The 72,089-nt window shown below is 36.5% G+C and overlaps 4 protein-coding genes across 5 annotated transcripts; 2 read left to right on the top strand and 2 right to left on the bottom strand.

The window, feature by feature from the left end:
• Positions 1-24,597: 24,597 nt before the first annotated feature.
• Positions 24,598-29,199, top strand: LOC113282946 (cysteine--tRNA ligase 2, cytoplasmic-like). Of its 2 annotated transcripts, XM_026532053.1 has the most exons (10): positions 24,598-24,725; positions 24,821-25,009; positions 25,701-25,764; positions 25,950-26,111; positions 26,348-26,530; positions 26,633-26,917; positions 26,995-27,120; positions 27,317-27,550; positions 28,348-28,455; positions 28,591-29,199. In XM_026532053.1, the coding sequence occupies exons 2-10, from the start codon at positions 24,843-24,845 to the stop codon at positions 28,945-28,947; spliced, it is 1,686 nt and encodes a 561-aa protein (XP_026387838.1). In that variant the 5' UTR covers positions 24,598-24,725; positions 24,821-24,842; the 3' UTR covers positions 28,948-29,199. The 2 variants fall into 2 exon arrangements, with proteins under 2 accessions (XP_026387838.1, XP_026387839.1); XM_026532054.1 differs by lacking the exons at positions 24,598-24,725; positions 25,701-25,764 and having other exon boundaries at positions 24,877-25,009.
• A 399-nt stretch (positions 29,200-29,598) lies between these two features.
• LOC113282944 lies at positions 29,599-40,960 on the bottom strand. The gene is made up of 13 exons (XM_026532052.1): positions 40,448-40,960; positions 39,251-39,422; positions 38,953-39,170; positions 37,694-37,754; positions 36,652-36,724; positions 35,548-35,625; positions 34,927-35,084; positions 33,246-33,414; positions 32,148-32,610; positions 31,674-32,057; positions 31,186-31,389; positions 30,719-30,852; positions 29,599-30,091 (listed from the first exon to the last, which is right to left on the bottom strand). Exons 1-13 carry the CDS (start codon positions 40,841-40,843, stop codon positions 29,914-29,916), a joined length of 2,688 nt encoding a protein of 895 aa, XP_026387837.1. The 5' UTR covers positions 40,844-40,960; the 3' UTR covers positions 29,599-29,913.
• Positions 40,961-41,427: 467 nt separating this feature from the next.
• On the bottom strand, positions 41,428-42,804 carry LOC113277887 (F-box/kelch-repeat protein At3g06240-like). The gene is made up of 2 exons (XM_026526858.1): positions 41,867-42,804; positions 41,428-41,782 (listed from the first exon to the last, which is right to left on the bottom strand). Exon 1 carries the CDS (start codon positions 42,739-42,741, stop codon positions 41,944-41,946), a length of 798 nt encoding a protein of 265 aa, XP_026382643.1. The 5' UTR covers positions 42,742-42,804; the 3' UTR covers positions 41,428-41,782; positions 41,867-41,943.
• Positions 42,805-46,876: 4,072 nt separating this feature from the next.
• On the top strand, positions 46,877-50,363 carry LOC113282943 (nucleolin 2-like). Its single transcript, XM_026532051.1, has 9 exons — positions 46,877-46,943; positions 47,256-47,362; positions 47,462-47,591; positions 48,841-48,932; positions 49,022-49,139; positions 49,238-49,345; positions 49,425-49,516; positions 49,724-49,992; positions 50,099-50,363. Exons 3-9 carry the CDS (start codon positions 47,508-47,510, stop codon positions 50,176-50,178), a joined length of 843 nt encoding a protein of 280 aa, XP_026387836.1. The 5' UTR covers positions 46,877-46,943; positions 47,256-47,362; positions 47,462-47,507; the 3' UTR covers positions 50,179-50,363.
• The last annotated feature ends 21,726 nt before the right edge of the window (positions 50,364-72,089 follow it).

Genomic DNA, 72,089 nt, shown 5'->3' with positions numbered 1-72,089 from the left:
GAGCAGCTATACTGGGTTATTGATGGATTTAGGAGTTGATGTTGATGTCGATTGAACTGAGTTTCTTCCGAGAAGAATTGGGTGATTGTTGTTGTCGTTGTGAAGATAGAGTTGCAATTCGAGATGGGTCTTGACTGAATTTTCTGGACATGGAAGAATGACTCGAGATTGAACTGTGGAAGATGGAGTTACTGAGGTAGTGGTGGTATTGAACTCATGGAGGAGATGCAGATGGATTTAACTGGGAGTTGGAATTCTCTTCCGAGTGGAGAAGGAACTCCACCATCTAGAAGTGAGGACAGAGTCGATTGTGGTTATGACTGCATTTGTGTAACTGAAATAGGAATGGTTTGTATTTGTGTTTGTTGTTGGTATTTGTTGCTGCATTCAAGTAGGTGAAAGCTGGTAGTGGTGGATGGGAGTTACGGATGGAGGATAATGGTATGCGTGGGAATTATTGAAACATGAAAGAAGATGATGATGTGGTTATGTCTGCATAACATGTTATGCAGTCGTGAAAATGGATGCATAACCTGTTATGCATCAACAAAGTTTGTTGCATAACTTGTTATGCAGTCCAGAAAACGTTTGCATAACACGTTATGCAATAACTTTTTTGTTACTATTGAAATCAACAAAAACAAAGACTGCATAACTTGTCATGCACCTACAGTAATATCTGCATAACATGTTATGCAGTCATGAAAATGGATGCATAACTTGTTATGCGTCTGAAAATTTGGCTACATAATGCATTATGCATCGAGAAAATAGATGCATAACCTGATATGCATCCGTAAATATGGATGCATACTGCATTATGCATCAATTTTTTTATGTACGCACTAAAATCAAGCAAAACAATAATTACATAACTTTTTTTATAGATGCATAACTTTGTTATCCAAATGCATAATTTGTTATGCAGTCGAGAAAATGGTTGCATAATTCGTTATGCGTCTGCAGAATGTGTTATGCATCTTTTTTGGTGGCTGCATAATGGTTATGTATCAAGTTTTCGAAAATTTTGCCTAAAATGATGATCACCTCCGATTTTTTCGTGAAAAACAAAAATTTGATATTCTTGTTTGTACTCGTTGCGTAGCTCTCTTAAAAATATTTCCAACGATATAAAATTTGTAAATTTCCAAGGCGCAAATTTTTAGATATTTATGTCCAAGTTGCATTGCCAATTATACCCCTGATGCATAACCCTTCATGCGGATGCATAATCCGTCATGCAGACATTTTTAATAATTTCATATAATTATGGGTGTCACAAAAAAAATTATGGGTGTCACGGTATCTAAAATTAATTGTGGGTCTGACAATGAGAATATTATTTTTTTTGGGTCTCCCCCTAGTTTCCCCTTATAATATAGGTTATGTTAAATGCTTGCCAAAAATCCATGATGGTAGAAAGACGGATCGAGGTTACTATCAATTTAGTGTTCAAAAGAAGGAGACTCCATTCCCAGATAGTAGTATAGTAGGAGGATGGATCGTGGTAACTATCCATCTAGGTTTCGAAAGGAGGACGCTCCATTCCCAGATGATATCCATGCTTTATTAAAACAATATTCAAAATACTGGACAATTAAGGATTTATGCAATGCGGCAACATATTTAAGATACTCAAAAGAAAGCCTCGACCTCGAGGATCTCGAGAAAGACCCCATCTCAGTGAAGAAGCTCTTAGTTGCTCTGCTCAAGCGCGCCGAGGCTTCCTTGGAAGTTACCATTGATTGGAACAAGGCGGCCATTAATATCTATAAGATCTTGGTACGAAAGGTTCCAAACTATAGGGACATGGAGCGTTACCGCAAGGAATTCACTGCTGGGCACCGATGCAAAATAGAGGAGTTTGAGGATTTTGTGTTTTCTGCTGATTCAAGAGAGTGCCTGCAGTATCCTAAAGGCTTGGAAGATGTTGAAGGATTGGAGGATTTTGAAGGCTTATTTTCGCGGCTGGCTTCAGAATTATTAAAATAGACGCACTCTTACGTTGGGAACATGAAAAAGTTGATGCTGGTTACAAATTGACTCAAGACGTCGATGGATATATCAGAGCGTTGGAAGACAAGTTGGAGCAGGTGAATATGGCGGCATTATATAAAAACATGGAGCTGGGTTATGGGAATACTTCTGGTCCTGGAGGATCCATGTATCACAACCATGTATGGGGACACTCCTAAAAGGCGTTTTCCTTACTAAAGTTTATTTTAATTGAAAAGTAAGGGTCACCTATCTTTGAATGTTAATCAAAACAATGATGCTACACACCTGTGAATTCTCCACCGAGAATTCACCGACACTCACAGTTCCGGCGACCCGTTAGGAGAAAAAGGGGATGGGTTTTTGTGTCTTGCAGGAATATCATCGTGAAAAATCACGCTGAATCTAGACTTATTGTAATCAAAAACATGTAATATGTTAACAAACAAGAAATACGCTTGTGTGGTTGAAAAGTTTGACCAACTACAATCTCTTCGTTAGTTTTTTACTATCTTATATTTTATTTATGCTCAATCATAAACATGACCAGTTACGAGACTGATCTCAAGCACAATAGTTCATCATCAACTATTGTTCGGGAAAATGAAGATGTTTTAATTAATGCTATAAACATATTAAGAACTGTCAAATATAATTAGGAAATACTTGTAATATAATATAGTTTGATGAACCACCTAGTGTCGATCAGAGTCGATTAATGTCACAAGACGTTAACATTTTGAGTTAATAATTATTTCATTATTGGCATTCATAGAAAAATGATTAATGCCAGGGTTGCTAAGTTCAACCAAATTCCAATTAGGAAAGCAGTTCTGATTAGACTCATAATTAGGAAATACTTAGAACTAGTCGGATTTTCCCTCTTTTAGCGAGGAACTTACAGAGTACGAAAATTCAAACAAATTCCAATTAGGAAAACATTTCTGATTAGACTCTTAGTTATAAAACACTTAAGACTAGTTAGCTTTTTCCTTCTTTAGTGAGGAACTTACGGAGTACGAATAAGAATCTATTTAAATTAGGAAACTACATGGTTAGCCAAAATTAGATGAGTCGAGGTTTGAGGTTATGACAATTCCAATGAAGATTTATAAATATTATTTCTCGCCCAGGCCCAGACACGCGGATGAGCAAACGTGTTTCCCAATTATAGGAAAACTCAAAATCAGCTATAACGGGCTAGTTTATCAACGATTACCTTCAACGAATATTTATTTTTCTCCATATAAGTTACCCATCTCCCACAAAATCACAATTTTCTTTATGCATATCAATCTTCTCTTGATTTCAGATAATTTCATTTGTTTTCAACCATGAATCCCAATTTTGATTCTCTTGAAGATAATATGGAAATGGATGAAACTTTGTATGAAAAATAGAAATATACGTACTTGAAGATTTTGCGTCAATTGGATGAAGTTTCAGATAAGATTAAAAGGTAGCGAGACGCTATGATGCAATTATATTCAGGGATGATTCCTAAGTCTTTAGAGACAAAACAAGCTTTCACTAAATTATGGACGTGACGAGAGCGACGTTTTCCAACGATAAGATGATGCATGATTATTTTGATGATGGATGTGTATATTATGATGAAGATAGTCAGCATCAATTCTACATAGGCCGCAACTTGCTTCGAAGGATTATTGCTGAGCTTTGTCAGGTACAATCTCTATTTGATTATCAGTATGATCCACGACATGTACGAGGCTTTCGAACAAAAGATCATTGCATCCTTCTAAATATTATGTCATGAGGTACTAGAAGATTCTTCAGATAAGTACGTCTGTATGGGAAGAAAACCGCATTTAGGTATCTCAAATGTGTTGTGACACGGTATTCAACCATTTTGGTCCAACTTTCCTACGAAAACCTACTTAGCTGGATGTTGGTAGAACAGTTGACCAAAACAAAACTAGGGATTTCCAAGAATGCTAGGTAGTCTTGATTCCATGCATTAGGTGTGGCAGGCATGTCCTGTTGAATGAATAGTCCAATATATGTAAGGGTCATTACTCAAAACCAATTGTTATATTGGAAGCTTCGGATGCTTATAGTTATTGAAGTTGTCATTTTTTTTTGGACTTTCGGGTTTACAAAAATGACATCAATGTGTTGCATAAATCAATATTATTTGAAGATATTTAGGATGGGATCACCCACTATGTAACCTCACCATAAACAATCATAACTACACCCAAGGGTATTATCTAGCAGACGGGATCTATTGACAATGATCTACTTTAGTTCAAGCCTACAGTTAGACCGGCTTGGGACCGACTTCAAAGGATAATAATTATTTTAACACGCGACAAATGACTCTGAGAAGGGATGTTGAACACGCATTTGAAATTTTAAAAAGGGATTTAACATCGTTTGTGGGCCATGTCGTTTTTCCGATCTTCAAGAAATGAACAAAATTATGCAACTGATCCCACCTGGACTAGTTATCCAGAAGAAGATTTGAACCCTACTCTTGAACTGTTTCATGGTCGTCCTGCAAAAGAATATAGGCTTGCAACGTACTCTATTGAGGATTCACCGGTTTACCCCGTGATATATGATTCAGTAGGTATACAGAGACCATAAGGTGTTAGAATCGACGATACTCTAGTTTTCTTTTTTAAAATTTTATCAAAATTTAAGTTTCTTTATGCAAAACCAGTTCTATCTTTGCCTCAAACTATTACTAATTTGCGATATCCGGTATAATGCCACGAACTAAGAATGTGTTCATTGAATGTGAATTGACTGACCTGACCAAGGAAAAAATTGTATTGAACACAATGGTGTCCTATGACGATATGTGAAAAACAAGTGATTTACTTGCTTTTTTTTTGTTGGATGCACCTTATCCTTTTGTGGCTTAGCTAATTAAAGATTTGTTTGATCTGCACACATGTGAGCATGTTCTAACAGTACCGTGAAAGATAATTTGAAGTTGAGGCTGTTTAAATATATGCTCTAATGGGGAATCATGTGTTTTCCTTGACCTGTCATCCTTTGATATGGAAGTTGTTTAACAATAAACACCCTTAGAATTGGTGTTTCAATGTAATTACTAGATTCTTGAATGAGGTTTTCTTTTCTTTTCTTTGAAGTAAAAAAGTTGAAGTATATGCTCCAATGGGGAATCAATCATGTGTTCATACTTTTTATTCATTCAGGGTATATCATCTCTCAAATTAGGTTGGAAAACTTAAACCATTACTGAAATAGAAGTTATTTGCATTTCTAAACTGTAGGTTTTTTTTGGGTACCATCTCTCGTTACTGCTTGCCTTTCCCATGAATTCCCATTTTGAATTCCTCTGAGGTTTTGACCCAATATATTTTTCTGTTTCAGCTTGTTGCCATCATCAATTAAAAAAATAAACAAAACAAATTATATGTATGCTTATTTTCTTTTAATACAAATTCACCTTGTCCCTTAAGAAAAGGAAGTTCTACATTTTCTTCGCACATAAGCTCGGGGGATCAATAGACTAACTCATGGAGCAAATATCCCATACATCCACATATGCAACATGCATACATCTATAACGACTAGTTCCTCCATAGATGATTTCAGAAACCACCTCAAATGAAAAACCTCCCAAATGTTTTCTCTTAATAGCTAGATTTTTCTCATCTACTAAAACCTCCCAACTTTTTCATTTTCTAAATCTCTCAATCTACCTCTCTCATTCTCTCTCCATTCAAATCACCACCACAATCTTTTAATGACTGGAGGTAAAAAATGTAGGATCTGGAAATCAAAACACTTCTCTCTCAATCTCGCAAAAGACTAAGTAACAAAAACTTCTTTTTTCATGTATTTGATTATAGTGTATATGTAACACCTCAAAATTCGGGTCATGGATTTTACCCAAATTTCTAAGTGAAATTCTAAGTGTTACGGTCGGGTCTCGGAACTCTAATTCATTTCCTAAGCTTACATTTTAAGCTCTCATCTTAATAACCAGGTCCTAATTAGTCTCACTACAGTTATTACATTCACCTGACAGGTCTTAATATTCCGAAATCAAAAAGTAAAAGAAAACAAATTAAAATTTACAACAAAATCTGGGCAGAAATGCTGCTGAAAAACGTCAGCCACAGCCTGTCTTGGCGAGACTCCACAGACTTCGTTCGAAGTCGTAATTTAGAGTTTAACACCAATTTATAAATAGGAAAGATCTACTTTTCAAACCCATTTTGAAAATCCAGATTCCAAGTTAAAATGGTAGGTCAACAGTGCAGGCAAAGTAGGTCACAGAACTGCCTACCTACAGATTTCAGAATTTCACTGTTATACATCAAGGGCCAAATCTCCTAAAAGAAAAATTGAAATACCAAACCCTTTAAACCCATTTTAGATAAGATATAAATTAACATTTCCTATAAGAAACTAAGACCTAAATACCTGCCAATTGGTGTCAGTGCTCAAGGGGAAAAGGTACAGTAAACTGTCATAAAACAAAACAAGTATTTAAACATCTATTCTGACTCCAACTTTCAGAATACAATTGTTATTCAACAAAGCATTTCAAATATCAGTAATTTAACCTTCAAGACAGTAAAATATGTCATAACTCTCCAACATTCAAGCCTCTCAAGTGAAGACAGCAAAATACATGGAAATGAAATAGGAAATAATGCACGTTTACACTAACGACTTCTCACTTGCTTCGCCCTTCGATAAAATCTGCAAAGTCGTCAATTGGGGTGAGATGACGGCTCAATAGGCTTACGTTCCCATCCTCAAATATATGCGGAAGAAATCTCATAAAAACATAAGAAATTATATAGAAAGAAACGAGGATAGAACTTTGAATAGTAAACGGTGTACTCAAACAAATAAATTTCACAATATCACTGAAGTTTCCGACAAATCAAATCATTAGATTTCGATACATTGAGTCCACGGCACGAAAACCTTGATTCACACACCCACCTATCGTTTCTCGGCACGGACAGCCGCCATCAATGGTCGGGAAGCTACGTTCCCATGGGGATCATTACCCATTTCTCTATATCGGGGATCATTAACCGACGCAATATGGAACTATGTTCCAACCAACGGAAGACATGAACTCAATAAGTTTTATTCATAAAACTTGTTTAACAATTAAAAGAATGACACTCATTCACCAGGAACACAACTGAGTTCTTACTCAAAAGAAACTACCAAAAGCACTTATGCATATGAAGTCTACTGCCAACTAAAAAATCCAACAAAGGCTCATACTTGAAATCAGCATGTCGAACACAATTAACAAGTTAAACATCATATAAAACGGCGTATGTAAATGATTTATTAACAATGAATTCAAATTTATGCTTCCAGTTGTGTAGTGGCTTTATGTCTCAAAAAAAACTTGGGAAAAAGAGTCAGAGTTTACACAGGCATATTTACAAACATCTTGAGTTCACAAATCAAACAGTGAGAAGGAAAACTTTGAAATCATAACCTTTCCAACAACAATAGACAACATTCTCAATCAGTAGTTCATGATAAGAAAACACATTCAAGTTATCGATCAGATTCGAACAAGAGGACGAATCACTTCACAATTTTAATATCCAAATTGCAATTAACCCAAATGAGTAAGAAAATCTCCAAGACAATGAGTAGTAAACCTACCTCAAGTTTTGATCAATCCTAGCAATTATCCTTAGAATTTTTCTCATGCCCTAGATTCAACCTCTAGGAGAATCACCCATATATTATCCTTACGTTTCAGTTTCAATTTCAATTTCACTTTTTTCATCTTCCATAAGTAATAAAATCCATTCTCCCCTATTTATTTTCTGTTCATAAATTCCTTGTAAACATCTTTCCTGTTCCCAAACCTCTTGTTAACCAAGTGACTATTCCCACCTAATCCTACTACTTCTAGAGGGGTGGAACAACTATTTACATTTCTAATTTAGGCTATACAGAAAGCTATTATGGGCTAGTGTGGCATACAAAATAACTAAATCTAGAATAACTATTATGCTAGCCTAAATTTTAATAAAGAACATTTTAAAACATGCGGCAAGACCAAACTTTTGGTCAAAATTTAACAATCAAAAGCAGATTATTAAATACGGTTGATACCCGACCCAAAACACATTCAAAATAGGTAAATGAAAATGGAGGGTATCACATCCTCCTACCCTTAAAGGAATTTCATAACGAAATTAAGATTGGTCATACATTTTGAAAATAGAAAAATAAAATAAAAAAAATTGGATACCAATCTTTCACCTCCGATTCGGGTTCCCAAATATAGTTGTAGCAAAGGAAACATCACAAGTCAAGTCTTGAAGAACCTCATAAACCCAAATTAAATACAAATATTGGCAGCGTTTGCAAATAAGCTCTTACTAAGTCACGATAACTCAACACAAGAGCGAAGATCACTTACCAGGAAGTAGGATACCAAACAATATGCAAAGCAACGAGTAAGTTCAGTAAAGAATTCATTATAAAGTTCACAATTATAAAAAAAATATCTCATATTATTAAAACATAACAGAAACTAACCTATCCTTGACCGCCGAGGGGAGTCGCCAAGTGAAAATTAATACAAATTCCTAGCCAATAAGTGTGGAAAGAAACAAAAACGAAAACAGTTCAAAATCAGGGAGCAAAACAACTCATTCATTCATTAAACCGAAAATCCTATATAAGCGCTGGTAAAACTCTCTTTAATGCACAAATGGCAAAGACGAAGAAAATCCTATGAAATCAGAATAAAGGAGCTGATCCAACAAGAGCATCACAACAATTGTACAACATAGAATCTGAAAACACCATATTTCCGTTTGCATACCCATCTTCCAAAATTCATTGAATATTCATTACACGATGAAATGAAGCATATTTAGTCTCGTTGTAAACCTTAGATACACTGCTTTAACATAAAAATGATAGGAAAAAAAGTGGAGGGATTCATATCTATGCCGAAAAGTCTCTACCAAACAGACCAGAAAATCACAACTTCAGGAATTGCAGTTTGGATAGTCCATAATCTAAAATTCATACAAAATTCATTAAGAGATGGAACAAGGAAAATTCGGTTTTGTTAGAAAGATGAAAAGGTTCTCTTTGACATAAAAATGATAATAAAAGGTAATCAGGTAAGAATCTGTGTGGAAAAGTCTCGATAAAACAGGACAGGGATGATGTTTTCAGGAAATTGCAGTTTCGGTAGTGTTCATTCAAAAATTCGTAAAGAATTCATTAGAAGATGAAATTCGGAAAATCTTGTCTCATTGAAAATATAAGAAGACCCTATTTAACATAAAAACCATAATAAATACACTAAGCTTGATAGCTATGTCGAAAAGACTCATTAAAACAGAACATAAATTACGCTTTTCAGAAAATTACAGTTTCGATACTCCATTATTAAGAATTCATCCAAAAATCATTAGGCAATAGAATTTCGAAAATTTGGTGGCGTTGGAAATCTAAGGAAACCCTCTTTAACATAAAATTTTTAATAGAATGCATTAAGGTACATAGCTATATCAATAAAACAGAACATAAGTCACGTTTTTCAGAAAAACAGCAGTTTCGGTAGCTTACAATCAAGAAAATCGTAAAAAAAAATTCATTACTCAATGGAATTCAGCAAACTCGGTCTCGTTGGAAATCTAACAAAACCATCTTTGACATAAAATCGATGGAAAAAGGAATAAAGTACACAGCTATCTCGAAAAGTCTCAATAAGACAGGTTTTCAGTTTTGACTATCGGTCGAGTTACATCAACAGTATGAAAGACTTGTTTAAATTCTCAACAATCAATCCTAAATATCACAGTTCAAGAGAGATTTTGAATATCCATTTAATGAAAACACATTAGGATTAAACAAGAAGAACAAGGTCAATTCAGGTTGCATTGCATATTTCGAAAACGTAGCTCATCTAATCGTTTTTACGAATATGCAATATGCTATATTGCAAACTAAGCTATAGCACTTGTTTAAGATAAAAATCAGAACTTGGTGTTTTTAAACCCTACAAAATCTTTTGGAAAATAAAAATAAAAATATTTTAGAGTAATCACAGTCCCAATTCCAAATTTCATAAAATAAGATGGCAAAATAAAACCAACTTTACAGTAGCAAGGATTATTAAACAGAAATCACCAAATTATGCTCCCTCGGCAAATTCAAGTAAGGTTACCAACATAATTGAAATTACCATAATGCAACATGATAAATCATGAGATCAAGATGATTACCAAATACCCATTTAATGAAATTCATGAATCATAGAAAACAAGGAAGAACGAGGTCAATTAATCCACCAAATCAGTTTTGATTCATACAAGTAAAACAATAAATTCAAGGAAAAGGAAAATCCCTACCTAATACTAGCGATATGAGAAGAACTTCTTACAACATCAGAAGAAAAAGATACACCATCCTTGGGAAGAAAGGGAACGTAATCGTTTCTTATAACAATCCACTACTGTTGGATACTTGGAAACCAAATTTTTGCCTAAAATAACATACAATAACGTTGTTCTTATAATAATAAGATGTCCAGATAGTTTTTGGTCACCAAGACGTAAACTAACACTTGCAACTGGAGTTAACAAATGAATATTTTCTCTAATGGTTCGGAATGCAAATCTACTAAATTATACGAACAAAAATAACCTATAGCACCTACCAACAGCTCAACAAGGTACCTAGGTTTACAACTACTAGTTCAAACGAGTTTCGTTAATATCACAAAAGCAACAATCAAGCACTCCAAACAAACATACTAAGCAATCAATCAAGTCAAACGATTCAAACAAATTTAACAAGCAATCAATCAAAGAATTTTGATAGAGATATATGTACCTAAGGTCCCATGTAAGATCTAATGCTCTGATACCAACTTGTTCCAACCAACGGAAGACATGAACTCAATAAGTTTTATTCATAAAACTTGTTTAACAATTAAAAGAGTGACATTCATTCACCAGGAACACAACTGAGTTCTTACTCAAAAGAAACTACCAATAGCACTTATGCAAGTCTACTGCCAACTAAAAAATCCAGCAAAGGCTCATACTTGAAATCAGCATGTGGAACACAATTAACAAGTTAAACATCGTATAAAACGGCGTATGTAAATGATTTATTAACAATGAATTCAAATTTATGCTTCCATTTGTGTAGTGGCTTTATGTCTCAAAAAAAAACTTGGGAAAAAGAGTCAGAGGTCACACAGGCATATTTACAAACATCTTGAGTTCACAAATCAAACAGTGAGAAGGAAAACTTTGAAATCATAATCTTTCCAACAACAATAGACAACATTCTCAATCAGTAGTTCATGATAAGAAAATCCATTCAAGTTATCAATCAAATTCGATTTAGAGGACGAATCACTTCACAATTTTAATATCCAAATTGCAATTAACCCAAATGAGTAATAAAATCTCCAATACAATGAGTAGTAAACCTACCTCAAGTTTTGCTCAATCCTAGCAATTATCCTTAGAAGTTTTCTCACGCCCTAGCTTCAACCTCTAGGAGAATCACCCACATATTATCCTTACGTTTCAATTTCAATTTCACTCTTTTCATCTTCCATAAGTAATAAAATCCATTCTCCCCCATTTATTTTCTGTTCATAAATTCCTTGTAAACATCTTTCCTATTCCCAAACCTCTTGTTAGCCAAGTGACTATTCCCACCCAATCCTACTACTTCTAGAGAGGTGAAACAACTATTTACATTTCTAATTTAGACTATACAGAAAGCTAGTCTGGACTAGTGTGGTATACAGAATAACTAAAACTAGAAAAACTATGATGCTAGCCTAAATTTTAATAAAGAACATTTTAAAACATGCGTCAAGACCAAACTTTTGGTCAAAATTTAACAATCAAAAGCAGATTATTGAATACGGTTGATACCCGACCCAAAACACATACAAAATGGGTAAATGAAAATGGAGGGTATCACAGTATATATTGGGTTTTCATATCCATTTGTGAGTGTATTATGCCTCAAATCTAATTATTTTTTTAAGACAAAACTCATTAAAAAAAGTTTGATTTTTTATTTTCTTCTCTTTCGTATTTTTGTAGAGATAATTTTTGAGTTTATTTTGTCTCGAAATCGAATGGTTGATTTTGAGACTAAACTCCATGGTGATTTTTTATTTGTTCTCTTTGGCTTTACTGAGTATTAATTTGTTGCCTATAATCAAATTGATTTGTAGTTTCTTTTCAATTTCTTTGAGACAAAAGAAAAGTATCATTCATGTGCAATGTTTGGTTCATAACAATTGGTTTCTCGGTGGGGTTTGCTGAATAATGGTTCTTGATACTTTTATCCAGGTATCCGATTAAAAAAAAGGTATTCTCTTTTATGTATTTTCTCTTTTACCAGATTTTAGATTACAAGATAGATTTTAAAGATGAACACACATATTAGCAACACATCACAATCATAAATAAGGGAACGGATCTCCTAACTTAAGTTTTTTTACTTAAAATTTAACTTAATCTTGTGGCCGTTGATCTGATTATATCCAACCGTTCAATGATAAGCCCTAACTTAATTCGGATATATTTATATTACCTATTATCATTCATATTTTTTGTGTTCGTATATGAAAAGGCAAGGGTACCCAAATATACCTCAAGCTAAAACTTTTCCTACCTATAAGTCCTTTCTTCGAAAGTGATTGTCTATGGACATATTCGAGACAATACAACTAATCGGTTCACACTTCGTGTGATCGTCTATGAATACGAGATCAAGACAATACAACAACGAAGTATGTTTACTTGATACAAAGGTTCGGACTTAACCAAACACAATAAGATTGCTTATCAAGTAAATAGGAATTAACGTTTGTGTAATTTACTTTAATTATAATAAAACAATTATAATGCGGAAAATAAAAGTAAATGACACAACAAGATTTTGTTGACGATGAAAACTTCAAATGCATAAAAACCCCGGGACCTAGTCCATAATTGAATACTCTCAGGATTAAGCCGCTACACAAAATTACACTAACTTCGTACAGTTGAGACCAAGTAACTAACCATATAGTTCACCTAGTTCCTTCTGTATTCCCACGCCTCCAACTTATAAATAAGTCACGTACTTGGATCAATCCCTTTGGTTCGTATTCCAAACAGTAACGGAACAAGAAATATGTTTGGTATCAACTCTATTCAACCAAGTGATATGAGTCGGACAAAGGCTCTTCCGTTTATCTCAACATAAACTCCTTCGTCAGGTCTAGATCTATCTTATGTTCAATCACCCAAAATTAATCGATTAAGATTAAGCCAACAACACCTTTAATCCGAAGAACCGTGTTGAAGCCGATCTACTCAATTAATCAATCCAATCTACCACAAGGATAAACCGATTATTAATTGGATCCTCTTTTACCGAAACAAGTATTGTGATTTAAAACAATTCTTTTGATAAAAGGATTCCATTTCGTTAATAGAAAATCATGATTATAAGGTGATTAAATACATAAAAAACCATTGTAGAACAATAAAAGCACACCCTAACATGTACATGGCCGAATATTCCTACAAGAGAAAAATAAGAAATACCAGAAAACGACAAATTACAAGTACGAAAGAGCCGATTAAATCGGAAAAGGTATTCTAGACATAGTGTAATAATTTGATATTGATTCTTCTTAGAAAAGAGATACTCCAAATCAGGAATTTTCTGCCTAAATCTTGATTGGATCCCGGCGACCGGAGATCGACGCCTAAATCTTGACCGGAACAATCCCCTGAAGTTGCACTTAAAAAAGATGGTATCGTTCTAATCAGGTGGGCAACGACTCAAGCGTATAACACATCGAGGGAATATAATAAATTAATACCCTCCAAATGCATTAGGATTAAGCACATATCAAATGAATGGAATCAGAGCGTAAACTAATTAACAATTTGATAACATATGGATCCCCTTTTCCTTCACCATTGTGGGTGATTTTGTTTTCACTTTGATAGTGACGCTCTCTACATCAAGACTCTATACAGCATACTGGTAATCTTGTTTGGTTGTTTTTCATTCCTAAATTTCATTCCTATTCTTAGTTGCTTTCTTGGTTTCTGCTACTCATGGCAAGAATCCCTTTATTGGATCCTCCTGATTTGAATACAATTCTCAATCGTATGTCTACTCTAATGGATGAAAATGTTGAACTAGAAGTGACGTTAGAGAATAACTCGTCAGATCTTGACAGTCACTGGCCTAATAGTATTATCATTCGAATCCACAACGGCAGAAAGTACTCCTTTGATGTTTTATACAAGGTTCTTCGAAAGTCTTGGAATCCAACGGGTGAATTTTATCTCTCATATATTGGTGCTCATACTTATCTTTGAGGTTGAGGCTGTCTAAATATATGCTCTAATGGGGAATCATGTGTTTTCCTTGACCTGTCATCCTTTGATATGGAAGTTTTTTTAACAATAAACACCCTTAGAATTGGTGTTTCAATGTAATTACTAGATTCTTGAATGAGGTCTTCTTTTCATTTCTTTGAAGTAAAAAAGTTGAAGTATATGCTCCAATGGGGAATCAATCATGTATTCATACTTGTTATTCATTCAGGGTATACCATCTCTCAAATTAGGTTGGAAAACTTAAACCATTACTGGACTAGAAGCTATTTTCATATCTAAACTGTAGGTTTTGTTTGGGTACCATCTCTCGTTATTGCTTGCTTTCCCATGAATTCCCATTTAATAAACTTAAGCTGAATTCCTCTGAGGTTTTGACCCAACTTTTTCTGTTTCAGCTTGTTGCCATCATCAATTAAAAAACAAACAAAACAAATTATATGTATGCTTATTTTCTTTTAATACAAAGTCACCTTATCCCTTAAGAAAAGGAAGATCTAGATTTTCTTCACAGATAAGCTCGGGGGATCAATAGACTAACTCATGGAGAAAATATCCCATACATCCACATATGCAACATGCATACATCTATACTTAATGGATAGTTCCTCCACAAATGATTTCAAAAACCACCTCAAATGAAAAACCTCCCAAAAATTTTCCCTTAACAACTAGATTTTTCTCATCTATAAAACCTCCCAAATTGTTCATTTTCTAAATCTCTCAATCTACCTCTCTCTCAGTATCTCTCCACTTAAATCATCACCACAATCTTTCAATGGAAGGAGGTAAAAAAATATAGGATCTCTGGAAACCAAAACACTTATCTCTCAATCTCGCAAAAAAAATAAGTAACAAAAACTTCTCTTTTCATGTATTTGATTATAGTGTATATGTTGGGTTTTCAGATCCATTGGTGAGTGTATTATGCCTCAAATCTAATTGATGATTTTGAGACAAAACTCAAAAAAAATTTATTTTTTATTTCCTTCTCTTTCGTATTTTTGTAGAGATAATTTTGAGTTTATTTTGTCTCGAAATCGAATGGTTGATTTTGAGACTAAATTCGATGGTGATTTTTTATTTGTTCTACTTGGCTTTACTGAGTATTAAATTCTTGCCTATAATCAAACTGATTTGTAGTTTCTTTTTAATTTCTTTGAGGCAAAAGAAAAGTATCTTTCATGCACACTGTTTCTCGGTGGAGTTTGCTGAATAGTGGTTCTTGATACTTTTGTGCAGGTATCCGATTAAAAAATGGTATTGTATTTTATGTATTTTCCCTTTTACCAGATTTGAGCTTACAATATATATTTTAAAGACGAACACACTGATAGACGCATTTATGTGTCTAATATAGCTCATTTGTATATATTGTTAGTGCTCGATATCGTACTTATTTGGTTATTTTATTTATTTGTAGGTGTTTTTGGAAGAATAAGGCTTTGTGGCGAAATTGGCTAAAAATGCGGCATTTGGACCTCCGTTGATAACGTGCCGGAAGCGCCCCAGAATTGTACCGGAAGTACCCCAGGAATACCCCAGAGGAACCCCGAAAAAAGTGCGGAAAATGTCCCAGAGAAATCACTATACGGACCCTCGATTTTGGATAAGGGGTAACCTAATTACTAAGGGGTGACCCATTTCCAGGCAGCTGCTAAAGGGACACCAGAACTGGATAGGGGGAGATCACATTTCTTCACGTTTTCAAATTAATGTTTTGGCGGGAAACTTCATGCATGTTTACTGGCAGAGTTGGATTCGATTAATGGACGGTTTCTAAAGAGATTCAACCCCCAAAATCAGTTGGGCTGGATGTGAATGGACTAAACAGAGCTGGTACATGTGTTTTGATCGATCACATTGGGCTGGAATAGCCGGGAGAAGAAATCAGAGTCCAAATAGGACACGTATGGTTCTGTTTACGTTTCAAAGATTTTTTGAGGAGATTCTGGGAGAGTTTTACGCTAAAGAAAACTCTACTTGGTCCTGTTCAAGTCTTGGGAGAGTTTTGGGGCAATAGAATAGCTCATAAACGCGTACAGGGAGATCAGAGAGAGATATTCTCTCAACAGCGCAGAGAAGAAAAAGAAAAGAAAAAGTCGGATTCAGTAGAGATTTTTGGGGATTAAAAGACTATATAAGAGTTGGTTAAAGTCATGGGAAAGTTTTAGAAAAGTTTTGGAGAGAGTTTAGAGGTCAGGAGAGACGAGAGAATCGAGTTACAGAGAGATTTTGTTGCTGCTGCTGCCAGCCATTGAAGACCTTCAAGAACACGAAGAACAGACTCTCAGAGTCAGTCGTTCTTTAACAGTCTTAAACAGCAGTATCCCGTGTTCTTCATTACAGCAGTACCGAAGTGTCGTTCTTCAACAGTGCAAACAACGAACTCTCTGTGTCGTTGTTATACAGCACTTGTGTTGTATCGATTATTTTCAGCACTACCCCTTTGTAACAGTGACGCTGCAACAGTATAACAACGTTACAAACTTCAATTATCAATTATTTTCATCAATAAAAACATTTATTTAGCCATGAATACATCTTGTGAGTGTGTTTTTGAGATGAGGAGCTAAACCCAATCCCAGGGGTGACAGAGGAAGCCATTCTCACAATAATTATGTGGTAATCTCTATTTTATTAATTTATGCAATATTTTTATATGATTAATTGCATTGATAAAAATGATTAAAATGGTTTTTATTAATCAACTGTGTTTTCCCTTGATAATGCATGCTTAGTTTTAGACTCTTGATGCATTATACTTGTGATTAACATTTGATATTTTGGAAAATCTGCTCTTGGCAATATTTAGAATCAACCCAATTATTTAAATTGCATAGCAAAAAAATATTAGATCACATAAGTATTGTTGATTGGTGGAATCTTAACCCCTATTTCTCCATAAAATTTTACTTCAGTTTGCTATTTTTCCTAAATTTTATTTAAATCTAGAAATTTTGTTACCTTCACAAGTCTGAAAAGAACCTGTTTACCACTACAACTACAAACATCATTTGAAAATACATCACACACATATTAGCAACACATCACAATCATAAATAAGGGAGCGGATCCTTTAACTTCAGTTTTTGACTTAAATTTTAATTTAATCTTGTGGCCATTGATCTGATTATATCCAACCGTTCAATGATAAGCCCTAAATATATTAGATTTTTGGAAACTATTCGGCTCAAGCCGAGCCGATAAATGATTGGTTACCATATGTACATATCTAACTTTAAGGTTAATTATGGATCATGAAATGAAATCTTAATACAAATCCATGGTCGATCCAAAGAGATAAACAAAGTTAAGATTTTTAAGAATAGAATTCAAGAAGCCTGATAGTTTTTTTGATGAAAGAAAAAAGTTGCGTTGATAATAAGCATCCACGACATATTATGAATTATTAGCCTTACGGGTAAAGAGGTCTAGGATCATTTTCACTTTGCTTGATCTCTTCTAACAGAACCAGCATGATACCTAATGACCTAAATCACTTCTACCTTTGTGATATATACATGTCATAGAACCATAAAAAAAATAACTATCATCTTCGAGAAATTTTGTTTTCATTGTCCAAAATAACTGATACAATACTTAAATAAGAAGATTTCAATTTGAGAAAGCAAATTGTTATCATTCTGAAATCATTGGCTTTAAAATCTGGGTTGATCCAATTCTTCGATATGGCACTTAATCTATGTGACTTATGCATCGGCAATTTGGACAACAAGCCACTAACCGAATTTTGTAGCATCTTGAGGTTGATGATTAGCATCCCTATTTATCGAACATCATGGTCATCATCCATGAAATCTGCATTTCAAAAGGATCCAAGGAAGACAAAAGAACTGGAAATATTTATGTTTAATGTTTCGATGTTTACTAACAGTGGAAACTTGATAGAAATTCATGTATCAGAATATTTTGTCATATATTTACGTGAATGATAAAGATCTTGAGATAGATCTCGGGATAAAAAAAGTATTCTCGGCTTGGGTTGAGCCGAGCTATATTGGAAATTTTAGAATGTTTGGGATCTAATTTATATGGTCAGACTTCAAAATCAACCACTAATCCAGTTGTTCTTTATATTTTGTATAACAACACATGAAGTTTAATTAGTACTTAAGCATTACAAGATAAAAAATATACATTGAAAAAAGAGATGTAAAACCACACATGTTTTCTAAGTGATAATCGGTTCTCAAATGGACAGGGTTTCTTGTTTTCTCTACGTTTTGTGTCCATATACTTTTATTCTTATACGTACAAGTTGGGAAAATTCAACTAGTTCAACATTAATGATAATGGTAAGTAAAAACGTGTTTTTTCATATATTTAAAGTTTGATTTGGAAATGGATACTTAATAAATAAACTCTAATTCCAACAATAAAAGAGTAGGAAAGGAGACGTACATCCGGTAAGATGCCAAACCTGCAACCGTGTTGCTTCTCAAAGTAATCGCGGTGCTTCTCCCAGAGCTCTACTAATATCAATTCTCTTTTGATTTCATAGTTTTTATCCCAATTAGGGCTTCATAGGAACCGTCCCGTCCCATGGAACCGTACCGGAACCGCAAGAACCGTACCGGAACCGTGATCAGACGGGACAAGTAGAAGTACCAAAAACTGGTACCGTGCCTAGAGTAGGTACAAGTAACGGTTCTGGGATATTCCCGTCTTGTCCCATCCCATAGTACCGAAGATCTGTAACTGATGATTTTAGGATTAAATCCTGGTCGCTGATAGTAGGGGTTATACCCTTTTCTTAGTTTCTCAATCGTATTCTCCTCGTTTCCTTCTCCTTCTTCCCTCTCTCATATTTTCAGTTTCCTCTCAGAGAAGAGAAGATGCCAACGCCACCGTCGACTTTCTGTTTGATTTTCTTTAGCAGTAAGCCATCATCATCATCTGTATAAGGACTTCAATATCGATTTACTGGTACGTACTTTATAAATCGATTTAGGATTCGTTCATCATGTGTATAAGATTTTTTTTTGTTCTAATATGATTCTTTTTTTTTTTTTTCAAATTTAAGGTTTCAAAATCGATTTTAGGATATCAATTTGTTTATCGATTATAAGAGTTCTTGTTTGAATATGATCTTTTTTTCGATTTTAGGGTTGGAACTTGGAAGAACTAATCATCAGTTTGTTCATCAGTTGATACAAAGTACAAACATCAGGTGTTCGATTTCATTTTCAGATTCTGAATTTAGCTAAGGTTTTGTTTTAACTTGGATTTGATTTTCAGTGTTCTTCAATATAGGGTTAGGGTTTGTATCCTTTTTAATGGAAGATTAGGAGCTATGACCATTGTTTGTGGTGCTTAATATCCATTGTATTTTTGTTCCCTGAATTTGATTGCTTCTGGTTGTCTTTCTGATACATAATTTGTTTACTATTGTAAATCCATTTGATCTTTGATTTAAATGTATTTGCTGGTTATTGTTGGGGTGAACTGAAAGGGGGGTAAATTGAGCTTCTTCATTGTTTTGGTTTTGATCAGGTGTTGAGGAATAAGAAATTGTATCCTTGGTGGTGGTTCATTTTGCAGCTGGCTTTTAGCCTTTCGCTTATTCAGAGACTAAATGCAGGTTTGTTATTGCACATTTTTCTGTTCTTGCATCCATATTTGTTATGTGCATCTGACATTTTTGTACTTGCTATTTTAATGTGTGCAATGTGTATACATTTCAATCTCATTCACTAATTTATGCATAAACTGAAATAGAAGTTGTTGTTGCATACATCTTGGGTGTGGTTCAACTGTCAGAGGTCTTGGATGCTTGATGCTCGGAGATGGAGTTCATTTTTTGTCGCAGCAAACTTATGAAAGTGGTCACTTACCAAAGCCGAACTGTCAATTTTTTGTTTTTTGCTTTGCTTTCTGTTTTTTCCACTTGAACTCCTAAACAGTTGATGTTGTTGAACTTAGAAGTTTAAAGATTTCTCTTAAAGTAAGCATGAATTTATTCAGGTCTTAAGACTCTTAAGTCTTAACAGTTAAAGTTTTTAAACTTAGAACTTTCAAGATTTTTTTCTTTGTTTTTTTTTCTTTTTACATATGCAGATACGCTACAAGTAAAGAACCGGTCGGGTCCCGTCCCGTACCTAGTTAAACAGGTGCAGGTCCCGTCCCGTCCCGTACTACACAGGTACTAGGTACAGGTACAAATTACAGGTACCGGCCATAGGGAGGTACAGGTACTAATCTAGGCAAAAATTCGTACCGTCCCGTACCTTGTGCAACGCTAATCCAATCCATTATTTTTACTTCAAGTGCAAACAAAACATAGTCAACTTTTCACTATATGATCTTTATGAATACTAACAGTATAATGTTTTGTAAATAACACGAATTGTAACCAATACTTACTTGTATGTTCAAGACATGTTATTATTAATTGAATGTTTTTGGGTAAAAATACCTAGCTTATTTTATTTTAAATCATCATTATTGCTATATAAAAATCACAAAGATATTATTTTATTACTAATTAAAAAAAAAAGCTTTAACGAAACAAAAAAAAAACTACTCATGGATATATGTTCTGCCGGAACCTAGAGTGGCATAAACAAGAGCTCTTTCTACCCAGCCTCGCGCTTCTTCCAGTGATAGATATAAATATGATGATATCAAATTTAGTATACGTGATGCATACTCTCCTCCACTGCCTGCTGTGTAGAAGTTCTGATATTTAATAGGTACCAGATTAGGTAGCACGTAATTTAAGAAGGGAGATCTCATCCCATTGCGCTAAAATATGAAATACACAAATTGCTAGTTAAATATTTAACTTTGAAAAAAAAACCGAAGAAAAAAGATAACCATGGCCCAATTCCCATCGCGATCGTACCTCTTCCCTTGATTCAAACCCTCCTATAAGCATAGCCCAATCTCCAGCTAAACAAGATTCCTTAAAGGCAGATATGGCTCTTAAAGGGTCGTCAACATGTATAAAGCTCTTTGAGATCAATAATTTTTTTTGAAACCTTTAGAATCTCCGGTTTTCATTGCAGAAAAATCATTAAAATCAATTGTCTTCCGATAATCCAAATAAACCACCTTTCCACCAGAAGTCGCTTTGCAATCCGAGCCCATAATAACAAAATCTGGCTGTTTTACAGAAACAAGAGTGGTCCCTGAAACTTTACCCATGATACCTAAATAAATGGAAACACACTTTCACATGAAAAATAGCATTACATAATCATAAACAGTAAAATAACACCAAAAAAATGTTTTGACAACATAAGAGACATGTCAATACTCGTATCACACAATGTACATTAATTAGCGTGTCCTTGTGTGTATTGTGTATATTGCATCAAGCATCCACCAAAGCCCCAAAAAACACATATGCGCGTTACTCTTACCAAAGCAAAGCTCTCCACATGTTTACCAAAAAAAAAAGCCTACATTGTATGCTTTTCAACAGTGCCCACTACAATCTATCGCCTTACCTTTGTAACCTGATAGGAATTACTAAAACAACATTATATGGGGCTGAATTTGAGAAATCATCTTTAGTTATTTGTTAATCTAAGATGAACTTTGGCTTAAAGGTTAAGTTTAGAATTATACCTAACCTAATCATATATATCTAATCTAGATAAATCATTAACAAAAGTCAAAAACAAAAACCTGTGAGAGATGAGAGGCAACACAAATTTTTAGTTTCTAAAAAAGATTATTCTCTTCTTCTTCCGTCTTTCCGCGACGTTCCTCGTTCGATTGAAAAACCCATCACTTTTACTTCTTTTTTGATTGAAAAAATTGAGTAGAAATCATGAAAATAAGGTTTAAATGGAAATTACAGTAGCTTGTTCGGTTAGGTTTAGTTTAAAAAAATATAATTTGCTAACAAAAAATTCTGAAACCAAAAACACGAAGAACACTTCGGCTATAACAAAAAAATAAATTTTTAACCGAAATCTTTAAGTTAAACTTAAGTTAGGGGATCCGCTCCCCATAAATAATAACAACAACAGGTGCATGAATAATGAACATGCAAATCATTAAAACAAGTCATTCTTACACATTTTTCTTTTTCCTTTTTTTTTAATAAAATTTCAGAATTGAAAATTTTAAAAATAAAAAGAGGTTTTACCTAGAAATCGATTCATCTAATATTGCTGCAATAATACCTTGAGTATCATTGGGAAAAAAAATCAAAAAATAAAAAATAATCATAAAATACGATTTTATTTGATAGATATTTTGTAAACACATCCCAGATCAAAACTGGTGAAATTGATAAGATAACCTAAAAAGATTAAAATTTCTTTACACTTTATTACTCCATACTTAAAAACCAAAACACTCTGACTTTTTGTTAGATTTTAAATGTCGCTATATTTTAAGTATTTTAATAATGAGTTAAATGTAATTTGAAGAAGATTTAATTAAGTAGTATTATTTAAATTAAGCAATAAGTTCAAAGCCAATACACTTAAATTTACATAAGGATTACATTAAAGCTAACTATTACGTTTAAATCAAAACTACATGAGTACATTTAAACTAAAACTAACTACTACATTTAATTAAAACTAGCTAATATTTTGGTTTTCAAAATTAAATAAAACTGAACTACTATATCGAAGCAAAACTATTTAATCAAGACTGTATTTCTCTTTTTCTTCTTTAGAGGCATCGTCAACCTCATATTGGGCAGGTCGTGTGTTGCTCATTCAATTTTTGTTCCATCTTCTTTTTCTCTTTCCCATGACATACTTGTTGCGGATTCGTTATTGAATTGTTCGTGGCAAACATTTTGTTCTTATTAAAATTCCTGAAAAATTATTTTCCTAATAGACGACTTTTTCAAAGTTTTCTTATCGCCAAGTTCCGTTTTGTTGATCTAAATAGTTCTTCCTGAAGGTGGTTCTCCCATGTACTTGTCATAATTAAACGCATTTGTTATAACATATGTTGTTTTTCAGGATTCGTCTTTTACTGCTTTTACATCTTTTTGTACCCTCTTCCTCTTCTTTTCGTACTGTTATGAGAATATGGATATTAGAATTATGATGTTCCTAACTACTCGAAGAACAATTATTAGGCGGGGTTGAAGTTGTTTTTGATGAGGAAACTGGTGTACCATTACGAAATTCCTGGGAATTAGGACCATATAGGTATCTAGTTGTCACTTGTTCCAACATGTATGGGTTAAAATTGTTAAGCACTCATAGAATGTTGAAACAACTTTTGCATTGGAATCCACTTTTGCGGGTCCTTTGTCACTTTTCTCGATATCTTAGTTCTTACAAGTATAATAAAACTAAAAAAAAATCACCTCGAAATCAAATTTGTTTTTCCCATATCCAATTCATCATCATCGCTTATATTGCACTGGTGCATTTGCATGATCAAAGCTACATATTCACCAACTTCTTTGTTGATAGAATGAAAATGATAAGACAAACCGTCAGTATCACGATAACGGATGTTACCATTTTCTTCTTTAAATTTGTCAAACAAAAACAACTGATAAAATGTTACCCCAACCCCCGCTTGCTGGCAACCATTGATAACATATTTTGTAAAATTTACATAATTTATAAAAATAGATTCATCTTCATCCATTGTAAATCACCCACCAAAAACTCTATTAATTTTTTTTTTTGGTGCGAACCGCTTGCTAATTTACCTATAACTCAAAATTTTAGATAAGTTTGGGGAGAATATGGAGGAGCTCTGGAGAAGGCGTGATTTGAATTGGATGAAATATGAAGTATTTATATGGAGTTGAAATACAACCATTGGATTAGCAAATAAAATATAGTTGTTGGACAACCTAGTTAAAACCGCATAACAGATATTACGTCCCTCGCGTCTCTAGTTCAACCGCGACGTTACTTACGTCGCTTATGGTTGTACTTGAGATACAACATTAAAAGAGACTCGCGTCTTTGCTTCTATTACAATAGGCTAATAGTTTGTCCATGGTTTGCGCATACGTTTTTCATGTTTATTGGGCCATAATGGGATCAAAATTGGCGAATCGCATATGAACTACCCTCGGTCCCTTGCAGACAAGTCCGCCGGACTAAGGCTTAAGGCCGTCCAATCTAGTGTATCATCCAACCAATCAAACACCCGTTTTCCATCAAATATATCCTCAGCCGTAGATGGTTACATAACGGCTGATATTAAATCTTGAAAAAAAAGGTCAAATTCTCTATTAATGTTCTATCTGCGTCAATTGTAATAAAAATCTCTCTCTCCTATCTTCTAGGGTTTCAGAAACTGAAACTGAAGAGGAAGAAGCTGAAAATTATCACAATTTGGAGGTTTCATCGTCAAAATTAATACCAAGATTTCGTAAGTATTTTTTCTCAATTCTCAATTCGTTTTCATGAGAATTCATTCAAGAAACTTCGATTTGCTAATTTGGGATTATAAATTGTAATTTGTAGAAACCTGAAGCGATTGTTATCAATGGCGATACGAGAGTTTCAGTTGTACAATAGCATGACTAAGCAGAAGGAGATCTTCGTAGCTAAAGAATCAGGGAAAGTTGGGATGTATGTCTGTGGTGTTACAGCTTATGATCTCAGTCATATCGGTCATGCTAGGGCTTATATTGCCTTTGATGTTCTTTATAGGTATAATTCTCATCTTCTTTCTCTTCGCCTTTCCCCTTTAGTTTATAAATTAGGTTAGGGTTTCGATTTTGTGTCCGGCAAAGTGCTAAACTCTATATTATAAAAGGCTTGAATAGCTTAAACGATCAATTTGTTGCAATGTTGTGTGGGAACGTTTAGTAGATATACCTCATTATGATAATAAAGGGAACAAATGGTGCAATTTTTGTTTAGAGGGTTTTTGCACCACATAGTGAAAATGAAAAAGAATTTCAAGAGGAGGGAACACAAATGCTTCAGAATTGATTGTTTTCTTAGTTGTTTTTATTGGTTTACAAAAGCATGCTATACTTACTAATTACTATAAAATAAATCTAAAATGCTTTTGACATTCTTTCCTTGTATTGACATAATATTGTTCGATCTTGACAAATGAAATGAGTGATTTAGTTAATACTGTGAACATTAGTAAGGTGATTAATTGCTACATCATACGTAGTGCAGTAAAACATTTATTTTTGTTTATCCTTGAGTTAAATTCCCCTTAGAAGAGCATCCAGGGTGCCTTATGGGGTTGAAACTAAATACAGTCTTTCTGTCTTTCTTTCTTTCTTTTTTCATAGTTAATTCGATGCAATTAATCATGTCATTTTACATTAAAAGATGATTAGTGCATGCCTGATTATTTTTAAGTTTGCTGCCATTTGAGCAGATACCTAAAACATTTGGGCTATGAAGTTACGTATATACGCAACTTCACTGATGTTGATGACAAGGTGAGCATGTTTTATTAGGTGTCTATTTTTTTCTTCTTCACTTTTACATGATTAGAAAAAAAATATATCTTTGTTTGGATTGCAGTGTGTTTTTTTTCTTTTTCTTTTGGAATGCAGTGTGTTATATACGTGTTTACACTTTGTAATATAAATCTAATGTCCAACTAATGTCTGCGTCTTTGCAGATAATTAATCGAGCTAAGGAAGTAGGGGAGGAACCATTGGATCTGAGTAAACGCTTCTGTGATGAGTATCTTAGGGACATGAATGATCTACAAGTCCTTGTTCCTACAGAACAACCCCGTGTTTCTGAAAACATGATCGAAATTAAAAACATGATAGCCGAGGTGCTCTAATCCCCCTTATGCTTCGTTTTATATCTTTCAGATCTGTTGGGTGGTTAATGACTTCAAGATAATCAGAGCTTATGGGTCGTGGCCTCACTTTCTTGTAGAATGGCTCACCAGAACGTGTGAACATTATAGTTGCTTCCTTTTTTTTTTATGGTTTTGGCTGCTCATTTGGAAACTATTTGTCATCTGCTTATCATGTACCTGAAATTCTATTTGGTTCTTGTCGGCAGATTATAAAAAATGATTGTGCTTATGCTGCTGATGGAGATGTCTACTTTTCGGTTGACAAATTTCCAGCTTATGGCCGGCTATCTGGGCGAAAATTAGAAGACAATCGAGCTGGTGGAGGTGGACGAGCTCAAGACAGTTTAACTTCAAGAAAACGAAATCAAAATGACTTTGCACTATGGAAGGTGAGAGAACGTGCCCTTACCATGCTTATGGTTGTTTTCTTGGTGACTTATTGTGCTTATGGTTGTTCACTTTTGGGTGGCTTATTGTCTTTGTGCCTGCAGGCTGCAAAGCCGGGAGAAATTAGCTGGGAAAGTCCTTGGGGACCTGGCAGACCTGGGTGGCACATAGAGTGCAGTGCCATGAGTGACCGTTATCTGACTTCCTCCTTTGATATTCATGGTGGAGGAATGGATCTGATATTCCCACATCACGAAAATGAACTTGCTCAGAGTTGCGCTGCCCGCCCCAACACTTGTGAAATTAAATATTGGATGCATAATGGTTTTGTCAATACGAACAACGAGAAAATGTCCAAGTCCCTTGGCAACTTTTTTACTATCCGTGAGGCAAGCGATTACTCATTATTTTTCCAGTTTAACACTGTTTATTCTTCTGTCTTCTAACCATTTCATTTTCCTTTTAGGTCACCAAATTGTATCATCCATTAGCATTGAGGTACTTCATGATGAGTACGCATTATCGGTCACCCGTCAATTACTCACTGGATCAGCTAGATATTGCGTCTGATAGGGTTTTCTACTCGTATCAGGTAAATAACCAATTTTTACTAGTAGTTGGATAGTTTTAACCAAAAGAAACTTTTACTAATGACTTTCATGATAATTTGATGGATTAGATCTGCTAGGTGCTTATTTAGTGCTTCTTGGGTGCATAATCTTCTTGCTGTCTATCAGTACAGGTGTAATAATATATTCTTAACTTCAACTGTTGGTCATGTCTTTTAGACTTTGCTGGACTGTGAAGAGGCCTTAATTCCATTTCGAGAGAAAAATCCTGAGGGATCAGTACCAAAGGGAAAAAATATTCGAATAACTCCGGAGGCTCAGGAGTGCATCAATAAATTAAAGAACGATTTCTACGCTAAAATGTCAGATGATCTCCACACTCAAGACTTCTTGAATGGTGCTCTTCAGGAAATTTTGAAGCTTATGAACAGTTCACTGACGAAGCTCAAGAAGGTATTTCCTTCCCCTGATCTATACATCCTTCTAGTACTTGTCATCAATGGCTATGCACAAATATATAGCCCACTTGCATGTTAAAGGTGTCTCTGGAGCTAAACATTTTAGGAGTTCTTTTTTAGTGCTTTGAGGTCACTTGCCTGCTCCAAAGGCAAACCATCAGATCTGATATGCCATGTGTCCAGTCTAAGAATTTCTGTCCTTCAAATACATTCCCTCTTTGTTGTATTTTCCCTAGGATTTCGTTTTCTGAAACTTCTGGAGTGATATTTTCACCTCAAGATTTTCTGATGAATATCTGAAGTCTACACAGGTTACAAAATTACACAGGAGAGGGCAAATGGATGGATCTTCATGTGGTCCTCTTGCCTGTGTCATTAGTGATTCAGAACTGTCAGTGACGGCTTAGAACAGGGTTGACATTTTCGCTTGTCATTGTTTGACTACTGAGTGTTTCAAATCTGAGATCTTGCCCAAAAATGAGAGTTTGAATTGTGTTTTAATCATTTTTTTTTTACAGTATGCAAATCATGTTTTGATATCAAATCTGAAACTGTTAACCAAATCATATCTCAATTTCAAAACCACACTGTCACTGCTACCTGCGCATATCCGTGTGCGAGTCCTGCTGCCTAAAATGATCTTGATTGTGCTTATGTTGATTGTACATTGTAAGAAACACCAGCATGGTAAAACTTCATTTGGGTTCTATAGTTGCCCACCTTAGTTTCGCATTGGTGTTCCATGCATGGAGTCTCCACTTTTTGCCCGAGTCTTATAGTGTGCATTTCCAGGCAAAGCAACAACAGCAATCGTTGTTCCTGTCCCTTGCTGAAATGGAGAAAGAAGCAAAGATGGTTTTAGATACTCTTGGACTAATGTCATCCTTATCCTATTCAGAGGTATGTCATCTTTCGTCTTAAGTCACTGATAGCCGTTTGTCTCCTTCAAGGAAAATTTCAGAGTAAGTTTAAAACAATTAAAATAATTTTCCTTCATTTTTCTAAACTACCTAAATGGTGTTGTTTACCAAACAGGTTCTGGAGCAATTGAAAGCCAAGGCTTTGACGAGAGCAAATTTGACTGAGGAAGATGTGTTGCAACAAATAGAAGATAGAACCCAGGCAAGGAGAGACAAGGATTTTGCGAAAAGTGACAAAATCAGGCGCGACTTTGAAGCTATGGGCATTGCTCTTATGGATGTGGGCAATGAAACGATATGGAGACCTTGTGTCCCAAGGTTAGAAACTGAAGAAACTGTTGCAGTAGCATCTACTGAAGTAAAACAAAAGTCAGAAACTGTTGCAGTAGCTTCTACTGAAGTAAAACCAAACTCAGAGACTGAAGAAACTGTTGCAGTAGCTTCTATTGAAGTAAACAAAATTAGCATCTGAAGTCTGAACCAAAACTTCATACAGAATTTCTGATTCAAAAAATAAACAAAATTTTGGTTTTTGTTGTTCACTTCTCTTGAGTTGTACACCAATTTTTTTATCATTTTGTAGCAGATTTAACATTAACTCAATCTAGGGTAATTAACCCTGTAGTCATAGTGATTTTACAGTTGATTAATATCGAACTAATCTGCTTGGGAATAAAAAGTTCCCAACTTTTGGTTAGTTATAAAAAAGAAATATATTGTTGGATGTTTTAGTGTAAGTTTTTCATTTCTTGTTTTCGTTTTCTGCTCAGCAACTGTTAGAATGATGATGAGAAAAAAGATTACTTAAATACATGTAACACAAGGAAAAAGATCACTTGATGAGTAATATACCACCAAGAGGATCACCATAATCTGTAAAAGAAATTTTTTGTACGACCATCGATCTAAAACTTGGTGGGTTGGCCTGAGCTGGTGGTGTAGATTAGCTTCTAAAGGGAAGACGCCAGAGACAGCATATTGGCTCCTTTCTACAAAGCCCTCGTTCTGTGCCATAATTCAGCAGCCAAGGGTCTTAATTCCCAGGGTCAAGTTTCAACCCATAAGTGGGTCCACTTCTGCAGGTCCAGTTCATTCATCAGTTTCTAGCTTAGATGTAAATTTGCTATGAAAATTTCCCCTATGCAGTTCACTTCACCGTGTTGTGATAGTAATATAATACAGTAAGAGAATACAGTAATAAGAACAACAAAATCTGCCTTTCAATTCCTTTCTCAGCAAAAGATATCTATTCTTACAAATACAACATCAAAATTGCTACCTATTTCCTATGGTGCTAGTTACATATTTCTCGGGCACAGCTTTGGCATCACCAATAACTAAGCTGGTAGTTGATGCCTGATGGATATTCATCAGGTTTCTGACAAGGGTCTGTCAGTCTAATGCAACCGTCTCGGATAGCTCATAGTCATCATTGGCATCATGTTGATTCCTCCTCACTATTACTATCCTTCCCACCGGGTCTAGCTGAAATTACCCGGTCTATGATTTGGTCTGGGACTTTAATACCGGCTGTTTCCATGTCTGCTACAATAGCTATGGCTGCATCGAGTTCCCCAAGATCAAGACACAGAGAGATGATTTCATCATACAGTGGACTACAGAAAAACAGATAAAGGTATTAGTATCACAATTTTGTTCAGATAGGAATACGGATTCAGTGTTGTTCTTCATTAGTGATATGAACTAGAATCTAGGATTTAAGGAGGAAGACCTAGTCAAACGATATTCATTAGTAAGTACTAGCTTGATCTCAGTGGAAAGAAAGTTGTTCTACAAATTTGGAAATCCAAAATGAATAAACAAATTCATCTACTATTATGAGAGGGAAATCTGAAGATTATGATTTTAAAGATAATTTGCAAGACCTAGCAGACATCTAGCATCATCTGGTGGATTGTCAAAAACAAATAACTCACAAGGAGGGGATATTCCCAAACCATCCCAATGCTTAGGGCTTAGGCTCCTTGAAGCTTGTCTAAAGCACAAAGCATATTCATCAAAAGTTCAAGGAAAGTAAGCATGCCTCATTGAACTTGTCTTCTATATCTACTTTGCATGTGAAATTCTCATTAGGACTATGTCACCAGTTGACATTTATATTACTTGTAGACTGATACAGTACCAATACTGCTGATTATATCTATTTCAGAAACTTAGAATGCAGTTTCCCAATTACCACTCTACTTTCATGTACTTCATCAAGCAATAAACTTAAAACTTACATCCCAAAGATGTAGCCAAGGCTGTGAGTAGCCTGCAAAATCTTTAGAAAGGCTGACGGGAGTGGCGCTCTAATAGCTGCCCGTAGTATCACTGCACAATCCCCAATTGTTGGTGTTCCACCCAATTCAATCACCTGAAACATTATACAAAATTACATCTCAGCTCAGAATATCACATGCTGAACTTAACATTAGTTCCGCAAGAAATATAAAGGTTAGAATGATGTGATTCTCTAATTTCCTAATTAAGTATGCAAGACTATTCCACGAACTCCGCAGACTTCCAATAGACAATCACAAAACTAAGTACCACTGGGCTTGAAAATATTACAATCATAAAGCAAGATTATAGTATGAAAACAAACATATATTTTAGAATAGCAAGCAACTCTTTCGAAGATTCCGAGTACATAAGGCATTATTATTAAATAAAAACACCAGGAGAGAGAGTAAGTAACAGAACATACCTTCACCATCACTTTAAGTGCCAAATCAACTTCCCATTCTTGCGACCACTTCTGTGGAGTTCTTTTCTTTATCTCTCTTTCCCAGGTCCATCCCCAAACATCAGCAATTGTATACATGTCTGATTCGTCAAAAATTCTTCTTTCTCTCATCAATTTGAATGCCTCATTTATATCCTCTGGAAACCAGTCGTCATCATCTGAATCCTGCACGCCCACAAGAAACAGTTTACCAAGTTGGTATAGTATGAGGCTTCCTATATGTTTGAGACTGACAAATTAAAGCCCATAATATCCTCTAAGATGCAAAAAACTAAGAAATAATCGAGAGAATTACCAATTCGTCTATTTAATGGCAGAACCATAAAAAGAAAAGGATGGTAGCTTAGATGTGAACCATTACCAAAAACAAAAACATACACTAGCGTGCGAAGAAACAGATACTTTCAGTTAAACAAAAGAATTGTAAGATCAAAATTTCATTTGCTGACCTCCATTGAAAGTCGAGACCGTCTCCTCCTTGATTTTTTTGAGGTAGTAGGTGCTTGCTCAGAATCCTTCAACAACTGGACTCCAATCATTTGTAAAGGCTTAACAGTTTCTACTTCCTTTACCTTCGCTCTATCCCCTACTTGAACTTCTGTCTGTTCAACTTCTTCCTCCTCTTCGTCGGCCTCATCTTCAGCTTCTTTTGCAACATCCTCCGCGGCATCTACATCGTCCAAGATATCTTGAAGTTCTGAATCTACTTCTACGTCAATAGCATTGTCATTCTCATGGTTTAAGCCTTCTCCAAGAAAGCGACGTTTCCAAAACTCTGTATTTCCATCCTCCAGCTTAATTCGTGAGATTAATTCATCCAGCCGTTCATCAACCTACAGAACAGATAAAAACTAGTAAGACCGCAGTGCATGAATAATTACCACGTATTATTTCTTCACAAGAAGCTCGTGAAAAGATTAGACCTCTTCCTCTTCTTCCTCTACAGGAGGAATCCAAAGAGGCCGACCACGTGAACGATTTATTCTCCTTGCTTTTTGGACTCGCTGGTAGAGCACATTTCTAGTTCCGTCAGTTGGTAAACCCTGTGCTTCCAACTCCTCCTTTAACTCGGCCACTACCATTTTACTAGCTGCCTTGGGCTTTAAGGCGTTCTGGTCGGGACCTTTTATAATCTTCTTTAACCGCTCCACTACTTTAACGTAATCAGCTTCTGATGCATTCCCTAAGACTGAAGGTCCTTCATTCCAAAGGTTCCTTAAAAGCTTGCGATGGTGAACTTTCCAATCATCAAGACAACGTTGCTTGAAAGACGTTTCAATTGGGTTTGAGTAAATAAAGCCATCCACATCAGGGTCTAGAGGAGTTTTACCTCTGCGTGGGACCCACCTCTTTCGCTCACCTGTGAGCCCTCCTTCTGCTACATACCTGGTCAACCAACGAAGAGTGTCTTAGCTTAACAAGAGGATAAATCACAAAAAAAATATTCACACCCAATTATATATATCATAAATGCTAATTCACAGAACGCAAGATGAACCACCCAAGAAGAAACTAATATAAGCCTACATACATTCATCATAAAAATATTTGTCTGAACTACAGCCTACAACACCAGCTTCACAAAGTTGATTATTTTTGAAGATGCACAAATTTAATCGGGTTTTTGATTGGTGGAGTTCCATTTTGTAATTTATATGGATGGCCAGTGGTTTGAAGTTTATTACTTGGTAATACTTAAAGAAAATTATCAGGAATGCTAGCCAAAGGTGTCCTGAAATTTTACCATACGCGTGAGCTAGAAGTTCATCTCAACTAGTCTTGGTATCTGGGCAAAGAGTGACCAAATGATAGTGGATATAGAGAAAATCGTACATCAATGGAGACAAGTGAAGACATGCTTAACCAAATGCGGAGAACGAGGAAACTGAAATGACGACTTGAAAAAGAGGAGATGAATCTCAATTAGGTAATCCCAGTTTAGGGACAGAAGGACATAAATAGAGAAACCATCACCCCATAACATTACGTATTTAATGGTGAATGACAATGCAAAAGCACACCTGGCAATATAATCAATCTCATATCCAAGCTCAGCTTCTTCTTGTAAGGGTTCAATCCAAGAGCTAACTAGCGTTCGGTATTTTCTACTCAAGATCATTGCTCTTGGAGGAATGACCTGATTATCTTTCGCCATTGTTTCCAACGCTTCAAGTAACTCTACAACTCTTCCTGATTCCAATCACATAAAAACAACTCAGAAAAATATCAAAGCAGGTGTGAAAGCACATGAATATGCTAAGAATCCTATTTAAGGATTTAGAGGGTCAAGATGTAAAAATAGTTACTCTTCAAGTTCTCAAATTCAAATTATAGATTGTTAAAAGTCTTAAAACGACACAGCTGGATAAATGACAATCACAGGAAGCACAACAAAAAAAAGAGCCATGTTGTTAATATATGTAACTAAAGTTGCATTTATTCCATCTAATAGTGGACTCACTGGGCAATATTTGAATTTCATTTAGTGCACAAGTAAATAAAGAATAAGACACCCACGAGAATATTCCAGAAAACAAAAAATTTGATGCAAGAATTTCAATCTGCCATGGAAGTTAGCATGCAAAGCCAGCCACAGCTGCATATCTCCTAAATCCTAAAGTCAACTAGCTGCTTATTGGTTTTACAGTAGTAAAGGTATTCAGCAGTTTTCATCTATTATTAAAAGACAGCTTTCTTTACTGGTTTCCTAGTAACCCACCAGTGGTCATTTTGATTATTATTCTTGGGCCAAATGAAGTCGTCGAAAGACACAGGGTTACACTCACTAGGTGTGAAGCTTCGCAGTTAAAGCCCAAATTTTTGCTTCAGGTGTAGTTTGCACTAAAATAAAAGCAACAAAAGAAAGCTCCGCCCCAGGGTGGACACAAAATTTATGAGAAAGCAAATATCGTCGAGCATTAGTGAGATGATCTCAAACCGTAATTGTAAAGGAATATCTGCTTATATTACGAACTCATACAAGTTAGGTAATTACGTTTCTACACACCATCAGTGCTTTGAAATCCATCAGAGTGGAAGAGTTAGACTAGTGGAACATTTTCGATATCTATGTCATATAGGTCTTGAACTACAAAAATCAAATTATAAATTTGTATTTTAATACACTGGATAGAAGATACGTGTCACGGCGAAGCTGAACTGGAAACACGGTAGCCACTATCTAATTGGTGAAGATGTCCATCAATGCAGACACTAATCAAAGATGACGCTGACATTCCAGTAAATCTAAACACCTGAGTACATTAGTAGATCAACATCCAAATCATGAACATAGGGTTGTTTATTAAATCGGGTACTTGTTCAATTACAATGTTATTGATAGGTTCATGTTATTGTTATCTAGCGAAATAAACATGTCTGTTAGAGTATACATACAATATTTATCATAGATCTGTTCTCTATATTATTCCACTGCTCATAAAGGTTATCAATCATAGAGTGTTTCCATGCTTTTTGACACTTAATCTGTTTAATTCCCGTATTAAAACTCAGTAACGGGGAAGTGCTCCATAGAACTGATAAGTAGAGGCCTTTGATATATAATCGTACTGAGATCAACAGACTGCACTGCTCTTCTTGGTGACAAAATGTGAAATCATAAATGTTTGGGGTCCATATAAAGTAGTATGGGAACAATTTGGTGCTGCAAGGTAACAACGAAAACAATGTGTCAAGACATACCTTCTCGACATAAAGCCCGAAGATACAAGGAAAGTGGGTCCCCGTAATTCCCATCATTATGTAAGAGTTTGGTTCCCCCTTCAAAGTGCTTGAGGGCCCGAAAATGCCTGATTGCTTCCCGGACGACACAATACTTGGTAAAGCACTCCACCAGCAACCTGGGAAGAATGTACTTTTGTTAATTTAACATGTATATACCTCCAAGAACTGAACCAGCTAGCTCTGATGGACATAGGTGATTTTATTAGCAAAAAGAAACTTGGCTACTATCAGTTTGACATACTCTGTCAGGAGTACAAGTCTTAATAGGCTCTTAGAGCATTTTTCACCCAGGAAAAACTTATAGATGATCTTGATTCTTTTAAAAAACCAGGAGAAAGTAGCGACAATCACATAGCTAATGAGTTTATCAGACCCCATTAGCAACATAATATTTTAAGTTGATACCGGTTAGGCATTTTTCCCTATATAATCAGAAAGAGATAATATCAATTGAAACTCCTGGAGTAAGAATATAACTAAACAAGTGATATGAGGTTCGAAATACAGATAAATGTGTAACCAAAAAGAACAAAAAAATAAAGGAAATAAGAGAACTAGTTTTAGTTCTTGTATACTCACGCATATGTTTTCACATTTGGTTGCAAACGTTTATGATTTTCGACCATCATGCCAAGCAATTCAGCTACATCCTGTACCCTGCACTTGAAATACAGGAAACACTTAAGGGGTAAAAATAGTACATAACAAACGTTACAGGGCCTCATAATCAATTCTTAGAGTCACAAATGAAAGTTCGGATATGAATATTCCAAGCATTGTCGGGATGCAATGCAAAATGAAGCAGGTTGATATACAGATAGTGCTTGTACTAAACGGCATCTTAAAAACGAATGGAGATTTAGTTTCGTCAATATTGTAGCAGTCTACATTTAGCTAACATGTTAACTCAGAATTGTTGGAGTCACATTTGGGAGACCATCCCACAGGTGCCCAACCCGATTACAATTTCACACCATCTTTATCTTTTATTCAACTATTTTTGTTTCATATGATTCCTCTCTATTGTACTACCTAGTCTGGCCGAATCATTTCAGCGAGTTCTAAATCTACAGCCCACGTAAGTCTTAAGTCTGATCCTTCGCTACCTTTTGACTAAAGCTACTTTACTGTAAGTCTGTTACATTAGTGGATCAACTCAGTTGATTGCTCCAACGCAAAAAGGCTGAATATTTTACAAGGATCTTCAAAAAGCTTAGCTTGTTCTTCAGAACAACGATGGTCATCATAAGATTCACTTAACTAGCAGGATCTAGTTTCCTCCATGAACCTAAAGTGTGTACAAAAAATTTTAACTCGGCATACCAACTGAAACCATTATTTACCTTGTTCACTTACATTTCAACACAGGTCAAATGACAACAAATGATAAGCAAACCCTTAAACCAACTAGGGTACCATGTGAATCTGTTAGTCCTCATTCTTCATAAACCATAACATGGTAAAGGATCCATGACAAGAGACTCCAAAAAAATTCTGATGTGGAGAATTTAACAACCAGATGCCATATATACACACCAAAGAATAATGAAATGAAATAGTTGTGATATTACTATAGATGCCATATAGACAATATGCCAGCACACTGCAACAAAAAAGCGAGACCAAATTACTTGAAAATGTGACCAAAGATCAGTGAATCGGGAAGTTCCAAAAGAATGTTACCTGTCATAAGATTCGGCTCTAGTATATGCTTGGATCACCCAATTATATGACTCGGTATCAGGTTTCATGGATTCTGACAAAAATAAGGCAGTAATCAGCACCATGGTTATGAGTACAACGAAATGCATAAAAATAAAAACTCATCCCAATCAAAGGAAGCAACCAGATCTTATTAAACATACGAAAACACCTACTCATTACTGGTTATTAGTTCATGTCACCTACTATATAGTCAGGTTGGATCCTCATGCAGAGCCTATGTATATTGTGTTATGTTCACATATACAAGGGACCCACATAGTACATGGAGATGATCCAGGGGCCAATTTTCAGTAATGATACTCCCTAAGCATGTCATCTTCGTCAAAGAGCTCAATCTAACACTTCTAATAGAATGAAGCATTGGTCAAAAATCAACAGTAAATTAATTGTTAAACCATTCAGCCAAATTTTGATGGTAACAAAAGCTTTAGAATGCGTTTTTTTTATCGGGAAACACCGCCTCTTCCCCTAGATCAGCCGTTACTTTCCAGAGAACGATTAACATTGCATGAGTATTTTGCATCTACATGGTATCGAAATGACCAAATACTTTTTTTTATCACTTATGCACATGAATCCATGCTTAACTTTCTTTCATAAAATACTTCACTAATTACATAGTCAGACCAAAACTACATTAGCTAGTAAGGCCATGAGAAGTTATTTAGCATAATTTGAGTAATTTCACTTGACTGGTAGATGTTTATTAATCCTCTGCTAGACACACAAAACATTGTTAAGCACACTCTTACTCCACTTTCTTACTGGACCTGAGATGTAACTGGCATAAACAAAATACGAAAGGGTACCATATTCATTTATGCCATACTTGTAAATCTGACTCCACATATACATTCTGTCACATGTTAAAAGTTAACCATCTTTAACTTTCCTTCAACTTAAACGTCTACCAGCATACAGGTTGACAACATAGAACTAAATATAAGAATCGTATAGTTGGATATAAAAATGAGGTTTAATTGAGAAGAAAAATACAAACCTTCTCCGTATTCCATGTTCTCAAATGTTGAAAAAGCAATCTCTGGTATTCCACATGTAGCCTACATACATTATGCACAGATGGTCACAGTATCACGTTCAGTTCAAAGCATGTGATAACTAATTACCAACTTCCAAAAGAAATTTTATTGGTGTTTAAGAGACATGATTGCACAATAGTAATCAGGAAAATTTAACCAGACAATAATAGAAGTTCCAGATATCACAGGAATGTTTCAAAAAACTTCTTATTCATTTTGTTGGTATTGATGCATGTAAAACCAATTGACAATGGTGTAGAGTGGACATAAAGTATCATGACAAGTGGAGTAGAGTGGCCATGTAAAGTATCCAACTTAAAACCAATTAACAATAATAAGAGTATCATTATGTAAGATACTAATACATACTTGGTTTACTCTCAATATCCATGTGGGATTATTTATTCTATTCTCAACACTGCCGCTCATGTGCAACAACATCTTCAGACTAACACGTGGCACCTAACCGATCAAAATGAAGTGGAGTCTGAGTAGCCTTTGGTCTATTCTCGTATGGGGCAACTTCGACGCCATGATAAGTTTGTGAGCATCCAGGATCTACTGGCTTTTCTAGGCTCTCAATATATATGTGGGGTAACTATACTCTCAAGATTTCTAAGTAACAAGTCTCATTCTTAGAATTGAGTGGAAACTTTTTGTAACAAAAAAAACAGCTCAATGGTTTACAAACTTCTATCCAGAGGAAGCCTCCAATCCAACCAAGCTTAATAATATTGTTTAATTTGATCATAAAGGGATAGCACTTTCTATGTTAAACTTCTAATACTAGAGAGAGTTCTGCTTGGGGTCCTTTGAAATTTTTAAAATTGAGACCTTAGGCCTTGTACTTAAAATTGAGAACTGAAATCTGGTGCAAAGTGGATGGAAGAACTACAAAATATCTGAGTGTGTCAAATGTCTGTCTGATCTGTTGCACAGCAAGAAAAAAGCCCATCCTATTCTGTTTTTTTGTTAGTAGTGTTCATATAGTTGATATTTGGGAACTGTCACTCTGTCAGAGGACAAAAACTATGCAACTAAAACAAGTTTTAAAATCACCAAACATAATTAAAAAAATCATTTGTCTACCAGTTAATTTTTTTTATTTTTAAAGAGTTTCTTCTGTTGAAAGGAACAACGATCACAATAAGTTCAGATATGATTTCGAGATTAGCCAAAGAGAAGAACTGACATATTACAGTAGTATGTGAATGCTTACCTGTACGCTAAGAAGACAATTAAAGTGAGATGTATTTGCCATTCGACCAGCTGCTTCCATCTCGTATGCTATCGTTAAAGCATTAGAATGATCTCCGACCTTACAATCTTCGGAAATTAAAAGATCATACAGTTCATCAGTGGCTCTTAAGCCACCTTTTGCACCCTTCAGGAACACATTGTTGGCATCATCCAAATGTTTGTTTCTGACGAGCTCCTCTGGTGTCCACAACTAAATTAGTATCAGCTCTGAAACCTAATTTTAGTGAGAATTGTAAGTAAACAATATTAGGTCTTACCAACAAGAATTAGCCAAGATTGCCGAATGTCATAGTTTAACTTTTCCATAGCTGCAAGAATTTCTAAGCCTTTGATGGCTTGACCTTTGCCGCCAAACAGACGAATCAATGCCAAAAATGTTTCAGGAAGAGGACGAAGCCCTGCACTCAACTCCCTCCTTAGTGACAGCATCTACATTGTTTATATGAATCTAATATCAGTACATTTAGATCATCACCTAAAACCACAAACTGAGTTGTAACGATAGTCTGAAAGAACATTATAATAGTCGTTTTCCTAGATGTAGCAAGCCTGAAATTTTAAAATTCGCAGCAGCCCTGCATGTAAGCACCTACTCCCCCCCCCCCCCCCCTGACATGACGTGTTATCGTGAGAAAATACATAACTGCTAAAGCCTTTATGTGCTTTAAATGTTGTTCTTAGGTAATCTGCATACTTCTCTACAAAACACATTGACTAGCAAGGAAAAGGAAAGCTAAGATTTAACGTTGTATTTCAACCAATTGGATTTGATGGAACGAAGGAGGAACTGACAAACAAACAAAAGTAAATAACAAAAAACAAGATTTGACAGGATCCTAAATGTTCCACATTAACCAGTATGGGATCCCACATGATAGTCTACTGGTTTGAATTCTCTTTCAGGGATAGCAATGCATTCTCTCACTTTTGGTCAGAGCCTAGACCCACATCATTGCCACCCTTAAAATAGTCATCCATACTAGCACTTTCTCTTTATGTAGAGGAAGAGTCAAGTCTAATACGGTCAACAAATCAAACCCTAATTGTCTCATTACTAATCCAAATCCCCACCCAAAATCATCTGCATCCATTACCAAATTGTGTGCTGAATATTCAACTGGTAACTATCCAAAATGTTATTATGCGTTATCACCTTCTGCATTCATGGGTACTTAAAACCACATCTACACCACTAAACGAAGCCATTCTTCAAATAGGTGGACTACCCACAATGTGATTAGTCTGTCATTGTACTCGCAGCAACAGCTATCACTAAATTGGATATTGTACAAAAGCTTTACTAGTGTCTCTAGATAAACATTACACTATGGAATGCAAATTGGTGTTCAGTTATCTCATCCTGTGGCAACAATTTTCATTACTCTACTCATAAATTTAAATTCAGAAAAAAAAAGCAGAAAAATCAAATGAAATGGGGATTTTGTAAAAATTACCGCGCCTTCATCGTCACCGTTAAGTGAATGAGAAACAATCAATCCATGAAAAGATCTGGGACCTGGTTTCAAACCAGCAGCAATCATATCATACATAACATTAGAAACACCAGAAACATCACGATTTCTTGCACGGTCCATTAATTCCTCCATGAATGTAAATCTCAATCCTCTTTCAGCAGCTGATAATGAATTCGAAGAAGATGAATCATCTTTTTTAGGTTGTTTTTTTCTTCTGGTTGTTATCTTTTTGGTTAAAATTGCTGAAACACTGACACCATTATTTAACTTATGGGAAGAAGAAGATGAAGTGGATAAGAAGAGAGTAGATGATTTTGTTTGTTCCTTTGAAGTGAAGAATGTTGTTGGTGTGTAGGTTAAGAAGAGTTTCGCCATTTTTGATGATTTCTAAGGTTTTTAACACCTCTTCTCCATACCAGTAGAGAAGAAGAAGTGAGAGTAAAAGAGAAATTGAAATTTTGGATAAGAGGATTTCAGGGGTTTAAGGAGAGAGAAACTACTATTTCATTTCAACTTATTTACTTAGAATTTTATACAGTACCTACTTTCTTTTATTACACAAAGCTTACACTCTTGTACTGTGTTTACATGGTTTTGTTGTGCCGGTAAAAAATTATTGTGCCAATCAAACTTGCTTCTCCAGGTCTAGATTGTCTCTTTACACACTCTTGAGCATTTTTTGATTGATCATGGAAATGGAACGAGGTCAAAAAAACAGTATTGTTAGAACGGTTTTCCTGACCCTTACAACCAATTTTTGATGGTAACTACTGGACGCCATTACTGTGATAATTGTGGTTGCTTCCAGCGGCTATTTTTAAAGCATTGTCCTCAGAAGCTTCTTAATTGCTCAAATGTGTAACCGTGTGTCCAGTATTCTACTCCAAAAAAAAAGAAGTTTCAACTATAACTGGAACCTGTATAATGATTAAAAGAATAAAAAGTCTCAGTTTCGCCTTTCCTCAATCTTGTTACTAAAATCTAGTTCTGGATAATGAAGATGATATTAAAAAAAGAGTGATTACAGTACCGTACTAAAATTCAACTAAAACAAGCACTTCACTAGGATATTGTGTTACCATGCCACTATCATATTTTTCGTAGAAGCAACAACAACATCTGATTAGCGACCCGACTAGAACATAAGATTCAGCTCTAGTATAACATCTGATTAGGAACGCAACTAGAACATTAAACTACCTCCTTGTTTCAGCAGAGTATTGGGGATCATTTCAGCAGAGTATGGGGGATCACAGATGATATATGAATGACCCTGGCGCTTTGTCCCAATGACTGCATTCCTGAAGGAGGTTCCTGGAGGATGCACTGCCTCAGAGGGAAAAACAAGTGAACCAGAGGCAAAATCTAAGCTACAGATACAACGAAAAATACAATTACCTGATTAAACAGATTATGGATGGCCATATATCAAAGAAACTTATCTTCGGATGAATTTAGTAACTTATCTTCGAATTCTACTTTTTATTAGGCATAGCCCCAGTATAAGAACCTGGGTTTACTGAGACTAAGCTCTCCACATAACTGTCTATCTCGTACAACTTTCTCAGTATATATCCCGGACTGAAGTTCTCAATTCTTTTCAGAAGGATCTTTACAATCCTAGTTCTCTCCCACTTTGGGTCATATACTATAATCGCAGTGTCTTCCCCTCCATCCATCTTATCCCCTGCATCCAATTGAATCTCTAATAGGATCTCACCGTTTCTCAGAGACACAGTCCTCCTTAAGTAGTGAAAAGATGGAATATCCACTGTCATTAGTTGGTCCATCTCCAACAGTTTGGTCCATGACTCCCTCACTCCATAATGCTGCATCACCCATACCTCGAAACCAACACTACAAAGCATGCATAGACACCCTCCTAGCAAACCCACAAATTTATAATCAAATTTGTCCAAATTTTCAGGTTGGTGTATTTCTGCGAAAATCTCATCTTTCATATCAAAAGAAAGTAAAACTTGTAATCCATTACCTGAAAATGATTGGGCTAACCAATGAAGAGCTCCATTTAGAAACACCCCAGGGAACACAGGAAATCTTACATTATTATATCCTTTGGCAAGTTTATACGGAATGGATGAAATCGTTTTCCATGAATCTGAACCTAATGTATAAACCCCTACGTAGGAAACATTCAAATATTCTTCAGAATTAATAACTGCTACAACCTTGTAATCCTCAATCCCGCAATCGTAACCAAACCCATAACCAATTTCAGCAATATACTTCATTTGATGCACATATGGTTTCATATATCTTGGTTTCCTATATGTAGATATTAATTTAGTCTCATTTGTCGCTGGATTCCAAATGTATCTAGCAAGATAACCATCTGAAGTGACAAGTACCCAAAAATCGAGTCCCTGCCGTGAGTGGATGATCAATCTCTAGAATCCCTTCAGATAATGATCTTGTTGATAATACTAGTGGATCATAATCTATAGAGTACAATTGCTTTTTACATTTTGTTAAAAGGAGCTTAATATTTCCACTTTCAACATCATGCTTAAGTTTAAGTTTACTACACTTGAGTGCCGCTGCCGGTCTTTAGAATAGAAGAAAATGTTACTCTTGTTCGATGTTGGTTACATCGTATGGTGAGACCAATGAACAATGACAATTTTTGGGAAAGAGTATTGGGACATTTTGTAGCATCGCGGAACGAAGCCATAGGAAACAGTAAGAGCCTCGAACTAAGAATTGCATTCATCACTAAGGAAGTCAAACATTATACGGAAGTTTTGTGGATGGTTCATCGTAGCTATTCTGGATTATTCAACGAAGAACTGGTGAGTATCTTACCTTTTTCCTCACTGATCAACTGCATCATAAATATCTGAACTTGTTGTTTCTCTGTTTTACAGAAAACCGTCGCTCAGACCAAGTTTACTGAAAAAAGCGGAAGAGAGTTTAAGCATTTTGAATGCTATGAACTCTACAGAGAGAATGTCGCTGGATTTGATGTAGTTTGATGTTTTTGTTGTGGATTTGATATTATTTGCAAGTTCAAATTGTAATAAATTTCGCTTAATCTGAAGTGGAAATCTCTATTTTGAAATCTAAATATTTTTATTCATTGATGCCAATTCTTTTACAAGATATAAACTTAGGCAATAATAAAACGCACTAACAACTTCAATAAAAATCAAGTACAAGTTTTGGACTCCTGTTTATCTTCATTTGACGTATCTTCCATTCAACGCGTTCTTTGACAGTTTCGCCTTTGTTTTTGAATTTTTTTTTGTTAACTTTCAAAACTGGAGCTCTTCTTTGCATTTTAGCGAAACATTTTCTTGGAGTAACTTCAAAAACTTGCACTTCCCTCTTACAATTTTCACTCTTTTTAAAACCTCCACATATCTTAGAAACAACGGATTCAAGTTTTGCATCGCAAGAAAGTGTGATCGCCTTTTCAGCCATTGAGAAATAGATTTTAGAAGAGAAAATTCAAGAGAAGAGAAAATTCAAGAGAAGTGGATTTTGGTGTGAGTGAATTGTTTGAAATTGATGGTAATTTATAGAGGTAAAAAGTGAATTTTGAATTTTTTAAAAAATACCCGTTGGCGTTTTTGCTATAAACGCCAGCGACTTAAGTTCAAGCACCACGTTGAAGTTTTGAACGCCAGCGCTTGTCCTTCTTTCGCCGGTGCTTTACCCAGAATCTCCAGGGTTTGTCTTTCGCTCGCGCGATTAGTTGTCTAACGCCAAGTGCTTTACCATTGTGGAAAAACCAGTTTGGCCATCCACCTGGCTCAACAACAACATGGGTTTGTTCATTCCCATAGGAATTGCCCTTAACAAAACAGGTCCTTACAGGGGTGTATTGGATCAGGATTTATCTAGATAAAATTAGATACTAGTTTTACCTGAATCTAGTGGATTTATAATGTTTCTTAAAGAATCTTTAAGATTCTTATAGATAAATGATTCTGGATTATAATGGATTGCTTTAGGAGTAATTAGATTTTTAAAAGTTAAAGTATATTACCAATTAGTAATGTGAAAACTACTGGGAGACCCATTCTTCGGATCTTTCCCATTGTGAAACCCACGCCCAGAAATCTGAAGGCGCGCACCCATTTTCTAGGAAAAAAATATTCTCAAACTCATATTTTATAAAATTTTGTTTCGTTCTTTTTTCTTCTTCTTCTTCTTCTTCTTCATCTTCAATTCATTTTCTTCAACAGCGCCACCAACCCATCATCCATCTTTTAATTTTGGATCAATTTGATTCAACACTCAACAACCCATTCATCTTGTTAACCTCCACCTATTCACAGATTCAACCATTTGATCTTCAGAGCAGATCTATCTTCTCCTTTTGAGTTCAACATGAAACCCATAATCATCTTCATATTCAAACCACCGACGCCTTATCAACAATGTCATCTGTATCTCTCAAGAACACCGAAACCCTAACTTCAATTCCTTAGTCCCATCTGTTGAGTAGCGACACAAAAATTCCCTTTTCAATTATGCTCAAACCCACACAAATTCGCACCAATCTTCACCCAATTTCAGATCTGAAATCACACCCACTAATTGTTCCATTGTTTCTCTAAGTCATGGTAACAAACTAAACATAATCGATGTTTAAACAATCAAAGAATATTAGGCTGCACACGAAAAAAATAGACGATTAGGGCTGTAGAAAAAGATAGTTGAATCTCGTATGTGAAGAAAGTGTTCTCGTATGCCATTGCTTATCAATTCGTTTTCTTATCTTATTTTTTAGTTGTTGTGCTGCTGTGAATAGGAGTTATGATTCAGAAGAGAATTCAGGGTTTGGAGACGGACACAATATAATATCTACGTTATGGCTGTCATGCACTTTTAAGGATGAATGCTTACAAACTATTAAAAGAGTAGAGATGAGTGGTTTGATGAAGGAAATAATATCTACGTTATGCAGATATTTTTTTTCTTAGTATTGAAACCAACAAAAAACAAAGTTGCATAACTTGTTATGCACCTACAATAATATCTACATAACAAGTTATGCATCCAAAAATATGACTGCATAATGCATTATGCATCGAGAAAATTGTTGCATAATCTTTTATGCATCGAGAAAATGGATGCATAACCTGATATGCATCATTTAAATATGGCTGCAGAACGCATTATGCACCAATTTTTTCTGTACGAACTAAAATCAACCAAAACAATGGGTACATAACTTGTTATAGATGCATAACTTTGTTATGCAGATACATAACTTGTTATCCAGTCGAAAAAATGGTTGCATAATTCGTTATGCATTTTTTTTGGAGGCTGCATAATGAATATGCAGTCAGTTTTCAAAAAATTTCCCTAAAACGATGATCACCTCTGATTTTTTCGTGAAAAACAAAAATTTGATATTGTTGTTTGTACGTATTGCGTAGCTTTCTTTAAAAGATTTCCAATGATATAAAATTTGTAAAATTTCAAGGCGCGGATTTTTAGATACGTTATATCCAAGTTGCGTTGCCAATTATACCCCTGAAAAATTAGGATGCATAACGAGTTATCCCTGAAAAAACAGTATGCATAACACGTCATGCAGATGCATAAACCGTCATGAAGACAAGTTTTAATAATTTCGGATAATGTCACGGTATCCAAAATTAATTGTGGGCCTGACAATGAGAATATTTTTTTTTGGGTCTCCCCCTAAGTTTCCCATTAGTAATATATTTGAAAAAACTAAGGTCATCATGATTCCCTTGAAAAAAATCCAAAAATTGAGATGGTGGGTGGAGGTGGTGGTGGGCTATGGTGGTTGGTGTGTGTGTGGTGTGGTGGTAGCAGGGATGGTTGGTGGCGGCGGCGGTGGTCAGTGGTGGTGCTGGTGAGCGTGGGCGGTGGTGGTTGGTGTGTGGCAGTGGTGGCAGCGGTGGTGGCAGCGGAAAAACATAACATTTTGTGATAAGAAAAAAATTGTCCACAAGAATCCATGAAACTCTTGTGGTTTTGGTTAAGATTTATATGAGATAATAACATACATGTTTTATGTTTTGCCTACAAATATCCATAAGAATCCATATATATCTTGTCTTTTAACTATTCTAAGAAATCCTAACTAAATTGAATACCTAGGATATTTGTGGAATCTAAAACAATCCTTATTGAATACCATGAATATTTAAATTCTTACATATCCTAATCGAATACCTACGAGTTTAGATTGTTAAATATCCATATAAATCTTAATCCAATACACACGTGTAAGGTTCCATAGCATAGCGGGAAACTGGAACGAAAAGGGAAAAAAAGAAAAAAAACGTCTCGACCTTTTCAAGACCCTAGAAATCTAAAAATTCCGAAGTTCTTCTTCGTCAACAACAAAATCCCTCCGAAACCCCAAATTGAAGAAATTGTAAGAAAACAGTGTTGAGTCAGTTGCCCGTACAAAGCCGGATTATCTTCCACCACCATAGATTCAACAAAGAAGTACGGTACAGCTCTACAGGTAAATCTCACGCTTCATAAACCCTAATTATTCAATCTTTTAAGACAATTATTGAATCCATGAAACAGTGATGAAGTTCTTCATATATATATATATTTTCTTTCCATAACTTACTTGATCAATGGTTTCTCCTCAAGTGTCCTAAAACTTGTGAGAGAAATTATCAAATTTTCAAAATTTTGATTGATGGAATAGGGTTTAATTGAAAAGCTTGATAGCAGTAAATCTAGTGTGTGAAAGACACTAGCCCACATAGGATAAGCATTTACCGTTCTATTTTGGTTCTATCTAATATATGATTTCAATTTGAAGGAATTAAGCTTTCATTGTTCAGGAGGAATTTACATAGACTCGGTGGTGTTGACTTTCTCGGCTTGTCCTATTTGTGACGTTACAGTGCCTTCAACTGGGATTGAAACGTATTATCATATGTGCTTTTGTTAGTTTTGGCTTTCTTATAAGTTTTGGTATTGAATTCAAAAGCTGCATTTTCTGATGTTTTGGACAAACAAATACAGGCATGCAAACAATCATTTTGAGGAGGAAGAGAAACTTGCAAAGGACATGAAGTTGTCTCAACAACTTGCGAGGGAGGACATGGAGTTGGCTCAAAAAATTGCCCTTGGACCAACTAGACCTCCTAATAGAGTATGTTATTCACTATCTACATCTTTATTGCTAGTACATAAAACTGACTGAGGAGAAAGAGACACAAACTGTGTCTTATTGGAATCTAAACATCAAAGAGTTTAGATTGATACCCCTGGTTACCTGGTGTTTAATATCTTGTTTATATGTGGTTCTCGAGTCAAATCAACGCATGCTACTAATGCAGTATCTGAAAACTAAAACAAATCGTTCCGAATATCTTCGTTAGGTGAGTTTTTCGAAGTTGCTCCTTAAAAACCCATCTGCAGGATAATCCGATATTTGGTACCAGTTGTTTTCAATCTGATTATGGAGATGATTCAGAACCGAGTACCTCAAGATGTAATAGTAGGACGATTGACGATGCAGATTTATCTATTCCAGAGAAAATTTCCTGTTTAGTTAGTTTACGAATTAGAAGCTTTTACTATAAAGTTGAAGGGGGTATCATGGCTTTGTTGAGGAGATGTTTAGAATTGGAAAGAGAAAATTCGGCTTTATAGATCATTTTCAGTCTGTTGAATCAGAAGATCGAGGGTGGGAATGTGGATGGCTTAACATCCAAATGATATCCTCACATTTGTTAATGCAAAAGCAAGAAGCCAAGGAAGTAATGTTTGGCGGGTCAGGATTTGTTCCTGATATCGCGTCACTCCAAAGATGGCTCGAGATTGCTTCGCAGAGAGGTTTTGAAATTGAAAGTTGATGGAATTAGATAGACTTCCCCTATCAGGGCAGTAACGTTGTGTTGTTCGTTCATTGACATATTATATATATAGATTAGCTATCGTGGATGGTAGTGTAAGAGTGCACACCTAGGTGCTAGGATTGTCTACACACCATAAGATAAAAACACAAGCTGCACCCAATCATTGTGTTTGAGGGAAGTAAGTAAAACACTCTTTGTGACGTTAGATGTCCTCATGATCCGTAAACAGAGGCCTTTATGCCTTGATCTAAGGCTGAAACTTGAATTGAGCAACGATCACTAGCTTGAATATTTTGGCTTAATATCAGTTACTCGCTAATACTAAAACTTTTAACGTATCCATGTGGTCACGGCAAATTTTACCAAGCTTGAAAACTAGAAAACATAATCCTAAAGCCAATTTTCACTAATTCACTTCAAAATCTGCTGCCAAGGCTGTTGCCAAAGCATTAAGGTTTTTTATTTTTCATTTTACTTAAGTAAATTCCATTTCTGATTATAGCTTACCTTACCTTCATCTATATGCCTTTTTTTTTGCAGCGAATGACCCATTCCACTCGAGTGAAAGGCACCGGAGCATCAAAAACACTTGTTGCCATGAACCTATCATCTTCCACTTCTAAGTCTGATGTGTGAGTATATATGCCTTACACTTTCTGACCTTACACTTTCTGACCTTTGTCACATTTCAGTTCACTGTCTTATTACTCTTTTGTCGTAGGATCGAGTTCTTTAAATGGCCCGGGGATATTGTTGATGTGCGTTTCTCTTATTATCCTAGTGGAGAATTCAGGGGTGTATGCCATATTGAGTTTGCAACTGAAGAAGCTGCAAAGAAGGTAGACTTCCTAGCTTATGCTTCAGGATTGCTTCAGAATTATTGCAAATTCTGTATTCTAACTTGTACTAGTACCTCATGGTTAATTTACCATTGCAGGCAATGAAGCTGAATGACAAATATTTATTGGGCAGTAAGGTAAAACTTGGATTTTCTCGTGAATCCATTTTTGTTCGAGGTTTCGATACTTCTTCTGGAATCAACGAGGTATAGCAAGTTCCTGCAGATCTTATTATTTTCTGTCAATTGGTTTGTTCCACACTCGATTTAATTCCCCGACAAACAGATCCGGAGCTCCCTAAAAGAGCATTTCTTATCTTGCGGAGAGATCTTATGGATGCACATTCCAAAATTTCATGACACTGGTGTTGCTCGCGCGTTAGTAGTCTATGACGTTGTGCTTTGCAATCCCTTCTAAGTATTTTTAGTTACAATCAGTGCCGTATCTTGATTATATTTTATAAAAATGTTAAATCTTCTTCGTGGAGGTATGGTTATGACTTATGTCAACAAGTTTTTTTGTTTTTTGAATTTTTTTTTTTGTTCCACAAACCCATTCTAACGTTGATGCTTTTGTATTTGCAGGATTGCTTTCATTGAATTTTACCACCTCAATGCTTTCCCAAAAGCACTTGCGATGAATGGGCATAAACTTGGTGATTATCCCTTGACAATTGAAGATGCGACACCATCAAACCTTAATGTTACAGGAACGGGTGGTAGAGCTGTATCAGGAGGACGTTTTGGTCCTTATGGTAGCCCAACTTATATTCATACGTTCTTACTGCGATCTGATAGAGGTTATGGTGGTGCTGGCTTAGGAAGTATTGGAAGCCCCTATCATCATCCTTCAGGTTAGTTTGCTGTTCCCAATTTTTTCTCATAAACATGTATGTAAAAATCTTTGGTTTGTTGTGTCCATATTCAAATTCTAAACCCAAACCAATTCTTAAAATGCAGGAAAGAAAATCAAATTTGATTATGATGAACCTGAAGGGGAGGAAACTGCTCAGAGTGCATGCACTCAATCCACTGTCTAAAAATCATTATTATCCTAGAAATAGGGCCTAATTTATGGTTAACCTATTTGTAGTAGGGTATCTTCAGGAAGCTGTATGATTTATTTTGGTAGTTTGGGTTTATTTATGAAATAGTCAAAGCATATAAATTATACTTTTATTTATTTATTTTTTGATAAGAAAACTTTTATTTATTGATAAAAGGAAGTTTATATTACATATGATGGGATCTAATATGAGTTGCACGCTCAGCGTGTCCACCTAGAACGTCAGCGCTCTAGTGTCCCTGCTTCTCCCCTTAATTGGCGCGAGTTGCTAGTTCTATTATAGGCTGTTGTTGTCTGGTAGATAATACTTGTTGGCGTATGAGTAGTATCAGGGGTAATCAAGTGCTTGTTGGCCCTCCGCACTAAGCGGTGAACGATAAGCCAGATTTACCCAACAAATGTTGAGCGTTAAGGACGTTGATGTAGCATCTGGTGTCTTGTAGCGTCTGCATGGACTTGTTCATGCGCACGGGTCACTCATCAGGGTCAACTCTCCCAACGGCTATGCTGTCAGTATGTGAACTTGTCAAATCACCAGTTGGCAGACCTGCTCTGTCTTCTGGCACGGATAAAGTGAATATGCTACTCTAACGGTCGTGAATACGTAAACCCAACTAGAGCGGTGTGCTCACTCCCTGTCCATCATAACATGACACGGCATGTGTGAAGGATCTTTCCTTACCTTTTTAGGTGGGTTGCGTCTCGGCAGGCAGACAACCGGTGTAAAAACTTCGTCGCATATTTGGGGATACGATCGTTACGCGATCCTATCTCTAGCCTACCTGATACTTGCTATTGTAAAAGGCTTTTGGTTTTGGTTTTGGGATCTAATATGAGATTAACCATTTCTAGGAATTTAAATATATCTTTAACAGTCAAAGAAATTCTCCTAAATCTCACTTCCTTAGCAAGTCTATCTTCAAAGTCCACAGACTCCCTAGTTTTAAACAAAAAGGAAACCGAGTTACAAGACTAAAAGAAAATTTACATCTATTGATGCTTGTTTGAGCTCTACAAGGTTGGTCTTCTAGATTGGTTCTCTCCATTCATAATCTTCACTAGTGTTTGATAGTCGTTGATGATGCAACAATTGTTGAGAATTAAATCCTCAAATCCTGCTTCACCTTCTAAGGGGCCTACTTATGTCTACTCTGCAATGCTTTTTACTTCTTGTTTTGGCCTATTTCTGCCTGCTCTGCAATGCTTTTTACTTCTTGTTTTATCCAAGATAGAGATCGCATAACCCATGGAAAAGTCAGCTTCTAAAAAGGAAGCATCAAAATGAATAAACTACTCATAAGCGCCACAATCATGCAAATAAGTATTATTGCACAAATTTCTGACAGGAATCGAGTAAAATTGTCCCTGGAAAAAGCACATTTTTGGTAGTATATTTTAATAGAATCAATTAACTTATGAGCTTCTTATAATATTATCAAATTTCACATTATTTCTAAACTTCCAAGTAGACCAAGTGATGAAAGAAATTTTATCATGACTATCCTTAAAAACTTTATTGTTCATCCAGAATTTGAACCAGAGGATGATATCATTTTGACCTTTATAATTGTAAATATCATTCAAACCAAAAGCATTCCAGATTTTTTTAGTAAATGGACAGTTGACAAAAAAATGGATTTCTTTTTCAACAGTCCGAGAACCCACAAAGTAAACATAAAGGGTTAGTATCTTTGACATATCAAGACATTTTACATCGTAGAGACAACGCTCCAGAAACAATTTTCCAACATAACATATTATAACCTTATGCATAATATTTAAAAACCAAGTCTGTTTCAAAGGTTGCTTCATTCTTATCAATATTAAGATTTGTAAGAAAATTATAAGCAGATTTAGTAGTTAGTTCTCCAGTTTTAGTAGAACTTCATCTGATTCTATCCTGCATATTAAGATTAATAGTGACATAATTTATAACATTATTAAAAGTTGAATGAATATACTTGGGGATAAGATTCATGTCCCAAGTTCCTTTTTCAATAACAAGATTATTGACAGTTTTGGGATTAGTATTATCAATATAAATAGGAGTAAGAAGAGTAGTTTGGTTAGGAAGCCAAAGATCAGTCCATATATTGGTATCAACTCCATTATTAACCTGCCAAACATTGTTAGACTTAATGATTCCTTAACCTTTTCTAATACTAAACCAAATCCAAGATATTTTGTACTTTCTAGTTTTTATTAAGGAATTATGATTTCTAAATTATTTATGTTTTAAAATTTTTGCCCTCAATTGATCTTGGTTATGAATTAACCTCCATGCTAACTTAGTAATTAAGGCAAGATTATGTTTATGAGGAACTCTAATTCCTAGGCCACCTTGACGGATGTCTTTAGTAAGCCAAGCTTTAGGATAATAACATTTCTTTTTATTCTTTTTCTGCCACCAAAAGTCCCTTTGGATTTTGTCTAGGTTATCAAGGGTTTTTTTTTAGGAAATGCCAGACACTGCATTTGGTGATTAGGATATGCACTAATCATATTTTTAATTAAGACAGTACGACCAACATGATTGAACATATTTCCAATCCAGCCTTGTAGAGAAGCATAATATTTGTTTAGTACGGTCTTAAAAATATTTACTTTCTTCCTATCAAAAAACAAGGGTGTCCCTAAATATTTATCATTCTTAGAGATTTTCCTAACCTTAAGAATTTTGGAAATGATTTTACAATGTTTATTGTGAATTTTTGGTGTAAAATAAATGCCAGACTTTTGGAAGTTAATGACTTGCCCAATCATTTCTCCAAAAAGATTAAGAATATTAACCAAATTTTTTTGCTTCATACAGACTATCTTTAGAGAAGAGAAAACAATCGTCAGCAAAAAACAGGTGGGTGACAGAAGGAGTTGTTTTAGTGACTTTAATTCCAGAAATCTGTTTATCCTTTTCAACTTTTACAAGTCCTTTCAGTAGAGTTGTTAAGGACAGCTTTTTCAGAAATCTGTGATTCTCACTTTATTAGAGAATTATATGAGAATGGAGTTATCAAATTAGAATACGTGCCATCTGAAGACAACTTGTTGATATTCTCACAAAACCCTTGGATAAGGAAACTTTCGAAAATCTAAGAAAATCTATTGGCATTGTCAAGGTGCATTAGCATCGTGTGATAACCCTTGTGGTTTGGGTGACTTTTTGATTTAGCGGGATTAAGTTCTATCCCATGTTGGTAGGCTTTATCAAAGGATCATGAGGGGTTTGTAGAAACAATAAGTGAAAAAGTCACAATATGTTGAATCTTCGGTTTAGCATAAAAGCATATGTGTTTCGTGGTTCCAACTTTTGCATCGAAAAGTTCAAACCGGTTTTCATTCTTTCTCTGGTAAAGGTTGGTTGTTGTTATTCTTATGTCTTGCATAAGGATGACAACATAATGATATTTCGGTATCAATTATCCATGGAAAGATGTGAAGATGCAAATATTTTTGGAGAAGAAGATATGAAATTTGAGGTAACAATATTGTTAGTTAATTGTTTTCTTGTTTAAGAAAAACCATGATATTTTTTCATATCTCTATTTCTTTTGCTTAACAAAATTGTTGGTACAATTGATGTTTATTCCATTATTTGTGTATGGATGTGTGTGTGATTCAATTGGTTTTGGTTAAGAAAAACCATTGTTATCATTTGATATCAATTGTTTAGGCTTACAAAATTTCGGTAAAATTGATGTGTATGTGCTTCAATTGTGTTCCGGTTAAGAAAAACCATTGTTATGTTTTTGTTATCAACAGTTTAGGCTTACAAAATTTCGGTGCAATTGCAGTACTTTAATGTCTATGTTGATTCAATTGCTTCCGGTTAAGATAAATAATTATGCAAGTTGATTTATTTGGTTTGTATGGATTGTTTAAGGCTTAACAAAAGTTTTTTCGGGATCATTTGTTTAGTCCAAGTGGTTTCCGGATAAGAGAAACTAAGATTTTCGGATCCTAGTTAGACTTATCAAATGGGAAGGATTCAGTTATTCAAGTCTAGCCGAATGCCTTAACAAGAATTACTAGTTAACTAACCTAATATTTGTCTTGTTAAAAGTTAAAGGTCTAAGTTTTCTTTGTGAAAAGCTAGAGCCTGATGAGAAAATAAAGTTAATTCTTATCTTTATTTTGGTCTTATCGAACAAGCGATTATATTTGTACAAACGGTTTTTAGCAAAGAACTAAGTAACTAGTCGATTTTTTGGTTTGCTAAAATATCAAAATTGCTTAGTGCAATTGTTTCCTAGATGACATATTAAAATAAAATTACTTGTAGTTTCGGTTTTAGTATTGGTTATCTAAAGATGGTGTGTAAAACCCTCGTGCTCAACTCTTATAGGTTTACAACTTCTCTTTGTGAGATTCGTAAGATCCTTTCGGTTTGTCCTTTATTTTTTCGTTTCTTTGTCATTTTTGTGACAAAAGGGGGGATAAATATATGGATTAAACAAGTAATATTGTCTTATTGTGAGATGGATAAGTTGGTATCGCTAAGGGAAAGGACATTTGTGCTAAAACGTTTATTCTAACGAATAAGGTGAAAGCATAGACTAAGGGGGAGTCACATACCATGTGATATGTGGTTATGAGGTACTGTATTGAAATAACAAAGATGTGCGGATTGAAAATTTACCTAGCTTACCTTTAGGGGGAGTATTATATTTGTTATTATGGTGTCAGCAGCAACATTTGAAGATTGAATTTAATGCAGGTTATATGCTGTTGAACTTGGAATCAAGCGTATGTGTGTAATGAATTCTTGTAATTTGTTTATCCATATGATTTAAGAGTTTTGTCACTAAAATTGACAAAGGGAGAGATTGTTAGAGCATTGCTCTGTTGAACCCACCCAGTGTTGGTATGTCAAGTTTGGTTGTCATATTTTAGTGAATCCAAAACTCGTTTAAAGAGTCGTTTGATTATTTACTAGAGTCAACTTTGTATAGTTTAGCTTGAAAGTATTAGGATTTGAGACTTAAAAGTATTACATGAAGACTAGAAGATGGTGAAGAAGTATAGAGCTATAACGACAACAATCATCATTCCTCTTGAGGTTAGTAATATTTGACTTGAATTGTTTCATTCCCTAACATATCTTTTAAGTCGTGCATATTGAAAACGAAACTGCGAAGCTGTGTATGAAACTCTAGATAGACATAGTATTAAGGAATACAATATGAAGTTTATTGTTTAACCATTAAACTTTGTATATAAGACATCGACATAATCGTTTGAATGCTATTGTGATTATGTATGGGTGTGAGTGAAGATTTCATCATAGGAAACAATGTTTTTACATTCGTTTAAAGGAAGTAAGTTCAAAAACTAGTTTGAGGATCGAAAAGGAAATCGCTAGGCTTATTGGTATTGCATTGACTCATGATTATATCCAAAATACCAATATTTAGTCCCATTAAATGAATCATAAGTAGAAGCAAAAAAAACCAACTTACCAGAATCAGTAGAAGGATAATGATTGAGATGATTTAAATGGATTTGGGAGAAATGTGGATGATGAGAAACTATATTCCTCCAAGTAGTGCATACTAATTTGCACTCTAAAACAAATTCGGTTGGAACACGAGATAATATTTCTATTGTGATCTCCACCAGGAGAAGCTTGAAATAATCCATGAATGATCAAATCCTTTTAATCTTTGTATAGAGATAATAGAAATACTTCTCAGTTAGTTAGGGTTCAGTGACGATGGAACAATGGAAAGGAGTAACGTAGAAAAAAGAGAGCTTTGCCGGAGGTAATTGGGGTTATTCTTTATTTTCACACACATATTATATATTTTGGCAGCCATACGTGGGATGATACACACAACACACGACACCATATTGACCAAAACATGATGGAACATGGTGCAGAACTTCTACTCGGACTTCAAATTCTAAGTAAATGGCACACATTTATGCTAACCCTCTGGATTATTTTTCTCGGAAGCATGAGAACGTCCTATAAAGATATTACGCGTGGGTTTTGTATCGGCATTAGATAGAATTTTTCTAATAAAATGTGGGATTGCCGGGTCCCATACTGATGTTGATAAATTTTCTGCTTGGCTTCCGTCTGCTGAATAATTTGCGAGACCATCTGTTGCTTGATTCACTTTTCTATAATTGTGTTGGTGCTGAATAGTACGATGAGGAATTTGGTGCATTCTTAGTTTTACTTCGATAATCATTTCTGCAACACACCAAAGATCTTCAACCTCTTTTTTAACGAAGCACATCAGATTTTAGGAATTTGTCTCAAAGATAAAACAGTGGTTAGCCGAATTTATTTTTGCCTACGTTGCTACTCTCAATTTGGTCATACGGTCTAGTTTATTTTGTAACCAAAAACGTAGGAGGTGACTTAGTGCCAATTTCCTGGAAATCCTTGATCAAGCAAATCTATGACTTCGTACTGAATCTGGTAAACGAATCGATTGGAGGTCTGTTGGCAATGTGAAACAAAAGTTTTTCCTCGCATCTTGGTAATGTTACCATTATTTCATAATCTAAGGGGTATGATTCCTTATATATTCACTTTGAGCCTCCCGACAAAGCCAACAGAATACAAAAAGGAGTCGAAGTTACGCGGGTTACGCGACATTCGGTCGAGAAGTGAATGCTTTAGAAGGAATAAGTAAGGAATTGAGACGATTCTTTCTTGAACTACTCATAAACGGATCTTTCCTTCTTCTACGTAAATCACGAGTTTTTTCTATTCCTCTCGTATATTGTCGTCATGCCCCTAATGATAAGTTTTGAAAAAGATTTTTCATTTCATTCCCATTTAGGTTCGATTCAGATCTCTCTGTTATTTTCTTCTCCTACCGAACCTTTTCCCCGAAATGAGAAAGAAGTTGGTAGATTGGACTTGTATTAATTAAGTGCTTATTGTTTTCCAAAATCCTACTTCTACAATTGGTAGATCGCCGGGTTATTCAAATAAGTCGTGTTTTATGTGGTTTTCCTATGTTGCAACTTATGTACCAATTCGGTCGATCCGGAATGGATCGACTAAACCTTCTATTAGGGTTCCCGGTCTTGACTCTTCTGGGTGGTTTTCATTCTCGTTCGGCTCTTAGAATTACATCTAGCAATGGTTGGAACAAATCACAAAACTCAACGACTTCACCTACTTTATCACTCCTAACCGTTTCCCGTACCTCTATTGAAACATAATGGTTTCACGTTCCTTCGTCGATTGGTTATTCCTTTCTCTCCGTATCTCTTTTTCCCATTTTGGTCTCGATTTGTTCAAAATATAGAAGATCATTTCTTAAGAGTAGTCGCAACAAAAACTTTCTTCGCTCCGACAACTTTCCCGATCTTAGTAGTAACTGACTTGTTATCCTATGAGCACTTCCTATTTCCTTTCGTCGCACCCATGGCTCTTATAGTCATTTCCTTTGATTCCTGGTCTTTAAATTCCATATTATTTGTAATCGACTCTTTCTTTGATTTTCTATGTTATCTAGAAGAGTTTAGTACAAGCTTGGTTCAAATCCATGCTCTGTCTTATGCCGAAGAAAGAACTTGTTGTCCTCATTCTTTGTATTACAAATTCAATGAACTCGTTTATCGAAACAAAACTCTAGTGGATTTTGTTTCTATCCATATTATATGACATACATACACTCCAACTTGTCGCTACAAGCAAGCACTTTGTGGCTCCGCCATCTGAACCAGCGAGTGTTGACACTAAAAATAGTGGGTGATATAGGATATGGGCGTAAACGCTCCTGCAAAGGTTATCCTTATCCAAGCGGAACCGGTTCCACCTTATCCAAATCGGAAACTAATCCGACAGCTCCTTCCTAGGAATCTTAACTACTAGTACTGGAAGTCCATTCTGCCATTTCACGATTACCCGAATTTTTTTCACTTTCTCCAACTGATGATATAAACGATGAGGGACCTAATACATAAGTTCGAAGGCACATAATAAACAATAGTCCCTAAATTCAGGAGGAGCATCCAACAAAGGAAATATATAAACAAATAGATCAAGCGCAAGGGTGCTTACTAAATTTTTTATTTGGGAAACACCAAGAGCTAGACCTCGCTCAAGATATATAGGGTGTATGATACATAGAGACATTTTTTGAGATCAGTGCCCTTAAAATTCTATAATATATAAAAAAAATTAGGTACAAAAAAAATCACTTACTTCTAGTTGATTTCTCTCCACTCCTCTTCCATTCAGTTGAGTCTATTCCTTTCCGAACAAGAAAGTAGCTTTCATCCCCATTCTTTTATAAAACACAGATCCTCCGGACCTTAATCTAGCAAGTAAGCAATTAAACCACCTTTTTTCGACACTCAATTTAACTTCTGGCATGAGAACTTGAGATGAAGTAACAACACATGATATGGAGTGACAACTATACCTATATATAAAATTAGTGAACAAGGCGGACAAATGCCCTGCTCGATATATCCTTTTACTATTTTTCGGGTCCACTTCATGCAGTTGAAATTGAATCAAGAATCGAGTTTACTCTACAACAGATAAGAGAATAAAACTCTTATATTTTGAGCTCTTTTTATAACTTAGCAATATCGGTTAAGATCTACTATTCAGATCCCTTATTCATGGTCATGCATTCTTGTGAATAAAAGGAAAATCGCGAACATTCCACAAATCAACCAAAAGTTCTGCTAGGTTCTTAGTAGCGTTTTTCACAGGATTTCTCGTTACTCATGTCAGCATTCTCACTTCTGATATCTCCAGGTCTTGTCACCAAAAACCTTCACTGATTGACAGAACGTCCCGCTACTGATACTTGATTCAATGTCTCGTCGCTTCGGTGAATCACTTGGGCCCCAGCAAAGGTAAGAAAGGCAATTGGCCTACTCGAGACATTGAATAGTGTCAATTTATGTCATGAGTTCCTTTTCAAGCAGCAAGAGGGCTTTCTAACAAAGAGAACGGCGCATTCGAGAACATCTGTGCGGGGATATCGTAACTATTGGATTCACCGAGCCAAGGTCCTTTAGGAACTCGACTGCGAAAGAGAGGAAGTGAAGAATGAACTTGATACATGAACGAATCATTCAAGCTGCCATTCTACTATTGGTAGAACCTGGTGAACCGGGCGTACAAAAGAAGAAGTCTTATCTTATGAGTTTAGTTAGTTAGTGATCAAAGTCGAGAGTTTCATGCAACTTGCTGAAAGAAGACTGATTCTTATTCTACGATCAAAGATGATGAATGATCAACGCGACAACAAGAATAGATTACAATCAGGTATCACCCCGATGAGGGAATGCAAGTAACTTGATCTTTTCCCTGCTAATACCTTTTCATGCTTTATGAATTGATCCAACCTCATCATCCCATGCTTCTCAGTGGGAGTTATGATAGAATACGTCTCGTTTATCTCGACGAAATGGGAGGAATCGCTATCCCAATGCCAAAAATATTTACAATGTTCAGTAGTTTCTCGATGGCTTCTCTTGATTCGAAGCACTTCTTTTTACACTATTTCGGAAACCCAAGGACTCAATCGTATGGATATGTAAAATACAGGATTTCCAATCCTAGCAGGAAAAGGAGGGAAACGGATACTCAATTTAAAGTGAGTAAACAGAATTCCATAATCGATTCTCTGAAAAGCCTCTCTGAAAGAAGGAAAAGACCGTCTTAGCTTGGATTTCAAGGATCTTAATTTAGATTTTGAACAACTTCTCTTCTTTCTCGGGCTACCTTCTTCTTAACTTCATTTACATTTTAGTATCCTTTCTGCTTCATTTATTTTTCAGTCTCCTTAATTGCAGGAAGTTCTCCAAAAGTATCAAAAGCTATAGGACTTTGGACCATTCATTCCAGTGTGGTTGAATTCTCTTTAGCAGTCCAATTTAGTTCACTTGGAGAAGATTTTTTGTCACTGCTTAAAGTGGTTGCGACGACCACGAAGAAACAACAAATCCCAACTACAAATATATAAGAGATAAAAATACTAATAACATTCCAACCAGCATAAGCATTTGGATAATCAGGAATACAATAAGGCATACCTGAAAGACCTAAGAAATGCATTGTAAAGAAGGTCTAATTAACCCCAAAATAAGTTATCCGAAAATGGATTTGGCCTAAAGTTTCGGGATAGGTTCGCCCAGAGATTTTTCCAACCCGATAGTAGAATCCAACAAATAAAGAAAAAACGGCTCCCATAGACATTACATAATGGAAATGTGCAACGACATAATAAGTATCATTTGGAGCGATGTCTAGCCCCGAATTTTCCAAGACAATTTCAGTGATTCTTGTTGCGGTGAACAAGATGAAAATACGGGGGTATCAAAATACAACACCAACTTTTTCGTAGGCAACCTGTATAGACTAAACCAAATGCAATTGTGGGATTTACAACTTAATGAATCTCAATCAGGAATTATATTAAGAGTTTATATCTCTTTCTATCACAACTAATATGTAACGAAGACAAGACCGTGAACCTGATTATACCATGAGAGTAGTTGGAAGATTCCAAAGATCAATCAAGTCGCATCCAACAATTAAGATGGATGTATTTACTTTGATTGATTTTACATACAACCTGTGATATTTAAATTATATAAATAAACAATATAACGCGGAAAATAAATAACATATACACCAAAAATTTTGTTTAAGAGGAAACGGCAAATGCAGAAAAACCTCGGGACCTAGTCCAGACTTGAACACTAAACTGTATTACGCCGCTACAGACTCTAGCATACTATCAAAACTTCGTATTGGAATGTGGTTGAGACTGAATCCACCGTAACATTAATTCAGTTACATTCGCGCTCCTTACGTATCTTGAATCTCGCAAGACTCTGTGCAATTATCTTAATTAGGTGAGTTCCTTTACAGCGTAAGAGTTTCTTCAACCTAAGTGAAGACTTCAGACCAATTTTCCACCCACAGAAAAGCTTACATGTGATTTGTTAGAGCACTGCTCGGTCGAACTCACAAGCGTTGCTATCTCAAGCATGTTTGTCAAGTTTAGTTCATCAAAATTGTATACTTGATTTCCAGTCTACTTATAATTATATCTCGGATTAGAATAGAAGTGTGTAGTTGAGCTTTAGACTTCACGACGTTCACCAATTGAAGAAGAATATCTACTAAAGAGCTTGGAGGAACTTCATCAAAAAAAGGTATGGGGTTACTAAAACTTATCAATCACTCAGAAGTATATTCTATTCTATCTAATACGGTATGCAAAACCCTCGTGCTCAACTCTTATAGGTTTCCAAATTCTCTTTGTGAGATTTGTAAGATCCTTTCGGTTTTTCCTTTATTTTTTCGTTTCTTTGTCATTTTGTGAAAAAAAGGGGGAGAAAATATGGAGTAAACAAGTGATGTTGACTTGTTTTGAGTTGGTATCACCAAGGGAAGGGACATTTGCGCTAAAATGTTTATTCTAACGAAAAGAGTAAAAGCATAAAGTAAGGGGGAGTCACATATCATATGATACGTAGTTATGAGAAACTACATGAAAATAACAAAGACATGTGGATTGAAAATATACCTATCTCACCTTTAAGGGGAGTATTAGATTTGTTATTATAATGTCAGCAGCGACATTTAAGGATTGAATTTAATGCAGGTTTTGTGCTGTTGAACTTGGAATCAAGCGTATGTTTGTAATGAATTCTTATAATTTGTTTATTTATATGATATATGAGTTTTATCACTAAAATTGACAAAGGAGGAGATTGTTAGAGCATAGCTCGGTTCAACCCACCAAGCGTTGGTATGTCAAGTTTGGTTGTCATATTTTAGTGAATCAAAACTCATTTAAAGAGTAGCTTGATTATATACTAGAGTCAACTTCATATATGTTAGCTTGAAAGTGTTAGGATATGAGACTTACAAGTATTACATGAAGACTTTAAGAATGTGAAGAACTAAGGAGCTACAACAACAACATCATCCTTCCTCTTGAGGTTAGTAATATTTGATTTGAACTGTTTTATTCCCTAACATATCTTTCAAGTCGTGCATATTGAAAACATAACTGCGAATATGTTTGAATGGTTATACTCTAGTTAGACATAGTATTAAGGAATACAATACGATGTTTATTTCTTAACCATTAAACTTTGTAAATAAGACATCGACATAATCGTATGAATGCTATTGTGATTATGTATGGGTATGAGTGAAGATTTCATCCCAGGAAACAATGTTTTACATCTATTTAAAGGAAGTAAGTTCATAAACTTGTTTTGTGAAGCGAAAGGGAAATCAACGGGCTTATTGGTATTGTTATTCAGTGCAAATATATTTTGAATTACCAAAATGTGTGTTTAGTATAACCGCTCATAAACTTGTTTATGTATCTTGGTAAAACTATTCACAAGGCCTGACTTATGTATTGGTATGACTTTTATTAGTGAAACTGATCTTAAGTAATCACTCAAGATGGTATGATCTATGCCTTATAAATAACAACTTTTATCTAGCCATTGGGGAACCGATCCTAGTAAGAGGTGCAACAAATTTGCAAGAGGGGAATTATTGATACATGAAAATAACTAGCCCTAAATGGGGACTTCCCCTAGTCTATCTTGAACCTCCCGTTTAGAATATAAGGGACTAGGCTTGGGAAGTCCTAACCCATTAGAGAGGAAAGTAAACCAATTGGGCTCAAGCCCAAACCCAAGTGAAGGCAATGGCCACTTAAGGTTTCAAGTAAATAACTTAGGAAAGGGGAAAATGACATTTTAGTAATAAATTAACTTTAGAGGCATTGATCTCTAAGGGGAAGAGGAAATATTATTATAAAAAGAAGAGGGAAAGTATGTTTAGAGGTATCCCAATTAACTCTTATCTACCAATAATCTCTCCACTCCTTGGGAGTACTTTATGTGATTAGGGCTAGCTCCTCCTACCCACTTTCTATCCATCAACATTGCGACCACAGTGGGAGGTTCTTACCTTATTTTCCAGCATGCTACCCCCAAGTGCGAGTATGAGTCAGGGAGCGACAACGAATCAAGGAGTTCCAGTAGGCGGAACACTGCCAGATTTGGATGGAGTAACGATGGAAGACGCGCAGGAGGATAGTGATGAACAAGTGCGGATCAGATCAGTAGTTGCCACGCCCATTGCGCAAGGGTACAGACCAATAACAATGAAGGCAGACGCATTACAGGGAGCAAGAGCATTGCAAAGGCCGATGGACACCCTAAAGGAGAAGGATGTTGCGTAGACGAATGAACAAGATATGATTAACATGCAGAAAGAATTGGATGCGTCCGTTAAAAGGCAGCAAGAGTTGCGAGGACTTCTAAATAGAGCAAGGGAGCAAACTGTAGCAATCCCCAGGATGGTAAATGAAAAGAGCACTACACAGGGGATAACCGAGGATGCGATATCCAAGTTCTTAGAGACTAACTATCGAGTGACAAAACATGATGCTTATGACTCCCTAGGATCACCATAGTCTGCGGGAATGGTGGATTACTCATATCTTGAAGATTATACATCGCCAAAAGTTGAAGACTATGGGGGAAAGGGAAACGCGAGAGAGCATGTAAGTCGTTTCATATTGGCAATGAATGCTTATGCTCAGGATGACAGCCTATGCATGCGAGAGTTCCCAAAGTCGCTGACGGATAACGCATTCACTTGGTATGATAATCTTAAACCCGTAAGTGTTAGTTCTTGTCCTGCTACGGTGCAACTTTTCTTGAAGAAGTTTTACTCCGCTCAGCGGAAGGTCACAACAATCGATCTAGGAAGATGCACCTCAAAGGATTGGAGAGGAGATCGGAAAGTATATCACACGTTTCAGGGAATTTACGTTAGAATGTCACGAGGATATCCCGGAGGAACTTTTAGTCGAGATCTGCATTAGAGGAATGGATGTTGTTTTCTGGATAAACCTCACAAATTTCAAATTCCAAACCTTTATGGAGGTAGAAGAGGCAGCAACGCACATATCAGATTGCGCAGACGCAATACATTCAACATGATTGGGACACACTTGGCAACAACATTCCGTCAATACATCATCCATACCAGCCTTCAATGATCAAACCGTACCAAGTGAAAGAGGAAAGAATAATGCTACCTTCGGTTCTTATCGAGGATAACTAGGGAGAAGGGGAGGAAGATCAGATCCGCCGCCCTTACCATGTAGCAAGGAGCAGATAATAGGACTCTTGGAGCAGTGGGTCGCAAATAAGGAAAATATCTTGCCACCAGTCCTGACGGAGCCGACCGCAACAGATAAGATGCATGAGCGTTATTTCCATTACCACAGAAGAGTACACCATCCAAAAATAAAATGTTTTTACCTCCGCTATATTGCTCAAAGGAAACGATCCCGAGGAGAGTTGGAGGTAGGAGACCAAATCGTTAATAATAATCCACTCCCACAGCACCAAGTCATGATGATTTCACACGACCCGATGGATGACGAAGCCTGGAGACCTTGGGAAGATGTGGGAGAAGAAGAAGCGTGTGAGGAAAATGATGGTTCTGGATACCAATGGAGTTGCTAGTAAATTCGCGTAGACTGTTCTGGCGCAACAATTCTTCGATTCTCTAGGGTTTAGTGAAAATCAAATTCGAGAAGAGTCTAAGGCTATTGCTGCGATCGCTTCCGAAAGACCCTGTGATCTGATACCAAAGGAGGCAATAGTTTTCACAGACGAAGACATGTTTCCCTGGGGAACACCTTCGTCCGCTATACCTCACGTCGCATGTCAATAGGCAACCTCTCAAGCGAGATTTCATATACGGAGGAGCTTCTCTTAATTTGATTTCTCTACATACACTGGAAGATTTGTTAGGAGTCCAACGGACGGCGATAAAGATACGAGCAACAACTGTGAGAGGTTTTGGAGGACAAACTCAGACTGCAATAGGAATAGTGCACTTGATGTTGAAGATTGGACCCATCCGAGCACTTACACCATTCTACGTGCTCGAGGATGACACTACGTTCCACATTCTACTTGGTCGAGGATGGCTTCTTAATCATAAAGTAGTGGCTTCCACATATCACCAATGTGTCAAAACAAACATAGGAAGAAGACAATATCGGATTCCAGCGACGAGTAATCCCTTTGGTCCGGAAGAAGCTTACATGGCCGATGCAGTATTTTACACACAACCCATCACAGAGTCGGAAGAACAGCCCGAACGCCTAACGCCATTAACAAAATGGGAAGAGTTTCAAACAGCGGATCATCCGAAAGGAAAAGGAAAGTCATCTCCCAGCTCCTCACAAACTGCAAAGCAGCTAGCGGATCAGTCAAAAGGCAAAGGAAAATCGGTATTCATTCCTTCACGAATGGGGCCAAAGGAGGGAAGCAAAAGGGGAGTTGAAGAAGTGAAATGGAACCAGTATAAGCGCTTTTCGCGGCCGGAAGGAGGGCATGTCTACCACTTATAACAATTAGCAGGGGAAGCCTCTCGACCTCAATCTAGTATCATCACCGATGAGGAGATGACAGAGGCGTCCCCAATAAAATTACAAGAAGAAGCGGACCTGCCAACTGATAATAAAAATAGTTTTCTTGAAGAAAAACCTGATCCAACGCTCCACGGATTGGAGGAAATAAATTTAGGGACAGAAGATTGTCCTCGACACGTTCGTATTAGTAAACAATTGAAAGGAGAAGAGCGTGCACGGATGATGGAATTACTCAGAGAATATCCGAATGTATTCGCGTTTGCATATGACGAGATGCCCGGTCTAGATGTTAACCTAATATCACATAATTTGGGCGTCTCACCAGAGTACAAACCAGTGAAGCAGCGAAGCCGCAATTTTCCGGAAAAGATAGAGCTGGCGATCAAGGAAGAGGTAGAGAAGCTGTTGAAAGCAAAGTTCATCAAACCGATCCAGCATCCTGTGTGGCTGGCAGACGTTGTGCCTGTCGAGAAAAGTAATGGCAAAGTCTGATGCTGCGTTGATTACCGAGATATGAACAGGTCTTGTCCAAAGGACGACTTCCCAATGCCAAATATAAACATTATGGTAAATAATACATGCGGATATGGGATGCTTTCTTTTATGGATGGTTTCTGTGGATACAATCAAATCCGGATGGCGTTAGAAGATGCGTACAAGACGGCCTTTCAGACACCATATGGGAACTTTTACTATGGCATGATGCCTTTTGGACTGAAGAACGCGGGCGGTACATATCAACGAGCAATGGTAGCTATCTTCCATGACTTGATGCATAATATAATAGAGGTTTACATCGATGACATTGTCGTAAAGTTCAGAGAACGAGAAGATCACTTGGAGCATTTGAAGAGTGTCTTTGACAGGTGTAGGAAATACCAACTAAAAATGAATCCTGCAAAATGTTCCTTCGGGGTTATCTCCGGAAAATTCTTAGGGTTTGTGGTCACCAGTGAAGGGATTCAGATAGATCCAAGATAGATCCAAGTAAAGTTGAAGCAATTACTACTATGAAGATGCCTTCAAATATAAGGGAGTGCAAACTTTCAACCTGAGAGTGTCATATGTCCGAAGATTCATTCCCGTATTAGCTCAGTTGATGTCCGCCTTCCTGCCACTATTAAAGAAGCATAAACCATATGAATGGGGAAGCGATCAGGAGCAAGCATTCCAAAAGCTCAAAGGGTGCTTGATTAGTGCGCGGATCTTACGACCACCCATTAAAGGAGAACCCCTTTATCTGTATACGGCATTCACCGGATTATCCATAGGAGGTTTACTGGCGCAAGATTTAGGTAATGATCAACTATGGACAATTTATTATGTCATCTGGAACCTAAGGGATGCGGAGTTTAGATACTCAAAAGTGGAACAAGCATGCCTAACACTCATCTATGCCGCACAAAAATTGCGTTCGAATTTATTGGCACATGAGACCATAGTAGTAGCAGCCGCCAATCCAATCACTTACCTAGCATCAAAGTCATTTTTTTTAGGAAGGACAGCGCGGTGGTTACTGCAACTATCCGAGTTCGAACTAAAATATCAGCGGGCCAGAGGAGTCCGAGGGCAGGCGTTTTCGGATCTATTAGATGCTTTTCCAGGAACAGACGCGAAAAAAATAAATGAAGACATGCCTGGAGAGATAGCGGAAGCTGAAACGGAAGAACGTTGGACGATGTTTTTCGATGGATCGTCATATGGATCCTATGGAGGCGCCGACATGGTATTCGAAACCCCTAAACATGAACTACTGTCATATGATTTCAAGCTAGATTTCGAGTGCAGTAACAACGAAAGAGTACGAAGCGCTCATTTTGGGATTACGGATGGCTGGGGAACTCAACTTAGGAGCGATCGATATCAAAAGAGATTCAAAGTTGGTGACTAACCAAGTTTCGGGAGAAGTCCAAGTTAAAGAAGCGCACTTGGCTCCTTATCGAGTGGAAGTTCAGGAATTGATATCCAAAAGAGGGAGTACCGTCATCGAACATACCGAGTGATCAACTAACAAACATGCAGACGCTTTAGCCACGCTTGAAGAAAAATTACAACTAAATGAAGCGGATGAAAGGACTGTTGTGGTTAAGAAGAGAACGCTCCCGAGTTCCTGGAAGGAAGACGCAGCGTTCGAACAGAAGGATGACTGGATAACGGCTTACATCGAAGACTTAACAAGAAAGGCGGATGAGCAGACGATTCCCACCAAGGTATTACAACATTTTGTTATGATACGAGAAGCCTTATATTATCGACGTCTGGAGGAGCTCTCTCGCGTTTTATAGGAAGGATAGAAGAACATGAAATCAAGAACCGAGTTCATAAGGAGTCCCGTGGACAAACTGGGGGAGTGTCACTATACCGCCGCCTTCAAAGAATGGGGATATACTGGCCAAGCATGGCAGCACAAGCGGCATCAATACAATACACGTGTCAGGACTGTCAAGCGCCCCCACAACAAGCGGAGGTGTGCTACGTCGAAACATACGATTTGAGACAACCGCATATAGATTTTCTCCAATATGAGCGTTTTCCACAAGACAGACAAGAGGCGCTCAAGATTCAGCGGAAGGCTACCCGTTTCTTCCTCAGAGAAGGAGTGTTATATAGGCGCAGTTACAGAGACACAATCTTACGATATTTATCGCGTGAACAGGCACAAGAATTGATGAACATAACCCGCAATGCAGAACACCAAGGCATGCGAAAAATCTTTTTGCAGCTCTATGAAGGAGGATTTTACTGACCCACAATGGAAGTTGACACTGCTGAGCACGTCCGGAGATGTCAACAATGTCAAATCCATGGCCCGTTAATCCAAGCACCCCATACATTATTACACAGTGTAGTTACTCCATGGCCATTACAAAGTTGGGATCATTGGACAGATAAGTCCGAAATCGTCCGGGCGACATAAATATATCATTACCGCAACAAAATACTCTTTGAAATGGGTGGAATCCACCCCTTCGAGATTATTCAGGAGCCACTGTTTCGGCATTCATAAAAGAGCACATTATCTGTCGATTTTGCACACCGATGATTGTTGATACATGAAAAATAATACCCCTAGTAAGTTGGGGATTCCCCAAAAGAGTAGGGATAAACTTGGGTCAAGATGTAAGGACTTGGGGACTAAACCCAATCCCACATAAAAGGTACCCATAAAGGTGGAAGGACAAAGGACGAATTAACAAAGAAGGAAGAGGTTATGTTAAGGAATGGCATTAGCAGTAATTAAGGAGGTTTGGGACATGTGACATGATATCATAAAAGAGGGGTTTTTAGGAAAGCCTATATAAGGAAGCACAAGGTACAATGGAAATGAAACTCCCTCTCTTACTATTATTGGTATTGTGAGGTCATGTGCAATAGCTAGGACGGGTAGGACCTAAACCGAAATTTGGGTATTAACATTTGACGACCACACCCGGAGGCTCGTGCCTGGTTCAAAATGACCCATACAGAAGGCGCTAACTCAGGCGCAACCGAAAGCCCGAGGACACCCATGCTTAACCCAGAAAGAGAGAGAGTTGGTATAGTGACAGACCCGATTACGCAAGCGAAGAAATCAAGTGCTCCGCGCGAAGGAGATAAACAACACGAGAGCGAGGAAGCATCACCCACTCAGCCCTCCCTCGGGGAGATGCAAAAAGAATTGGAAGAACATGTGAGAAAGGAGCGAGAGCTGAAAAACTCATGAAGATGGCCAGCGCGGGAAAAAACGTCAAAGAAACAACACAAAACGCGGAAGAAGAAGTAGAAGACGAACCAATGCTATGACGCAAGAGGCGATTGCAAGATACCTAGAAGCGAATTACAGAATTATGAACCAAGACAATTACAACTTCATGGCGAGCCCTTACTCCTCGGAAATCATAGAATACCAGTACCCAGAGGATTATACTTCACTGAAATTCAAAGTCTACAATGCCCAAGGTAACGCGAGAGAACACCTAAGTCGATTCCTGTCTACAATGAATGATCGCGCGGCAGATGGAAAGCTATGTCTGAGAGAGTTTCCGAAGTCATTGACTGATACGGTATTCACCTGGTACGACAACCTCAGTCCAGGAAGTGTATATTCATGGTCCGCCATGTCGACACTTTTCCTCAGGAAGTTCTATTCAGCAAAAAAGGAAGGTCACAACCATAGACTTGAGCAAGTGCAATCAGCGCCTAGGTGAAGAGATAGGAAAATACATCGCCCGGTTCCACCTTTTCACTCTCGATTTCCATGAAGATGTTAAATAGGAAGCCCTAGTACAAATTTGCGTTCGAGGAATGACCCCATCCTTCAAAAAGAATCTGGTGAACTTTCGCTTCCCCACGTTCGTAGATTTAGAGGAGGCAGCGGCAAGGATCGCTGATTGCGTTGAAGAACCAAGCTCGGACTATGTTTGGCGGAATTCAATTAATATTGTATCAACCGCGCCAAGAAACACTCGTTCAAACAATAGTCGCGAGGGCTGGGGAGCACAAGAACTTCCACCACCTCTGCCTTGCAGCAAGGAACAAATTGTTGGACTGCTAGAACAATGGATAGAAAACAAGGAAACGCAATTGCCTCCAACAAAGGTGGATCCTAGCACCCTCGATAAAAGTGATGCGCGTTATTTTAAATTCCATCGAAGGATACAACACCCTATAGTTGACTGCTTTAATCTGCGGAGGATGTTTCAAAAGAAGCTGCAAATAGGGGAAATCGTGATGAACAAGGCGGAGGACAACAAAGCAACCTAACATAATGTGATGATGCTGTATCATGACCCAAGCGGGGATGTCTGGAGACCCTGGATGACGAGGAAGCATGTGAGTTGGATGTGGAAAACCCCACTTTCGCTAACACAGATGGCGTGGATCACTAATTCTCTAAGACGGTGCTGGCCCAACAATTTTTCGACTCACTCGGTTTTAGTGAGGATCAAATCAAGGAAGCGTCTAAAGCCATAGCAGCAGGAAGGCCCTGCGGTATCCTCCCTAAGGAAAAAATCGTTTTCACCAATGAAGACATCTGCTACCCGGGAGAGCACCTCCGACCAATATATCTCACTGTTTACATCAACAGACAGCCGTTAAAGAAGGCTTTTATTGACGGGGGCGCGTCCTTAAATTTAATTTCGACGCACATGCTCGATATTTTAGGCATACCACGGTCCGCGATAAGAATGCGAGTCACCATAGTGAAGGGATTTGGAGGAAATTCCCAAACAACTATTGGAATCGTTAACCTAGCAATGAAGGTCGGTCCTATCCGAGGGACCACGCCTTTTTATGTTCTAGAAGATGATACCACCTTCCACGTACTAATCGGGCGAGGCTGGATACTCCATCACAAGGTGGTTGCGTCAACATACCAGTAATGCGTAAAAACCAACATAGGAGGCAAGCAGTATCAAATCCCCTCCACGAGCAACCATTTCGAACCGAAAGAAGCATACATGGCGGATGCGGTTTTCTATAATGAGCCGAGAAAGGAGGGTGAAGTTCCTGAGGTCCAACTCACCCCACTGCCAAAGTGGGAAGAAGTTGAGAAAGCGGAACCAACCAAATCTGTGTTCAGCCCGTCAAGGATGGTGTGACCAACAGAAATGAAGAGAAAGCAGGGCGAAGAACCTAGTTTCCAACGCTTCTCCAGGCCTGATGGAGGACATGTGTACCGGTTATATCAATTAACCAAGGGAATACCCGCGAGTGAGCAAAACCATGCTGACGAGTTAATGAGTGAAGCGGAGATTCCCGATGAAGATGCAAACCAAAACCTGGCCGAACTTCCCTATAACACGATTGATGACCAAGAACTATGCGATCAGTTAGCAAGCGTCACTATAAATACTGACTATGAGAGAACACCAAAGAACCTCACTGTGGATGAGATGGAAGAAATTAACATATGAACACAAGAAGATAAGCGTCCCATCATGATAAGCAAAAGTCTGGATCAAGAGGAGAGAGAAGCATTGATCACGCTACTCAAAGAATACAAGGATGTCTTCGCCTACCACTATGATGAAATTCTGGGTTTAGATAGAAATCTCGTGATGCATAATCTTGGGTATCGCCTGAGTTCAAACCTGTGAAGCAAAGAAGTCGCGAGTTTCCTAGAGCAACCGCCCTCGCAATAAAGGGGGAAGTAGAACGGCTGCTCAAAGCCAAGTTCATAAAGCCAATACAACACCCCACTTGGTTGGCTAACATCGTACCGGTAACCAAGAAAAATGGAAAATTCAGGTGTTATGTGGATTATAGAGATTTAAACCGCGCTTGCCCGAAAGACGACTTCCCGTTGCCGAACATTAACATGGCGTTGGACACAACTGGGAAAAAGAAGAGGTACTCTTTCATGGATGGCTTCAGAGGATATAACCAAGTGAAGATGGACCCAGTGGATGCAAAGAAGACCGCCTTCCAAACCCCATGCGCCAACTTCTATTACGTAGTAATGACGTTTGGATTGAAGAAT

Source organism: Papaver somniferum, chromosome 5 (assembly GCF_003573695.1).
Source record: "Papaver somniferum cultivar HN1 chromosome 5, ASM357369v1, whole genome shotgun sequence".
In the NCBI taxonomy this organism is placed as follows: Eukaryota; Viridiplantae; Streptophyta; class Magnoliopsida; order Ranunculales; family Papaveraceae; genus Papaver; species Papaver somniferum.
This window is presented reverse-complemented; position numbering and strand designations above follow the sequence as displayed.

Bases quoted from the DNA above. Each gene is read 5' to 3' on its own strand.
- LOC113282946 (XM_026532053.1), top strand. From the start codon at position 24,843: ATGGCGATACGAGAGTTTCAGTTGTACAATAGCATGACTAAGCAGAAG. The intron at 26,112-26,347 runs GTGCTCTAATCC...TCTTGTCGGCAG, and splicing joins TTAAAAACATGATAGCCGAG to ATTATAAAAAATGATTGTGC. The intron at 26,918-26,994 runs GCAAGCGATTAC...TTTTCCTTTTAG, and splicing joins ACTTTTTTACTATCCGTGAG to GTCACCAAATTGTATCATCC.
- LOC113282944 (XM_026532052.1), bottom strand. From the start codon at position 40,843: ATGGCGAAACTCTTCTTAACCTACACACCAACAACATTCTTCACTTCA. The intron at 32,611-33,245 runs GTGTGCTTTTGC...TTGGTTGACCAG, and splicing joins GAGATTGATTATATTGCCAG to GTATGTAGCAGAAGGAGGGC. The intron at 30,092-30,718 runs GTAAGTTTTAAG...GTTTTTCTGTAG, and splicing joins CTTGGCTACATCTTTGGGAT to TCCACTGTATGATGAAATCA.
- LOC113277887 (XM_026526858.1), bottom strand. From the start codon at position 42,741: ATGAAACCATATGTGCATCAAATGAAGTATATTGCTGAAATTGGTTAT.
- LOC113282943 (XM_026532051.1), top strand. From the start codon at position 47,508: ATGAAGTTGTCTCAACAACTTGCGAGGGAGGACATGGAGTTGGCTCAA. The intron at 49,517-49,723 runs GTTAGTAGTCTA...TTGTATTTGCAG, and splicing joins GACACTGGTGTTGCTCGCGC to GATTGCTTTCATTGAATTTT. The intron at 49,993-50,098 runs GTTAGTTTGCTG...CTTAAAATGCAG, and splicing joins CCCCTATCATCATCCTTCAG to GAAAGAAAATCAAATTTGAT.